Here is a 70,865-nt window from a genome sequence, read left to right as displayed (position 1 = left end):
GGCAAGGAAGGGCAGGATGGGGACCAGGGATGCAGGGAGGGGGGCCTACAATTCCCAGAAGGCAGCGGCAGCCAGGGACCCTTCCAGCTTTCCACCCAGAGAGCGTAGCAGAAGAAGGACACCTCAGGGACAAATCCTCCTCCACTCCCTCCCGCCGCTCCCCGACACCTTGGCGGTGCCTGGGCATCCCTCGGAGGAGCTCGGAGCTTCTGTCCTGAGTGGCCCTGTTTGGCTTCACCCTTCCTCCAGTAAATCTTGCTGCTCTTTAGGTCAGACTTCCTTTAGGCCAGCCCGGCTGCGGCCAGCACACAATGTCCAGCCTGGTCTCCGCCACGGTGGTGCCGCCCAGGATGCGCCGCAGGAGGGAGATGCCAGCGCACACCTGAGGCACCGCCCAGGTAAGAGGCGTTTGGCCACCAGCACTCCCTGCGTCCCCGGAGCCGAGGGAAGGGCACGGCGACTCCCTGGACCCGGTTCTGCCCTTCCCTCTGAGACACAGTAAAAATTTAACAGGGTAGAAATCCATTTGGATTTAGGTGAAATGTGCCGCTTTGAGCTTGCTAACATAAGTAAAATATGCTGTTTAGTCTGGTAACTGCAGCACTAGCAAAACTGCCCTAGCTAAGGAGAAAGAATGCAAATTTCCAAGCTAAAGAGATAAGAGATAAGAAAAACTCCTCGGACCTTGAAACAGCGCAGAATGACCCAGGAGCTCTCTCTGTACTTTCTGACAAAAACTGAGTACAAATGTAACTAGCTGTAAGTGTAACACAAAATCAGAAGAATGAATATGCATGAACCTATTGTGAAATTCTATGAATATGTAAATTAGCTAGAGTAATAAAAAAGGATCAGGAGTTTTCAGGCGGCGCTTGCCCATTGAAGGGAAACCCTGGTGTGTGCCCAGCGCTGTAAATACATACCAAATCTTACAAATCTATCGGAATTGTAAGGTTTTGATTTATCACCGCAATTCGCCTCGAACCCTGAGCCCCGGGGAGCGCAGAGCTGCAAGTAAAGGGTGGGTTTGGATGCAGAGGAGCTGGAGAGTAGAAAGGGGAAAAAAAAAAAAAAGGTAGAAAGTAGGCAGGAATTTCTTCTTTAGCGTTGGTCTGAATTGAAGGATTTGTTGGGTTTTGGCAGAATTCCTGGCGATTGAAACGCTGTTGCCAGTGAGAGGTTTCTCTAAGGGACAAGTGTGAGCATCCCTAGAGAGGGGACAGGCCGTGGACACCGCAGTGGCCCACTGGCATCCGTGGCCCCCCGTGTCCCCCAGCATCACCCAGACCCCAGGAGGGTCCTTGGTGCCCAGGCTAAATCCACAATCCATTCAGCATTAATGACTTCCCTTAATAAACATACAATACTGAACTTTTCTGAGTCCTCTTTCCAGCCTGGCTGCTGCTGAGGCTTTGTCTGCTTTAAGATAAAACCCATTGTGTTTTCACAGCTGCTCCCACATTAATGAAGAAGTTCTGGCCCACCTAGCAGTGTTCCCTCCAACAGCAAACACTAAACCCAGTTCCTGCTCTAGATGAATGTGTTTTGTCTCTCCTGGCTCAGTGTGACTTTGCAGGTGGCTGGGATTTGGGTATTATTATTATTATTATCATTATTATTATTATCTTGGTCAAAGGACAGAGGACTATTCTGAGAGTAAATCACTGGCATGGCAGTAGTAGAGCTGATACCTCAGTGTCATTGCAGCAGCAAATGCATCACAGACCCCCCCAAAACTTTGGGAAATCATCCTGTTCCTGCCCTCTCTGCCAGTTGGGCCTGTGGTTTCACAGTGTCTTATGGAGCAGCCAAGGTGCCACCCATTGTGTTGATATACTGGACACAGGAGGTGCAGAAGAAATAATAATCTAATAATTTTCTGGGCAGGGAAACTGAGGCACAGAGAGAAGCTTTTGTTGCTTGCACACTGCTGTGTTGTGGTGCTTTGTCATGATGGCTCAAGCACAACACTGAATGAAGCTGCTGAACCCTAAAAGCAGAATAATTTTGGTGTTTGGACTCCCTCAACCTTTGATATGGTCAGGCCCAGGGCATAATTCCAAACAGCAAAGCAAGCTCTGACAGCCTCAGGAGCCTCAATCCCCTCACCTGTGAACTGTGGATAAAATTGTTCATGTGAAGCTTCCCCTCAAATCCCTCTGCTCTGGTGGAAATTCACTTTGGGACAGAAAAGGCAAATATATGGGTGAGAACAAGTTTAGGATGTTCCAGGGAAATCTTAGGATCACCCTTGTTAGAAGAATGGGTCTGAGTCCTGTGGTGGGTAGAAACCTCTCAGCAGGATTGGGGAATTCTTCCTTGGGAATAAAATAGCTGAGACAAACTGGACAAAGCAAAACAGCCTCTGTGGGAGTTGCTGAGGGGCAGGGGTGCAGCAGAGCCTGTCAGTGGGGACAAAATAATGGATGGCATTTATTTCCCTTCCACTGGCCAAGCTGTAGAGATTTTGTCCAGAACAGGACCTGCTATGAGAGGATTTCCAGCTGTTTTATTTTGTCTCTGCATAGACAGGGCAGTGAGTCAATGCCAGCAGCTCTCCTGGACATCACTGGATCTTCCACCCTTGACCATGGCCAGTCCCTGCCTTCTGGGGAGAATCCGGGCTGAGAGGCTGAGAGTTTGTAATATCTCCTCAATAAATAAGTCTTTAAAGAAAAGAAGGAGAACTGAGCCTCTTTTCTGTTTGGGTTTTTTTTTTTTTTTTTTGGGTTTTTTTTGTAGTTTTATTGAAAGTATCACTGAGAGAGCCACACTGTGTTCTCCCCATACTGCAAGAGGTGAGCAGTGCCAGAGCCAGATGTTCACCAGCGGTAACCACATGGGTTTAACTGGGGATTATCACAGAATCACAGAATGGTTTCGGTTGGAAGGGACCTTAAAGATCATCCAGTTCCAACTCCCTGACATGAGCAGGGGCATCTGGATTGAACAAAGCAAAATCTTCTCAGTAGCAAAACAGCCTTCATCCTTTTCTTTCTAAATCCATTAAAAGGGCTCCCAGATAATAACAAAATGCTTAAAATCCAAATCATTTGCCCATTTTGCCCTGCATAGGTGTGACAGAAACCCACCTTTGTAAGCATTCCCTGAGCTGTCTCTGTCACCAAGGGAAAGGATTCCCACAAGGCCTGGTTTTACAGTGAATTGAACAGGTAAAACTGAAACAATGGAGTTAAACCTAAGTAAAAGTCATGTTAATGAAGAGACATCCAAGCTCTGATGACTTTTAAAAACAAATCTGGTTTTGCACTGTAGTAAAGCTTGTCTTGAGACAAGCTAGGCACATTTTTTTCCCAAGGAACTCAGGAGGAATTTGGCCGAGCATCACCTCACTGACAATCTGTGGGTGTGACTTCAGCATCAGTTCTGTCTCCAGCATTCAGCATGGCCTGTCTGGATGGAGATGGAGCTGGGCACAGGCTGTGGTCGGCAGTGTTTGAGCAGGAGAGCTCCTCTCGTGCTCAGTGGGACACAGTTGGTGCTTGGTGTGTCCTGCCGTGGTGGGAACGAGAGGGTGCTTGGCTCCAGAGCAAACATCTGCTCCAGCAGAAGTGCCTTGGGATGTTTACTTGTCCTTTGAGAACAGGATAGTTCCCATGAGAACTGCTTGGAGAATCCCAGGCTGTGGAGAATCTGATGTCCCCAGAGATGGGGAGTGAGGGGAGGAAAAAGAGCAGGGTGAAAGCTGGGTGAGCAGCAGGGCACTGAGTATCCCACACTTCCAAACGAGCTTTACCTGCTCAGATTTGACTCTCAGCCTCCACGGGGAATGAGTATTTGCCCACCACCACCACCTTGGCTGCCTCTCATCCTGTCCAGAGCCAAGAGAAAGCAGCCAGGTAGCACCATGTGGGGCCAGGTGGAGCTCAAGGTGTGCTTGGAGCCAGCACCTCCATCTCCTGATCCAAAGCAAGCCACTCCCTTCAGAGGGATTTCTTGTGCTGGAACAAAGCCAAGGGGAGAGGTCTCCATCAGAGCTCCAAAGCTTCTGGCTTGTCATCCCCTGCAGATCTTCTGAGTGAAGCCATAGAAAAATCTGTGACCTCAGCCAGCTTTAAGATCCCTTCCAACACAAACCACTCCACGATTCTGTGATTTCAGCCCCAGGAAATGTACCTGGTGCAGCAGCACAAGCTCACAGATGTCAGGGGAACTCCCTTCTCCTTTGTCTGAGGCCTCCTTTCTCCTGCCTTCTCCTTCAACAAGCTGTTTCAATGTGTCACCCCACACCCTTAACCAAAAACCAACAGAACCAACCAAAACAGAAAGAGAATGTGAAAACATCCACTGTGACAGGGCATGATCCAGAGTGAAAAAAAGAAAAACTGGAGCTGTGTTTCCCAAGATTTCAGATTTCAAGTATTTCCTTCCCCTGGGGATACTAAATTCCTGTAAAAGACAGGTATAGTTTTTCAGCCTGGTTTTGGAAAGGGAGAAACTAAGGGAAACATTGAATCTCAACAAAATCCCGCAAGCAGGATATGTCAGAGGCACACCCTCATCCTTCTGTTCCCCCATCCCATGCTTTGAAGCAGTTGTGGACTCATTTAAACTGAATAATGACATCAGGAGAAATTGGTTTGACCTCTAAATTACACACATGTGAAATCAGAAAACACAAACTGCACGAAATACGCAGTGCCCGACACAGACTGAACTCCTTTTTTACAGTACTATTTTTTTTTTAATTAATAATGAATGAATTAATAATATTTTCTTTAAAAACGCCTCATTCTGAGAGTGTGTGCCCAACATTTTGACCCGTACTGCCAGAGGAAGGTGCTACTGACAAATAGCCAGGCAGAATGGCTGTGTCTGTAGTGCAGCCAGGCCAGGGACACTTCTCCAGCCCTGAGGGCACCCAGCTTCCCCGCACCCATACAGATGAACCCCATCTGGGGTGGCATCATCCAGCTCTGCCATGGGACTCATCCCTGGCTCCAGCCCTGGCTCAGACTAGAAGTTTCAGCATGAGAGTTGAGAAAATTGTGCCGTGCACAGGAATATATATATATATTTTTTTTTTTTCAGTGAGGTGGCTTAGGTGGCCCTTCACCCTGAGTCAGCACAGGTCCAGCAGCCACCTAATGCTCCAGGAGCTGGCCCAGACCGGCAGGAGCATGGATTTATTGTGGCTTTCTGAGGGCATCAGCACTGCTGGTTGTAGCCACAGCCGAATCCAGGCAGGCTGCTACAGAGCTCCCAGGAACAGGCTTCCCTGGGAGCTGGGGGTTCACAGGCAGGGAAGCATTTTCCTGGACTCCACCTCACCCTGTCAGGCAGAGGATGCTGACCTGGCGCTGCCACTGTCACACCAAACGTCCTCTTTCAAGTCCCCTCACTACATTTCCCTTCTGCAAAGAGTTTTGAGCTCCACGGACAAAAAGGTGATGGAAGAGGAGAGGGGAGGGCTCATGGAGTAATTCCTGGGGGTGCCTGTGCAGGGCCAGGAGCTGGGCTCGATGGGCCTTGTGGGTCCCCTCCAGCCCAGGATATCCCATGAATTCTGTGATTCTTTCCTTGCCTGTGTCTGAGGGGCTCAGCCCCAGAACAGAGTGAGAGCATCCACATGGACAGCACGAGGTACCTGCTGGGGTTTTATAATGCAAAACAGCTCAGTTTAGCTGCCTAAAATAACAATTAAAGATGACAACTACTGTAAATAACATTATATTATATTATATTATATTATATTATATTATATTATATTATATTATATTATTAGAATAATATATAATAGATAATATATAATAGACAATATATATTATATATTATATATTATATATTATATATTATATATTATATATTATATATTATATTATATATTTTACAATATATTCTATATTATATGTTATATACCATATATTATTATATATTAATTATTATATTTTATAATATATGTTATATATTAATTATAATTTTTATTATATTATACATATTTTATTACATTACATAAGTCATTTCCAGCCTGCTGCAGCACAACACTTCATCTCTCTAAACCAACACCTGGACACCAAACTTTTTTTTTGCCCGATTTCATATGCTACATCCCCCCACTTTATTCTCTTCCAGTAGATCTGCTGGATTTTGAAGATTCCCTTCAGCATTTCTGTCCTTTTAATTGGCCTTTTTTTCCCCTACATTTGTTTCACTGGTGGTAAATCCATCAGCCCTAAATAGGCAGAGTGATAACAGACTCTGATAACATGAACACACACAAAACTACCACGTGAAAAGCAGGGAATGAATCCATTCACTGGGAAACAGGCTGTGGTAGAGGACTGCTGCTTCCTGAAAGCTTTGTGGCCTTTTTTTTTTGTTGTTGTTGTTGTTTTGTTTTGTGCAAGATGTTCTTGCTCCAATAATCTTTGCACAGCTCTGCCCTATTTCTGCAGGCTGCAGACACAGCAAGGCTGGCTCAGCCCTTGCCCCTCAATCCCCTCCTCCTCACCCCTGGCTCAGGGATTTTCTTTCAGGAATGAAATGACAGTGAAGAATGAAACACCCAGAGCCCCTTTTCTCACTGATCTCTTTTGCCTACGTTATGTATTGCTAATTATCCCTCTGCACACAAACAAACTGGAGCTGGGACGGTGGAGAGGCAGCCACGGACATCACATGGCAAAACTCCTGCCCTGATGAGGTGCCGGCTTTTCCAGCCAGGGGATTGGGAGTGATGAGTACCAGACTGTGTTCCTGGAGAAAAGGCTTTGCCTCAGCATCTTCCAAATGAGACCCTGGAGGACAATTAGAGAGTGAGCACGGCCTGGCTGGACACAGCTTTGGAAGAGAGAAGCAGCTCTGATGTGCCTGGGGCTTTCTAGAAAAGTTTGACAGCCGTGGGGTGAATGGAGATGAATTCTCATAACAAAGCCTCTCACCCGCAAATCTTCCCAGTGTCAAGTGAGGAAATTAAGAAAGTTTGGAACAGATGTGTTTTTCCCTACCTCAGTGGTTGCAGGCCCACAGGGTGAGATTTTTGGGGGTGCTTGTGCAGGGATAGGAGTTGGACTCAATGATCTTTGTGGGTCCCTTCCAACTCAGGGCATTTTGTGATTCTGTGATTCCACATTTTATCTCACCTGAACTCCTGATGTAAACACCTGAGCTGGGCACCCCTCGTTCAAAACCAAAGGAAAGAAACAAAGAGATGGGGAAAGTGATTTTTCTGCTCCATTTAAATTGTGACTCTGGGATCAGACTCCAGGACTCTTTCTGTGCCTCCACGAGCAGCAGAGGGGAGCCAGGCTTGGAGTGAGACATCCCCATCAGTCCATGGTGCTTTTAGCCTACAGATTCTAATAATTTATAAAACTACTGGATTTATAATTTATGAAATTAATTGGGAAGAACGGTCAGGAGTTTTTAGTTATCAGACACAACTGGTGCAGGGGGTCAGCACTGCAGATGCCTCTGGTGCAGAACCCCCCTCTGGCAGAGCTGGCTGTGCTGATGGAGCTCTGCCTGCAGGCTCTCAGAGGGTGGAGAGGCTGGTATAACCCCCAGCATTTCCCAGTTATATTTTTATGACTTTGTTTCCATTTAGTGGTAGGCAGAAGACAGCTGGGCAGGACATGGAGTAACTAGCAGGAGTGAAATATTAATATATGATCCAATGCTGTTTGCTGTCCAGGGAACAAAATAAATTGAATTTTGTACTTATCCTTCATTTTAACATCACATCCCAGCATGCTTTTGCTGCGTAGGATCCTCCAGCTATGAGACTCACTCTTCCCCCTAGATTTTTTTTCTGTATGTGCTCTGATTTGCAGGTAATTTGCTGTAAAAAAATATAAATAAATAAATAAAAGCATCAATAAAATATAAATAAATACATTAAATAAATAAATACATAAAATTTAAAAATAAGTAAATAAATAAACAAATAAAAGCTGTACTAGAGAAAGATGTGCATCATGGCTGTCAGATTCAAGTCATCCTGAATGGGATGAAGATGGGGGAAGTGAGAGCTTGGGATGGAAGCATCCATTGGGACCATCATCCTCATCTTGATTCAGCTGAGGAGAAGATTATGTGAGGCTGAGGTTTTCCTGCAGGAATCACTGAGAAGGAGCTCAGCTTTCCAAGTCTCTCTTTAAACACCTTGGAAAGCGCACTCAGGGTCCTCACTCATGTTGGTGTAAATCAGTCTGGAAAAATCTGTCACAAACAGAGGTACCCGGGATACTCCTTTGGGGACATCTCTGAGCCAGACATCACTTGGTGGCCCACTGGGATGTTTCAAGGCCAGGTTGGATGGGTTTTGGGGCAGCCTGGTCTAGTGGGAGGTGTCCCTGAACATGGCAGGGGGTTGGAACTGGATGAGTTTTCAGGTCCCTTCCAACCCAAACCCTTCCATGACTGTGTGATTGTTTCCTTAACTGTTTTCCAAGCAACTCTTCACTGAGCGGGTGAATTTCTGGATTCTCCAGCCTCCATCAATCCCCATTTCCATTTGCTGGTCGAGAGAGCAGCTCTGCCCCTTCTCCCCCACAGAGGACATTTGTTATTCAGAACAGAAATATTACATTGCCGTGTTGATTTAATCAAGTCAAAATTCATAGGCAGCATCTGTGCAGAAGATAAAATGTTCTGGGACAGTTTAGTCCTTTTCTTATCTGAGTGATTAGGGTTATGTAAAGTCTTTTCTCTCAAACACAGAGATGGAGTTTCATAAGCCGTGGACCAAAATAGTGCCAAGTATCCAACCACCTCCCCTCAATCACACAGGATTAGAACAATTAATCTGTGGGCATTAGTGACCAGCAGGGTTTTGCTTGGAGGCTATAATATATATTTATTATTTCATATCTGATTTCCCTCAAGAGCAGAAAATTCAGCTGTGGGCTTTGCTCTTCATCATTATATTTTTTGCAAATGGCTCTATGGGATTTGGAAAATTATTGAGGGGCTCCTGCTCAGAGGAAAATAAAGCTCAGGGATATTGATAAGATCGAAGGTGATTCTCCCCCTTTACTTCACTCTCATCTAGTGCTGTGCCCTGCTTTGGGGTCCCCAGCCATGGATCTGCTGGAGCGAGTCCAGAGGAGGCCATAGAGATGCTCCAAGGGATGGAGCCCCTTTGCTCTGAGCCAGGCTGGGAGAGCTGGCAGGGCTCACCTGCAGAAGAGAAGGCTCCAATGAGACCTTGGAGCCCCTTCCAGGGCCTGAAGGAGCTCCAGGAGAGCTGGAGAGGGACTGGGGACAAGGACATGCAGTGATCAGACAAGGGCCAGAGTGGCCAATGGCCACCAGAAAATGCAAAGCAGAGGAAGAACAGCCCAAACACAAAGTGGTCTTCCTTCCTTTCCTTCCTTTCCTTCCCTTCCTTCCCTTCCTCCCTTCCTTCCTTCCTTGTCACCTACTAATTTTAGCAATTATTCACCACTTCCTGTATTAGAAGAGAAAATTAACTTCTCTATTTTACTCCTCCTCTTCAAACATTTCCTAAAAGTGGGGGTGATCCTAAACTGTCTGAATCCCCAGCTGATCCAAGGGATGCAAGAAGAGACACTGAGGGACTAAACTATGTCCAGGGAAGGGAATGGGGTTGGGAAAGGGGCTGGAGTAGCTAAGGGAGCTGGAAAATGGCTCAGCCTGGAGAAAAAGAGGCTCAGGGGGGACCTTGTGGCTCTGCACAGCTGACAGCAGGGGGTCAATGTCTTGTCCCAGGTAACAAGACATAGGATAAAATGAAACAGCCTCAAGTTGAGACAGGTGAGGTTTAGATTGGATTTTAGAAACAATTTCTCCACCCTAAGTTTAGTGGTGGGCTTGGCAGTGCCAGGTGAACCGCTGGACCTGATCATCTCAGTGCTTTTTTCCAACCTAAAGGATCCCATAGTGACTGAGAAGAAAACAGTGGGGTTTGGCAGCACTTTTCATTTTTCTGAGCTTTATGAGATGAATGGGCAGTGCTCTCCTGTCCCAAAGCAGGGAGATGGCTGCAGATTACAGAGGTGTTACATGATCAGCCTGCACGGGAACATGGAAATGAGGGTGGCAGAGCCATGTGGACTTAGACTGGGGCTCAGCAGCCCCTGCTTATAAATACTAAACTCTGCCTGTGTGGCACAGAGGGTGAATTGCAGGTCACAGCAAAGATAGGAATCAAAAAGGTTTAAGCTGAGCTTCCAAAGTGCATCTGTTGGAGCCATCTTTGTTAGGACAAGCCTGTCACCTTCAGAGGTTTTTATTTTTTATCAGGGTGATTTTTGCAACACACCAGTGAGGTGAGTTTCACATTGTTACCTTCAGGCTCCTTTCCACAGCATCCCATTCCAGCAGCAGAGCAAAACCAGAGGTTTCATGACAGCTGTTTGCAAAGCCTGTTTGAGACTGAGCCAAATTGTGTCCTGGACTCTGCCAGCCACAGAGGCTGCACTACAACCATCCACTCCTGGGGTGGTTGGATGGGGCTTGGAGCACCCCGGTCTAGTGGGAAGTGTCCCTTGCCCATGGCAGAGGGTCGGAAAAAGATAGTTTTAATCTCCCTTCCAACTTGAACCGTTCCATGATTCATTCCAGGCACAGTTCTGTGCACTCCCCTGAGGACGAAGTGCCATGAGCTCCATTTCTCATCCTCTCACAGGTTTGTTTTAGGTTTGCTGTTCCACCTGCATTAAAATCCATGCTGCAACACCATTTTCAGCCATTGACTAAACAAACAGCATTAGAGCCAGGCAGTGCTGGGGGTTCAGGACTGCAGCACAACGGAAACAGCCAGGAGAGTTAAAAATAAACAATTTCAGTGCCTCAACACTGTCTTTTCACTGCTATTTTCTGCCTGACAGCTCCCTCTCCTGGGAAGCAGGTGCTGTGCTGGCTGAAGGTGCTCCCTGCTCTGCTCCCATCGGTGCTGAGCATCAGCAGGACGAGGGCAGAGCCTCCCAGGGTGAGTTTAGGCAGAGCGGCATCAGACCACTCCTCCTGAGCTCTTTTCTGCAGCTGCTTTTGGAGGAGGTCGGAGATTCCTGCATGACCGAGTGCTGGTCAGTCACAGCAGCCAGTTCTGGGGTACCCACAAGGGGATGGGAGCAGCTCCCAGCACTGGCACTGGTAAAACCTCGCAAACTGCTGCTTGAGGGTGCTGGAGTTAAATCTGCACTGTCCTGCCAAGGACTGCCCTGAAGTTATGTCCTCAGATATGTCCCAGCCCTTTCATTTGTTTGAAACTCAGGTGAGCCATCAACTTTCTGGAAATCATGTGAGTTTTAGAACACTTGTGTTCAGCTGGGTATATCTCCCAGGCTATGAAATAAAAGGGGGCGAGCAACCCAGGGATGCTAGACAGGGCTGGGGCACCACCATCACCGTCCATCCAGCAGGGGTCCAGGTCCCACCTTCTCCAAAATCCTCATCCTTTGCCCTCTGCAACAGCAGGAGCACCTCACTTGTGCCTGGCATCGGTCTGGTCCCTGCTTGAACAAATTAAACATCGTGCATCTGGCTCAAGAAATTGTTTTATATTTCAAATAACAAGGTTTTTAACTACAAACCACACACAGCGTGACCTGCATCCTGGGCTAAATCTCCCCTTTGAAGCCCAAGCAGTGAAGTCATGACAATTTGCTGTCCAATTAGTTCCCTGGCAATGGTTTCCCACTCCCTGTGAACTTTTCCCAGTCACTGCAAAGTTCTCTGTGTTTTTCCATGAAGGATATAGCCCTGCTGCATCTACTGGGATGTTTAATTACCTTTATCAACCATGGACAGCAGCAGGGGCTGGGAGATGGATGGAGAGGAGTCGTCCTGACTTTTCAGCCACTGCTGAAAAGGTGGACAGAGGGAGTGTCTGGCAGTGAGAAGGTCTGACACCTGCTTGGAGGCAGAAAGGTCCCTCAAGGCAGCTCAAAACCCACATCATTTCAGGGACTCCTCAAAAGCAGGGACACCCCAAAGCACTGATGGCTTTGGAGCACCCTTCCTGCCCTTCTCCAATGCCCCTGGTCCATCTGCTTCTGGAGAAGTTTAGCTAAAACTGAAGGAAATCACTCAGAAACTTTCCCTAATTGCTGTTTGCCTGCCAGGCTGAAGAAGGCATCAGCTGCCAGAGCAGAGAAAGCTTCCAGTCACATGAATCCCATTGATGGTTTCAAGCATCCTCTTCTGCACCCTTTTTTTAAAGCCTTTCCTTGCTGAGTGTCAGACCTGCTGATGCCAGGGGCTAACACAGCTAATGCTTCCCAAAGAGGATCAGTGCACCTACAGCTGACAGAGCCAAATCCTGATTTGGGATGCAGGAAGGTCGAGATCAGACCTCAGGATCAGTTACCACAGACTGCCAGGGGGGCAGGCTGGTAAACTACAGAGGTGAAAGTGTCCTGGGCTGCATCAAAGGCAGGGCAAGGAGGGGGATCCTTCCCCTCTGCTCTGCCCTTGTGAGACCCCACCTGCAGCTCTGGGGCTCCCAGTATGGGAAGGATGTGGAGCAGCTGGAGCAAGTCCAGAGGACGCCACAAAGATGCTCAGAGGGCTGGAGCCCCTTTACTGTGGAGAAAAGCTGAAAGAGCTGGGGGTGTTCCCCTGAAGAAAAGGTTCTGGGGACACCTGAGAACCCTTCCGGTGCCTAAAGGGGCTCCAGGAGAGCTGGAGAGGGACTGGGGACAAGAGCCTGAATGACAGGACAAGGGGGAATGGCTGAGAGTGCAGGTTTAGATGAGGTGTTAGGAGGAAATTCTCTCCTGTGAGGGTGGGCAGGCCCTGGCACAGGGTGCCCAGAGAATCTGTGGCTGCCCCTAGATCCCTGGAAGTGCCCAAGGCCAGGTTGGACAGGGCTTGGAGCAACTTGGGATAGTGGGAGGTATCCTGACAATGGCATAAGATTGGAACTGCATGATCTTTAACATCCCTTCACACCCCAACCATCCCAGGATTTGTGTTTTCTAACTCATCTTTCAACGAGTGTCTAAACCCAAGCAGAAACTTGGAGAACACTTCCCAGCCCTCTAAAGGGAAGGTTTCTAGCCCAGGGATTTCTCAGTGGGATGAGAGCCTGCAAGCCAAGGTGTGAGGCCTCTCCTACCTGGCCCAGGCCAGGAGGGTTTAAGGCTCCTCAGAACCAAGGTCCTCCAACAGCACAGGGCTTTGAATCCCTCCAGTGCCCAGGGAAGTGAATGGGTGCCTGGATCTTCTCCCACCTGCTCAGGGCAGTCTCTGGTTTCAGCCCTTGCTGCCAGAAGACATTGAATGAAAAAAAACAACCCTGCCAGCTCTTTGCTGCTCGCTCCCTCAGCCAAGGAAACCAACCGTGGCCAGTAGGAGCAAGAACTGGAACAGGATTTTCCGACCCTTGCTCTGTTCTCCCATGTGCAAATGCTCCCAATGCTGCAGAAATACAGGTATTAAACACCTGCAGCCAAAAAAAAGCACTGAACCCATCCCTTGAGGTGGCTGCTTGAACCACAGTGGAGAAAAGAGGACTGGCAATAGAGAAGAGGACTGGCACTGGGATCACCCCATCACAAACACAGCCCATGCTCCTGGGACCATCTTCCATCAGAGTCCAGAGTGATCCAAACCCAGATGAAAGCCTGTGCATGAACCTGTAACACCCACAGCCCTGAGCAGGAGGGCAAAAATGAGAGAAAAAAGGGGCACTTCTAAACAAAGCACAAGGCTGCAGGAACACAGAGAGGCAGGCATATACAATGGTGGTTTTATTTGTAACACCTTCAGCTCGGGCTGCAATTATTTCAGTTTTTAAAGTTAAATCTGGTCAGCAATTGAGGAAAAGCAAAAAATACCCAAATAGTCCCTGTGTGCACAAACAATGCAGCTTTGAATAATGGTAAGTTTATTTCATATTAACATGAACAGTAAAAAGGGGACATTTTGACAGGATTTTACTTCAGGTCCTTTTCTTTATTCCTCTATTGTGTCCTTTTTGCCAGTCTCTTGTCCCTCAAATTGTGGATACTTTGCCTCAACATCAGCCCAGGTGAGATAACCATTGGCCAGGTCCCGGATGATGCCAGGAAGTTCAGAGATCTGCAGGAAAAGCCACAAAGACATAAGAAACACAAAGTCACCAAAATCAAGCTGGATATTTGGGGACATGGGCAATTTTTACATCAGCAATTAAACAGGTACAAAATATCTTCTGGAAGATAATTTTTTGGGAGAAAGCCATTAATTAGGACACCTTAGATTATCATTTATTAGGGTGACCCAGGAGGGAAATGGCTGACCAAAGCAAGGTAATGTTGTGCTACAATTTGGGAAGGGAAAAAAAAAACTACACACATCCAAAAGATGCTGTAAGCCAGGATTCAGCCAGGCCCCACCTACTGTAAGACCAGCACCAAAGAGGCTGCAAGTTGCCTTTTCTCTGCTCCTCACAGCACACTGTCATGGTGCAAAGGATCAGCCAGAAAGCTGAAAATGTGCAGAAACTGAAGGATAGCAAAGACTGCTGGTTGGCAGTGAGAAGTCACCCAGATGCCAGAGAGACAGAAGGGTGCCCTGAGGAACTGGCACTGCCTGTTACAGCCAGCCAAACTCCAGCCAGCTCAGCAGCCCCAGGCACTGCAGGTCCTTCTGTGGAGCTGCAACTCAGCCTCACAGGTGAGCACCATCTCCTCCTGTGCCTGGGGTGAAGGCCAGGGAGAAAAGAGCATCAGGGACAAATGAAAAACCTGAAAACCTCCCAAGACTGCAGATCCACAGCTCTGAGCAGAGGCAGAGCCCACCTCAGGGAGGTTTTTGCTATTCCAGTCTGCACTGCAGCCACACTGGCAGAGTGTGCTTAGGGCACACGCAGCTTTGGGGCAGTGGTTCATCAGCTCCTGTGGTGCTGCACAGGCAACACCAGCTGCAAGGCAAACCCCAGTATTCTGCCTCTTGGTGCCTGTGGATTACAAGGAGCCCAGCCTTTGAAAGCCAGACACAACCCAAAAGTTGTATCAATGCTTTAAAGTCAATGCTTTAACTCAGCAGCCTTCTCTTGGAAAGAGCCACTTTGAAGAGCACTGCAATCAGCACAAGGCATGGCTTTCAGGTACAATCAACACCTCTGCATGCAAGAAAAACAAAAGCTTCTGCTCACTTTATCTGCTGTGCCAGCATCTTCTGTCTGACTGGGATCTGTTCCTGGGGATTTCCACAACAGCTACATTGCTACAGAGCTGGAGGCAGCCCCCACAAGGATTAGTGACAGATCAGGATCAGCAGGGGATGTTGTCCCCAAGGCCAAAAGGAGCACCCCTGGCTGTGACAGCCCCCAAAGCCCCATGTGCTGTACTCAGCACTGGTGAGGGCACACCTCGAGTGCTGTGCCCAGCTCTGGTCCCTCAGTTTGGGAAGGACCTTGGGATGCTTGAGCGCGTCCAGAGGAGGCAACGAGGCTGGAGAGGGGCTGGGAACACAAACCCTGTGAGGAACAGCTGAGGGAGCTGGGGGTGCTCAGCCTGGGGAAAAGGAGACTCAGGGGTGACCTCATCACTCTCCACAGCTCCTGAAAGGTGGCTGTGCTCAGGTGGGCTTGGGCTCCTTCTCCAGGAACTGACAGAACCAGAGGACATGGCCTCAAGTTGCACCAAGGGAAATACAGCTTGGATATCAGGAAAAAGTTTTTCACAGAAAGGGTGATAAAGTTCTGGAATGGCTGCCCGGGGAGGTGGTGGAGTCACCATCCCTGGGTGTGTTTAACAAAGCCTGGATGTGGCACTGGGTGCCAGGGTTGAGTTGAGGTGTTGGGGCTGGGTTGGACTCGATGATCTTGAAGGTCTCTTCCAAGCTGGTCATTCTGGGAATTCTGTGACTCTGTGAATTGTGTGAGCTGTGTGCTGCGCTCACCTCGGCGCGGATCTGGCGCATGGAGTCGCGGTCGCGCAGCGTGGCCGTGTGCGGGGTGCGGTTCACGGTGTCAAAGTCGATGGTGATGCCGAAGGCCACGCCGATCTCATCCGTGCGGGCGTAGCGCCGGCCGATGGAGCCCGCTGCATCATCCACCTTGTGGGAGATCCCGTTCCTGGTCAGTGCTTCGGCTGCAGGAACAGAGCAGGGATGGTCACACGTCCCCAGCACCGGCTCCCCGCACCCCTGATGCCGTAAGTTTTAGCTTTTGTGTTTTCCAGATTCTGTACTGCCTTAGTGTGTGACTCTGAACTTCATATAAAGTGTTAGCAAGTTCTCCTCACAGTTCAGTCAGACAAAACAATCCTTTTCCAGCCTGAGAACCAGGGACACCATTGCAGCTTCAGACTCAGAAAGTCCAAACAGTGAATTGAGGAGAGCAAACTGGGAGGATGGGACTGCATAACCTGAAGCTGTAATTGAGCAATTAACCCCAATATGGAAATGGACCAAAACTTATAAAAGTATGAAAACTCGTGACCCAGAGTCCATCTTATGTCCACTGTGGGCAGAACCACAGCCCACCTCTTGTACTGCCCAAGGTGTATCCTTTGAAGGGCCTTTAATAAATCCCTACTTTATTCCTTTAACTCTGTCTAGCCTCTGTTCCAGGTCAGCCTCTCTAGGCACCAGCCCATGAGGCACTGCCTGTCCCTGGTGCAAGCAGCATCTCAGAGCCCCAGTTTTACTCTGACAGAACATCCAGTGTTCCATTCTTTGTAGGATCACAGGGTCAAACCCACCCTGCTCTCCCAGTTCTCCACATTGCACTACCACTCACTCCAATAGCAAAGTCACCACGTTTTTCCCCTTGTCATCAATGCCATGACTCTGCTTCAACTCCAAACCCCAGCCTCAGTGTGCAGGGCACATCCAGAGCAGGGAGACCAAGTCCCAGGCAGAACTGGTGCTGACAGCAAAAGGCACTGTCTGACATGCAACCCCTGTTCCTACCCTTCATCTGATCAGTTTTATGGCCCCTATCTTTCCCCATGATGCCTACCACCAGTGGCCAGCTTGGCAGAATGGTTGCAGGCTCAGCAGCTGTGGGACAGATTCAATAAATTAGGTGGCCAATAAAAGCAAAGTAAACTTTAATAACAAAACCAAAACCCCCACTGCTCCAGCTTCTCCTAAGCAGTGGGAAAGATTTATTTTTGACACAAAAGGAAAACAAACCAATGTCTTTTATACTCCAAACCAACACAGGGATGGTCATGGTGGTGGGGTTTTTGAGCACAGCTGAAGAGTTTGATGGATACCCAAAGCTTGTGGATACGCATCTGGTTCAGGTCAACAACTCTCCCTGTGCACTTTGGAGAGCCACATGATCCCAATGTTATTTTGAGAGCCCTCTCTTCCCAGTGCACAGCCCCATCAGACCCAAAGTGCTTAACACACTTACATAATTCCTTGACAAAAGGCATGAATTCCTGATTCTGGCTCAGAGGAAGAACAGAGCACTTGAACGGTGCTACAACAGCTGGGAAGCTGAAGTACTGTGGAAAAAAGGAAAAGCACAAGTAAATAAATACAACTTTAGTGGTCAGATGAGACTCTTAGGAGGTGAGAATAAGCTCTGACTGAGGCTGGAGGCAGAGTGAGTGCTCCAGGGGAGTCTCTGGCCTACTCTAGGACATCAGCAGTGACATCTCACACCACTGGATCAGGACTGGTTGTCTTCAGCCTCCATTCCCCCTTATCTCCTGACAGCTGTTAAATGTTACCTCCCACCAGAATGGGTCTATTAGAGCCCTCCTAAAGAAATTGAACCTCAGCTGAATTAAAGAAAAATTAAGGGTGGAGGTGTCTTTCCAGGAGATTTAGTTTTAGGCACGGTGTAAACCAAACTTCCTGTTTGAGACTCCACACATGTGGAGCATATGCAGCAAAAAGGTTTTTAGAACCCTTCACAGGCACACTCAGAAAATAAAAATGTGCCAGAAGTGAGGGAAAACTAATAAAATCTTTCCTGGCAATCACCAAGGTATAAAAGACACAGAAGCAATGCATGTGAGATACAGCACAATATAAAGCAGCCCAGGCTAGATGGGAAGTAAATGGGTACTAGAAGGAAGGTAAACCCAGTATTTTATACTTCAGGAGCAGTTTGAGATTCAAAGTCAGCTGTGTCCTAACTCTGGGCTCCAGAACCTTGTTCCCCCAGTCATGAATGTACCACATCCTGTGACACCCAGCGACACAAAGAAGCACTTTTTTAATGTTATATTTCTTTTTAATGAACACAGTCCAGGAGCCAGGAACAATGAGCAGGAAGCAGCACCAAGTTTCCAGCCAGCTTCTCATGGGCCACCAGCAATGGCACAGAGCACCACACCTGGGCACTGGCTGGAGGATGCTCTGTCTGTAACACACACTTCCCTCTGACCCCTGCTACAACAAAGCTTCAGGCCAAGGTTTTAGGGGTGTTCAGAACCAGAGAAGGCTGAATTTCACAGGGGAATGAGCAAACAGTCCATTGTCCATCCTGCTGCACAGAAGTATGATTCCAGGAAAAGCAGCAGCCAGAAAGGAAATTAAACACTGAAGATATGCCTTTCTCTGAGCAATGGAGCACTGTCCAATGTGCATCCAGAAGGAGGAATTTCCCACCCCCCTGCCAGGAATCCAGCAAGTGCCTCATGCACACATGGCCCCAGAACGCTCTCATGTAAAAATGACATGCACTCTGGCAAAACCAGCAATGCCACAGCCCAGCTGGGCTTTCCCATCTCTACTGGGCATTGTGCAGTGCTCTTGGAGCCCTTTCCCTGGATGTCAGGGGAGGGCAGGTGCCTGCAGCTGGCCCAGCCTCAGGGGCACTCACCGTTCTCTGCTCGTCTCCTTCCCGGATGCGGAATGTGTGCTCAAACACTGTGTACATGATCCTTCCAATGCCAAACGAGGGCTCAATGACATTTGGGATGATTTCTTCCACTGGAACACAAAATAGCACACATCACCATTAAGAATGTGTTTAGACAAGAAAAAGGTTGCTGATGGTCTTTCTGCTCAGAAGTTCTGGTTATGTGTAGATGAGTACATGGAATAAAAGATTAAACATTTCTGCTCTAAATACAAATACCTGAAATAGAGATTTGGACTTAGCTCATGTACAGGACATATTTAGGCTGTAGAAAACAACTCGGGGCCCTTTCTCTGGCTTCTCTGAGAAACTAAATCCATGCATTTTGGAAAGTTTCCTTCTAGCCCCCTTTCCTGTATCAGAACAAAAGCTCTGTGGAGATGCAGTCACTGACTTTCCAAAAGCCTTCTTACTCTTAAATTTCAAGGAAATTACATTTGGCATTATTCCTATGCTGTGTTACAACATTAACAGGACAATGCTACCAATAAAGTTCATACTCCAAGTGTATTCTGATGATGATCAAACAACAAAGAATCAACTTTACCATGTAATGTTTTCTGAAATCTCTTCACAGTAACCATGTCCTTTGTTAATAGAAAAGTTTTCCCTTCAGTTTCAACAGTGAATTCCCTGCAAAGGAAAAAGAAGTCATTTAAAAGCTACAGCAATAAACAAACAAGTTTTATTTCCTTAATTGCATCATTTGGTTGACTCTGAGAGTGGGATGACAGAAGCCAGGGAAAACCCCAGAGATGAAACAAACATGTAGCATACCCATTAAAAGAAATTTGCATTAATAATAAAATTACTACATGTACATTAAAAGCAACCATTTTCATAATCACAGTGAACTTTGCTGTGGTTAACAGCCTGAAGCAAAGTCAATTGGGAAATTCTCAGGATGACGCCTATACACCAAAGAAAAAAAGGGAGGCACACAAAGCAGGCACTGGACTATCAATAAAACCAGGGATGTTTCTTGTAACTCATCTACTGAACCATTTCAGGGAGATTCTGGATGGATTAAGTTTCTTCTCTGCAATAATTTCTCTGCCCATTTTGAGTGTTACTGTTATTTTCTACACTCTCACATTCATAGAGATGTGAAAGAAATACATTTTAGCTCAGAGAAAAAAAGAAAGATGTGTTACCATTCTGTAATGTATTCATTTATCCTACATCTTGTACCATTTCAAGCAGGAAATTAAGTTTATTTTTTTTTGTTACTGCACGATTAGCTTTCCCCTAACACAGAGAGCTGTTGGCCTGCTTCAGCCAAATCTGACAACTGTAAAGACTTGTCGTATTTTCAGTTCCTGCATATGTTGTCAGGAAGGCAGGTCAAAGAAAATCATACAAATCCCTGCCACAGTAAACCAAAGGCTGTAAAAGCAGCCTGTGACCACCAATGCCTGGGGAGAGCACTCAAATATCTCAGATGACCCACACAGCCTGCTCTCACAAGGAAACTGGTTTGAGGTGGCTCAAATAAATGCAGCAGCCCTTTGGAGCCCACATCAGGATGTCAGAGGAAGGTAGCACACACACAGAGCTCACCCTTTCTCGTTGAGCAGCTGCTCCATCTCGCTGATGTAGCACTCGTCACACATGGAAAGGTATTCCATCACCACCTTGGCATCCTTCTTGTAAGCTTTGCCAATGGCTCCCTTATTTGCCTCAAACTGAACAATGTTGACTGTTCTGTACAAGGCTGTTAAGGAGCTTGTGAGGACAGAAAGCAGGGCCTGGTTCCTTCATTATGTCAAAGTTAATTGCTACACAACACAAAGACATCTCCTCCACTACTGGATGAAGGAACTTCCCTCCAAGAGAGGAAAGGAGTAATAAATGCTCAATAATTCTTTCCAGGTCACTTCCCAAAGTCATGCTGGCCTGTAGTTGTAGGTTTCCCTGTTAAATATACAGATGTAACTTGAAATAGAGCTGTGCAGATCTTCAAGACATCTCCCTGTCCAATCCCTTTCCACTTGAGGAGAAGCTGCTTTATTCTGAAAGGATATAGGTTCTTTGAGATGCTTCTCAGCTATGAGAGGAACTTTGGTGGCACGGGCATGGCAGGATAGGTCATAGCAGGAACGATCAGCACAGCCAACGATCTCAATCCAACCCTGAAAAAACAAAACTGGAAGCTTTCACCAACTCACTTAACCATCAAATATGTTTATTCACCCTTAAGCCCTCCCTGCTCCCATGACTGTTTTTTCTACATAATTAGCTCTGTTACAATAAGCAGCCCTCCCTCACCAGTTGCTCCCTCATTTGAGTGAGTCCATTTGTTTCCAGAGGAAATGATCAGTCATCTACCCAGTGTCTGTGTTCAGGGCCAGCTTTTCCACATGGCTTGGCAGAGCACAGCCCTGTGCCAACAGCTCGGGCTGGGGCCAGAGCACACAGTCCTATCACTCACATGCCACAGCCACACAAGGCATCATGTCCCCAGGGCTCTACTTGGCCATGGGACACACAGCAGGGAATCAACCACACTGGAATGGCCAAAAGCATGGCTTAGGAGCTGCTACAACACAAATCACCAGCAAGGGAAGCTCTTAATTCAGTATTTCAGCATGTATGGCAAGGAGCAATCTCCCAGTATCGTTCACACTGGATTGGTGAAGCAGCAAATATAACCTCCCTCTGGATTTCCTGACAATCCCATGTAAGACAAGGCTCAGCAGCTGCTTCCCACTCACTGTCACATCAGTGTGGGATGTACAGACAGCCAGATGTTGTGTGGTTTTCCAAGCTGGAGTGATACAGCAAGGTGTCAGAAAAGGCATGTCAACAATAAAAATCCCTGTGCTTGACAATCTTGGTGTTCCAGGGTATTTTGGAGGATTTTACAGAAATTAGGCTATTAGGGTGTTGCAGTTACTTCTAAGAAAACACAGAATACATGTTCATGTGGCTGTTCAACCTGGAGAAGAGAAGGCTCCTCCAGTGCCTAAAGGGGCTCCAAGAGCTGGAGAAGGACTTTGGACAAGGACATGGAGTGACAGTACAAGGGGGAATGGCAGGTTTAGATTGGACATTAATAAGAAATTCCTCCCTGTGAGGGTGCTGAGGCCCTAGCACAGGTTGCCCAGAGAAGCTGTGGCTGCCCCATCCCTGGAAGTTCAAGGCAGGTTAGGATGGGGCTTGGAGCAACACGGGATAGTAGAAGTTGTCCCTGCCCAAGGGAGGTGGGGTGGATCTTTAAATCCCTTAACCCACACCACTGTATGCAGTAAATTTATAGAATGGATTTTAAGCTACTCAGACCACTTCCCTTCTTACAACTGAGCACTGCAAGCTGATACAAACATTTTTGGTCAGTTAAGTAACAAACCAGAGCACGGTCCAGCTCCCAAGGTGTTCCCACACCCCTGGGATTGCTGTGCTCACTCCTGGGTTAGCCTGTTGGACACCCTGCTCTGTGAGCATTGTCCTGATTATCATGACAAGGCTTGCAAAGCTGAATAATCTTATTTACATGGTGTGGCCCACACCATGTCCAGTTTTGGGCTGGCTGGAAAGATAGGCTGTAAACTTGTGGAGGTCAGCTATGGACATCCAGAGGAAGCCATTCCTTCAGTCACTTTTCCAGGCCTTTTCTATATGAAGACAAATCACTCATTTGAGCTGCAGGAGGTTTGGGGTTTTTTTTTAATCTTCAGTTTGGTAGAATTTTACTGGCTGCTATTCCTCTAACATGCTGTAACAAAACATCACTAGTGATGAGTCTAAATCCAACCAACAAGACACAAGTGGAAAAAAAGGCACTCATCAAGGCTTGAATGAAAAAGCTCTTAATGACTCAGCAGGAAGATGATAACAAATCCTTGAGGAATTTTTCTTCCAGTACCAGCTGTCTGCACTGGCAGGAGTGAACTCATTTCTCACAGCATGGAAGAGGGAAAGGAAGAGCAAGCATTCAAGCAGGAAGCAATCTGCCCTGAAATAACACCTCCAGCAAAACAAATCTTTCCCCACTGCTTTTACAGAGGTTACAGTCTTTGGAAAGCACCAGGACTCAGTTTCCTTTAACTCCAGACGAAATTTGACCAGTGAAGTGTCCCCAGGCTACTTCAGGCTCCAGCAAAGAAGCCTGTACCTACCAAAGCAGCATGAACAGTTCAGAAACTTTGTGCAGTGAGCTGAGCTGCCCCTTGGTCCTGGATTCAGAATATTTCAACTGCACCACGTGTGTTCAGACCAACATGGAGCCGGACAGATGCATCAGACTCACAGCCCTAACTTAAAAAAGCCAGAAATAAACCAGATCTGACAGGGGTTCCCCTTGCTGTTTGCACTTTGCCCACTTACATAGGAGGTTTTGGACTCTGCATCCCAGCAGTCACAGGCATAATGAGCCATCTCATTCTCCATGTGCTGTCGGAAGCGCAGCTTCTCCGGGGACACGCCGACCTTTGTGAGGAAGAGGTAGATTCTGCCGATGAAGTAGCCGAGAACAGAGTTATTGATCACACCCTGCAGGGAGAAAAAGCAGGAAGAAAACACCCACGTGAATTCCTAAGGAAGCAAAGTCATGATCTGTTGAACTTCCACAGGCAACCTGACATGTTACAGATAGAGCTCGTGGTTAAGTTCTGTCTCCCCTGAAGCTGTTACATCTCATCAAATTCACCTCGTGCCACTGGCACCATCTCCATCTGATCAAACAGTGAGTTACTGTTACTCCAGGACTCATCACCCACTGGCTCTGAGGATCACCTACTTGTAAACATCTCACTGCATGCAGCAGTGCAGTCACTGGCATTACAACAGCTGCACCCTGCAGTTCACAGCTGCAGTACAACAGAGGGGTGGTGTTCTTTTTAATTTTTTTGGCTCTTGTTTTGGGGATTTTTTGCTTTGTTTATGTTTTTTAAAGGCAGTATTTTGGTGGTTTTTGGGGATTTTTTACATTTGGGGGTTGGAGGAAATGGGGTGGGGGAGGTTGGTAAATCAACCCATTCATAATTAGATTAATCAGGTAGTGATTCATCTAATTGTGCAAGCCACATACTCATAGGGATCAGCAGCTGAATATGAGATTCCCAGCTTGTATTAATATTCCTTACTGTCCCTCTTCACTAGCTAAGTGTGAAGTTTAACTTCCAATCCCTCTCCCAGCACCACTTGTACTCTTCTGGTAGCAAGGGCCAGGCCTAGATCTCAGTCTTACTGATCCACTGAAGAGAAATTACTCATAAATCTGGGAGCAAACCCCAGCTGGCAGCAACACAGCACAAACTTTGTGTAAGCCCAGTGATCCGTGCCCTCAGTCCTGGATTCAGAATATTCCACCAGCACTACGTGTGTTCAGACCAACACAGGACTGGACAGACACATCACTCAGAGCCCTGATCTTAAAAAGCCAGTTTGCAACCCAGCCTTGAGAGCAACAGAGCAGGGAGCAGGCTGGGTGTGCCTGCAGGAGGAAGGTTACCTGCTGGACAGCGTCTCCCAGCCGCATGACGTGCGCAGACTGCCCGCTGACCTGGGCCTTGGCTGAGTACAGGAGGATGTTGAGATCTGCCACGTTCTGAAACTTGGGGTGGTTTTTCTCACTGGGGTCCACAAAGTGCTCAATTTCTGCCATGGTGAATTCCCTAGTGAATGCAAACAAACACACACGCATTAAATATTTGATGCATTAGAGCCTAATAAACCAGTGTGCTTCAGCTTCTCACAGCAAGCCAGTTAATTTAAAATCATAGGCAGAGCCAGCCAGGACAAGGGGCAGACTGGAACATGAACCAGTCTCATCACTGGATTTAGTTTCATCTTCAAATTCCTAACAAAACTTTCTACAAATTCATCTAGAGCTCTCCAGGCCGTGGTTAACACTACTGTGAATCAGAGCAGAGAACACCACCTTGGAAGTACTTCCAGCAGTTCTCTAAAGTTTTTCCAGACTGCTGTGATGCCCATATTAGTAGCAGTTGTTCCTTACAGGGTCTGCTGATTAAATCAGTAGCTTTAACTCATGTCAGAGGTGCCAAAAATAACCAGGTGAGGTGGTAATTTCCTGAAGATAATGATACTGCTGCATACAGCAATGGCATGAATTCTGTTTTAAGAACTTGTCTTTAATATATCTTTACTCAGAGATTGATTCTGAGCCTTCTTGCTTGAAATCACTTTCCACTGAATTAGCTCGTTATCAACAACCTTTAAAAAAGCTCTAGGTAATCATTAACTGTAAATCACAACCATCAGGGTGTAATTTCCTGTGATTGCATAATAACAGTCTCCAATAAATGTGCCACAAGCATATCATTTATATTTGACTGAAGATGATTTCAATGAGGGAAGTTCTCATTTCCAGATGAGCAAAACAGAACAGGAGGACTGAGGAAATTCCTGAGTCCCGTCTGTGCTGAGGATGCCACGGCCTCTAAGTGACATTTATAGCACCACAAAATAATCAATTACCAAGTTTACAAAATGTACTGCCTGTGCATGGCAGCTCTTGTTCCAAATTACATGGAAGAGACTTCCAATTAGGATAGATCAATTTAAAATCAGAGATTATCCCTAGTGAAAGGCAATAATCACTTTTATCCAAAGATAGAACTGAAAGTAATTCCCAATAACCCTGAGCTTTCCAGCTTGACTGATCTTGCAACACAAACACTGGTCCTGAGTCAGGTTATCTCCCAGCTTCCTCTCTGGAGCAAGCTGTAGAGCTGCAGAATCTGCAGGACTGAGACAAGGAAATATTGCTGCAAGGTGCAGCAGGTTTTGATTTCAGTTTCAAAGCAAATTGCACAAACATAATTAAATAAGCAAAACCCTGTAGAGAACACAGCTACCTTGGACATGATTCTTTTAGACTATGACGGAAGCCAAATTCTGTCAGTGAAACTGAGTTTACCTCTAATACAACAATTATTTCAGAGATTCTACTTCTCCCAAGCCAATCTTAGAATTCTGTACTTAAAACCTAAACTGTGAATTCATCTGTAAAGCCTGAGACTCAGCAGGCACATAACCAGGATTCCTCTGGAAGCACTAAAGTGAAACAATGCTGCACAAACCCTGGCACCAAAGGAAGATGCTCCCTGCTCCCAGGTACCCTCCTGCTGAAAGAGGAAGTTGCCAGTACCTCACTCTGATAAGGCCGGAGCGGGGTGAGATTTCATTCCTGAAGGAATTTCCAATCTGGGCAGCAGCAAAAGGCAATTTGCCTTGGTTAAACTCCAGCAGACGTTTGAAGTTGAGGAATATTCCCTGTGCAGTTTCTGGCCTCAGATAGCTGAAAAGAGATGGAGGAGAGGAAAAATCAGGAAGATTTAAGGGTGGGGAAAGCAGGGAGAGAGCCAAAGTTGTTACGAAACTTAGAGGTGAAAGTTTTTCTCTTGAGACTTTTAATTCCAGGCAATAAAACCAATTAAGCAATAGACTGAACGGGCAAAAACTTCACCTCCTTCCTCAAACAGGTATCCTGAAATAGGTTTTTTACAGCCATGAAGTCACTGACAATTGGAGACCAGCATTAACTTTATGAAAACTACTCCAACCAGCAAGGGCACAGCTGGCATCTATATTTTGGGTGCTCCAAGTATTTTCATGATTCTCCAACAGCCCCTTATTTTCCTGCCTTTCCCCAAGATTCCAAGGAATGCTGATGTGCTACAGGAGGCTGGGACTGAGAGGCAGGGGAAGGCTACTCTAGAGATTCCATTTTTATTCCAAATCATCTCTAAATCAAGGAGACTGTGAGCAGAATGAAATTAGCACCTACCCAGGCATATTTCCTCCAGGCCCAATGGAGGTCTTGAACATCAGATTGAAAGAAACAGGAGGGGACAGGTCATTCCCAGTGACAGGGGACTTCACATTGTAGTTCACAAAGAGATCTGCAAGCTCTTGCTGGCCATAATTGTCCAACTAATACCAAAACACAAGAGAATTATTTTCATTACTAGACAAGGTAACAGGAATGAATGTCCTCTTTATCTTTTACTGAGCGTGATCTACAGCTCTGAATCACCTGCCCAAAATATTCCCTTCTAACCTAAATTTTCAAGCAATCTAAAGTTTGAACCAGTGATAGAAGAATACACTTTGCACATTTGCAAACCCATTTTAGCAATAGGTCTGGGATTTAGTCATACCACAGGAGGTCTGAGCTTAAGAGTGGGTGTAAAGCACAAGGAAAGTCATTGGGACTGCACCACCACCCACCAGAACAGATCCTTTCGAACAGATTCAGCTAAAACATGGGGAGCTGTGTTGGGAGCAAAAAAAATACAGCAATGAGAGAGAAGAAAGCTAAAATTTCTGCAGGGCTTTGTCTGCATTCATTTCTTTTTCGTCTGTTGCTTGAAACATAATATTCAAGTTATGCATTAGATGCCCTTTCAAAGCTGTTCTGAATTTCTAGTTGTCATGATCTTTCATAGATCAGGAAAAAAATCCAAAAACAGGATACAAAAATACTCTATTAACAGAGAGATTTCCCCAAAGGATTGTCAAAGTTCAGTGTTGTAGTGTGGAAAACCTAATGACAGCTGCTCAGTGATGCAAAACACTGACAAAAAAAGTTTCTCTTTCTGGAAGGAAACATTCCTTCAATGCATGGCTTTGGAAGCATTTATCCTAGAAGTCATGAGAACAAACATTAAAAACAAAATAAAACAAAAAAAAAAAGGCAAATGTTTGTACAGTTGTTCAGGAATGTCAGACTGAACACCAACTATTCTCATGGTAAACACAGGAAAAATCTTTGTGGGGTGCCAGACACAGAGGAACAAATCTCTAGTGCTTCAAAGCACTGAGACAATTTCAGAACAAAGCAAATCAGTGCTGAGCTGACTCAAAGAAACTCTGACAAAACTTGTGATTCCTCTCAGTTCCTTTGTATGACAATCCCACAGAAGGGATTGACAAATGTAAAAGCTTTTTGCCAGGGTATGAAATGAAACAGAGCAAATTAACTCCAACACTGAGCATCAGCCCTATCAACCCAACACTCAAGAAATTCATTAATATAACAGCAGTAAATCTTCAAAACAGTCAGGGAGATGTGGTTCACCAGCAAGCTCAGAGTATTTATTAACAATCAGATTGTCTGTATTTGAGAGGATCTCTGGGGTAAAGAGCATCTTCAGGAACAGAAAAGGGCCACTGCCTCTGGACTCCAATCACACACCCCTCTCCCTGAAGCAGCCACCTCCCCATGCAGCACCCACCTGTGTTAGAACATTTTCCATTTCTGCCTTTTTCTCTGCTGTGCACTTCTTGTCAGACATCAGTTTCTGCAGGTGAGCTGTAAGAAAGTTGGTCATGAGTTTAGATTGCAACTCCATCACTGACCCCAGAATACAAGAGCTCAGGAGGATCCCCCAGCATGAGTTAAGTGATGTCCACAACTTGTCCTGACAGTGTCCACCAGGGTAATGCCTTGTCCTCAGGGCAGTGGTGACCTACAGTTCACTGCACTGGTGTGCCATAGGGAAAAAAACACATTCTTATCCAGTTCCTTTCCAATATTATTTCTTTAAACCCAAGCAGTCCGTGGTAGTCCTTTTCTTGCTTTCTATTACACAGACTACAAATTAAATGTCTGATCCCAAGCAGCAAGGCTGATTTTATTCACAGAGGCAGGTACAGAGCTGGTACAGTGGGGCTGGACTGCATTCCAGGTTACAGCACAACATCCTCCCTGACACACAAAGGCACACAGTGATGCCAAGCTCTCCCACTCTGTTTGAAAAAATCAATTTGACTTTTTAGTCAGCAACAGCTCAGTTTGGCAGTAACAGCAGGTGGCTGTTCACAGGGAGGGGCTGCAGAACACAAGAACACACTTGTCTGATGAGGCTGCTCAGCAAAGGAGGCAGAGGTTGGATGGGCTTCTTCTGAGTTTGGTTTTTTTTTGACAAAAAAAAAATTCTTAATGAATATAATGAAAACTGCTTTAATGCCAATATAGATAGTTCTGCATGCTTGAATTTAAAGGAAAAGGCTCAAAAACCAGAGAGTACCATTCACTTAAGCAGAGTGAAACAATCCTTTCATTCACAGTGGAGCTGTACATGATGAAGTTTTCCAATAGGCTTCTTATTTCTGAGATTCCTTCCTGTGACTTTCTTGGTTTGCTTTTCCAAATAGATTTTAGTAACGAGGGAAGAAGTGAGAGGACTTTGCAAATCAGGAAATGCTGAGGTCTATTTCTAAGGTACACATGAAAGTCATCCACTGCCACATAATTGACCTGTCACAGGAAAAACATATTCTGACCCCTCACAGCATCAATCAATTGTTTCTCAGTACTTAAAAAAGCAACTGAAATTCAAGAAAACTAAGACCAGAATGCACTGGAGTACAAGAATCTTGTTATATAGGGAATCCTTGGCTTAGACAACACAGTAATCTTTCACAGCCTGATGACACTGGGTTTTATAAAAAGGGACACAACTGTGTTTTCACCAGAGATCCTGAACCTCACTTAAGACTCTAACAGAACCTATAGGATTTTTGGTATAATATTATTAATTACTGCAAACACAAGTATGAAAGACTGGCTATAGCAGCAGGCTTTCCTTGAGAAAGATTCTCTTTCCCAGTGCTTGTACCACTGCAAGAAATCCCCAGGCTCTCCCAGCTTGGAACAAAATCAAACCTTTTAAGAGATGATCGGCACGAAAACATTCCCCATTTTTCACATCTTTCACCATGAAGTCAGCAAACTTGTCTACATGACCAGAAGTCCTAGAAGAGATGACACCAAACAATGTGACAGCTGCCACCAGACAGCCCAAGGTCTGTGTGATCCCAGTGGACAGACCTTTGTCAAAGTGAAATCCTTCAAAAACTGCAGGCTCACGCCTGCTTCAGATTACAGAGTCATGTTAAGCAGCATCACCCCTCAGAAAATATGATCTGTGGGAAGTATCAATGCATCTAAATCTTAACATGTGTCACAAAGATGACACTTACTGCCTTCAGGAACTGCATCATGTTCAAAACTAGACACAGCTGCAGTAGTGACGAGTAACCAGTAAATCAGGTGGAGATATCCCCAATATTTTCTATCTCAGCTGCATGAAAGCTTCTGCCCTTTTCCTTGTCTTCTTAATCTTTTAGAAAAAGGAATAATGACAATTTCTTACCTAAGGGGACTGCTAGGAGGCTTTGAACTCTCAAATGTGAGTGCCACTGCTTTCCCTGACTTATGGAACAACAGCTTCTCACACTGACCTGTGCACTGATACCTAAATATGGTGTGAAACTGGGTGACCCAGACTCAAGATCCCTGTGCATAATTTTACAGAACACTGTAAAAAACACCTATGACCAGAAATTACATGCTGCAGGTAAAAAAAAAAAGACCCATATTTACTTTAGAACCGGCTCAGGCGTGAGCATGGTGCAGTCAATCTCCAGGATTTGCTCTTCCTGAATAAAGTGATGTCTCCATGCTTGGATGATGTTGTTCTTCAAAGCACACCCAACAGGCCCAAAGTCATACAGACCACTGACTCCTGCAAAGAGAAAAGTTATAAAAGAAGTGTGAGATTGTACAAAACTGCACTGTTTGGAGGAGATGTCTTCCCTTCTCAGCATTTCTATCAGCTGGTTTCATTTTATGAGCATGAGGCACAGTTCAGCTGCAGAGCACTGAGGCACCAGGTAGTGACAGAATCTAAAACTGATGAACTCCTGCAACCAACAACTCTAAAAACCACATTCTTTCCACCAATGGATTCTGTTTTGTGGAAAGTTTTGTGGGAGCAATCTATGTGAAGGAGGAATCTGAATACAGAAGAAGTGATCATGCACAAGCTGAAGCAGTGTTATTGTCAGTAATAAATAACACATATCTGCAAACCACCAGTGTGGTTGCAAAGATTTAAAAAAAAGCCAATAAAACAACTCAGAGTGTTTAATTTGGTATCTAAGGTGAAAGAGCAGTAACCACAGAGGCACTGTGCTGCCTCCTGAGCTGCTCATATCAGCCATCTGAAGAGGTTTACAGCCACATTTATTCACCTGTGCCATAAAGTTCATTGGCAAAGTTCACTGAGGGAACAGGTTCTAAAGCTCACAGTGGGTTTAAGCATTATTGGTTTCCTTGTGGGCAATTCACTTAAAAGCTGGACTCCATGATCCTTGTGGGTCCCTTCCAGCTCAGAATATTCTGTGACTAATTTGCCAAGAGAAGCTCAGGTAGAGATGAATGGTTATAAATAAATTGATGATCTCCTTAAGCCCCAAACACTCTACCCTCAGTAAATAAGCCATCTTCTACCAATGTAATGCTCAGGACATGCATCCTAAAGTCCACTCATTTCTATTCAGAGAGCACAAGACAAAAATTGAGCCCCATCCCAACCAAAACACTTCAGAAAGGGGGAATTTTTGAAAGGTTTACAGACTCAAGCAGAAAAGTTTAAAGCAAACTTTAAAAAACCTCTTGTATGCCACATTAATATGACATTGCTAAAGTGCAGCATTTCACACAGCTAGAAAGACCAGAACATTAGCCTAAAGGGATTAAAATGTACATTTCTTCAAACCCGTACCTCCATAAATAGAAAAGGCTTGGTCATAGAAAAACCTCCTTTTAAGAGTGTCTTCCATCTTAACTCTGTCCACAATATCATCTTTGGGCTGTAAGGCCAGCTCCTGTAAGTCAGGCAAAACAAAACCAGTTAGCTCCTGTTTCTGGCAGGAGGAGAAATCCTCTTCACTCACCACTGTGAGTGAAAAGTCTGCAAAGACCACTTTGAAGAAAAGGTATCCTGTCAACATCCTCATTTTCCAAAGAGGAATCTTCCCACTGAGATTCAAGTGCTGAATTATGAACATCCTTGTCTGAATGCAGCATCATTTCAGACACTTGAGGTGGACTCATGACCTAACTTTCCATGAGCAAGTAATCTTCAGCTTTCTTCACAATCACTGCAAAAAAAAATGCCAATTTCAAAACCAATTCTGTCCTTCTTCCCTCTCCTGACTATGAAAAGAGCTTTATGTGACCATCTCAGACTGTACACATCTAACTCTTGGCCTATATAAACCTTTCAATAAAGTGCACCTCACATGAAAGAATTTTGACTATGAAGATCAAAAGCATCATCATCCTCATGCTCTGCCAAATGGATGATTTTAGGTAATATCCATGGAAAATCTATCTGTAAAATTTAGCTCTGCACTCAGAAAACTTGGAGTGACTTAATGCCCTGACAAGATACTGTGACAATGTTTAGAGCAGACTCACTACTTTATCTGAAAACCTGTGATTTTTGCAATCTAATCCATTAGTGAGGTCAACAGACTTCAAAGATCACCTTCAAGGCAGTTGTTTTGATCATTAAGGCAGAGTTAGTGTCTCAGACTGTCATTCTGAAAAGCCTTTGGGTAACAAATATTATTGTGTGTCCATGTATTTTAAACTTCCCCTTTTCTATCATCTATAATGACAAATAAACGTGGTCTAATTTTAAAAGCACTGTACTCTGTGTACTCAGCTGTTCCACCCTGCTCACAGCTTCACATTCAGAGCTGCTTTGAATATTTAGGTTGCCCTTCAAGTAGGAACCTCAGGGCTTGAAAACCAACACTGCTGCCTTTCCCCAAAGGTGGAAGGGACTGTGATCCTTGCTGGGAACAGCATCAGGAGAGAAACACTCCCAGTACTGGAGTGCCGCTCTCCCAAGGGCAGACGCTGCATTTGCAAGGTCACCCTTGCACTGACAGCCCACACAAGTTGTCTAAGTGCTAAGAAACCTCCCCACTACATCCTACAGGCACCCCCCAACACAGAGGTGGGGCTCACAGGGATACCAGAACGCCAAACCTGCCTGCTGACATCCACAGGGACAACAGGACCCCTCACCTGCCTGGTGACATCCGCAGGGACTCCAGGACCCCTCACCTGCCTGCTGACACCCACAGGGACAACAGGACCCCTCACCTGCCTGCTGACACCCACAGGGACAACAGGACCCCTCACCTGCCTGCTGACATCCACAGGGACACTAGGACTCCAAACCTGCCTGCTGACATCCACAGGGACTCCAGGACCCCAAACCTGCCTGCTGACATCCACAGGGACACCAGGACCCCTCACCTGCCTGGTGACACCCACAGGGACACCAGGACTCCAAATCTGCCTGGTGACATCCACAGGGACACCAGGACTCCAAATCTGCCTGGTGACATCCACAGGGACACCAGGACTCCAAACCTGCCTGCTGACATCCACAGGGACACCAGGACTCCAAACCTGCCTGCTGACATCCACAGGGACTCCAAGACCCCTCACCTGCCTGCTGACATCCACAGGGACACCAGGACCTGCCTTCTGACATCCCCCCAAGCTTCTGAGGGTTGATTCACAAAACTGGGAAAACATCTAGATAGTATTTCCTCCAGGATGACCTAGTTATCAATGCAGGTTTCATGCAATGGCTTCAAAGCCCAGTCCCTACGCTGAATACTGAATAAAAATGACATTTTCTTGGGCTCAGTGTATGTAAACAGGCAGCCACAAGGCAGAGAGCAGCACCTGTTCATCTCACGTGACCCTGTGGGACAAACAGGGTCAATGGGTTTCAGTTCAGGTGAACTCACATTCTCAGTCAAGCAGCTGTAAGAAGTGCTGTAGGTGTATTTACTCATTAGTTCATTTATTTTTAAGAGTACCACCCAGGCACAACTACAATCATGTTTACATCAAATAGAAATTAGAAAGAACCTGTGTGAATCTGCACAAGTGACTGTTTTTAAGCTTCAAGAGTTTCTTTTTGTTGTTTCAGTCTAGGAAGGGGAGGGAAGCTCACAGGATAAGAAAGTGTATTTTACTTCTTTATTGATCTAAAGACAAGAAACTTCAAGTTCCATCATTTAATTTGCACAAAGACTTCAGAGCTTGGCTGTATTGAAAAAAGGGAATACAATTTCACTTCTAAGGCTCAGAATAACTACAGGTTATTTGAAATACCTAGAAAAACTTTGTTACTGTAGCAAAATGGGTGGTTTCTAAATAAACACATTCTATGACAGACAGGGAATTTGAATGCACAAAGAATCTGAAAATTCACCACAGTGAACAGCATGTGCTTTGACTCTGCACACAAAAAATCTATATAGCAAACAAAGATTAGTGAATATACACTCAATTTCAGCTTTGACTACTGGGCAACCAGAATTCATATGTATTTGTTTCCACACTGATTTAATGCTAAAAGAAATTAGTGTAACAGGTAAAGAATGAAATTGCCACTAGCTGGAAATGTGTAAAAACTACTTCAGAAGTGATTCAGTCTAGGACTGTTTAGACCAAACCCGCAATAAAGAATCAAGAAGAGATTTCAAGGCTTTTCAGACAAAACTGTGGAGCTCAGAATTTAACTTCCAGACTCACCTTTGCTTCTAGGACCCTCTTCCGAGCTTTGAGCTCTGCTACAGCTCTGTCTATGTCCACCTGGGGAGCTTTCTCTTCCTTCAGCTTCCTCACCAGCTCTCCCTAGGGGAAAAAGAACATTATAGATTCATTCTTTGCCACAGATGAGTTCTCTCTTTCTTCCAGCTCCCCTGGCAATCCAAAAGGAGATTTCTGTCCAGCCTGCACACAGGTCTCCAGAGGCTGCAAGTGAGAAACACACTTTCTAAGAGTTAGCAGAGCAGACTTCATTAGGGAAATTCAACCACCCCACACAAGTGTTAAACCACAGACCTGCTATTCAATCTCCATGTGGTATTATATTCCTCTATGTACATCACATTTCCACAAATTCCTGGTTTCTGTCTTTGAGGATGCACTAAGTGGATTCTCAGATGGTGAACACAGGCTTTGTGTTCTCCCTCTCCTTCTACAAGGCTTCTCTTCCTTCCACCCCTTCCCTTTTCTTCAAAACCTATTTCAGACTTCTTTTCCTTTGTTCTACCTGATCAAAACTGGCCAGTAAGGACACAAATTTTCAGAAGGAAGTCTCACAAAAGACAGATATTTGCAGCCCAATGTCTAAGCAAAGAAAACGTTTAATTTTGAGTGAAAATTGTTATAATTTTTAAAACCTGTTCTGTAACTTAGAGATACAACAAAGTCAACAACAAAATAAAAATACCCTTAAAAAAACCCCAAAGCCTAAATATTTCAGAGCAGCAAAACCCTGCAGTGGGCTTACAGCAGGTCTTGACCTGAGTCAAACCACCACCACCTTGTTGCAATTCCACAGAGGTCTCTGCCCTCTGGGGATGGTTCTCCCCTTTCAGCCCAGGGAAATACTCAATCCCTACACACCCAAAAGGGCTCTTTTATGAACATGATCCTCAGCTGTCAAGCCCAGCTTGCTCCTGGAGATAAATGAACTTAAAGTGTTCCTTTGAGTCTACTCTTCTTCAGCAAAACCAAGATCTAGCTTGAATTACTGAGAAGGACAAAGGTGCTGGAGGAAATGGCACAGTGATGCCAAAGCTGCCCCAGTGAGATGTTCTAAAAATGGGATACTCCAAGTTCAGCATTTTTCTTGCACCTTGCATATCTTGAGCAGAAAAAAAATAAAGGAAAACACTCCCACAATCCACAGAGATTACAACATTTCCACAATACCATCTTTTTTTCCTAAATTCTGAACTTTCCTGACAAATACATTACAGGTAACTGAGAAAGCAAAGAGAAGAGAATACACAGATTGCCATTCTGTAATCAGATTAGAAAAGATGAAAGTGCTCCAGAGACTGAGGGGTTCAAAAGCACATTTTATTAATAAAAGGATGTCTCCAAGGACTGCATTAAAACACACACAATGAAAAGAAGGAAAAATAAGAATCCTGTCAGGATTAACCCCATCAGCTACACGAACAGAACAAATCTGCTGTTTCCTTCCTCTTAACTACTTAAACAAAAACGTGAAAGTTTCAGTCTGGGGCTGAGGACTGCAACTGCCATTCCTGGGAAACGTGGCAGAGGGAGGGATCTGATCTGGTGTTTTTTTCTTTTACAGTAGTTAAGTCCAAATTGCCTTTGTTGAGCCAGGGGGGTCGGCAGAGGAAAAACATCAAGGCAGCAGCAAAGCAGCTCCTGCTGACTCAACAGAGCCCTCACCCTGCTCATTGCTGAGCATCCAAAAGCAGCACACAGCAACTCTTTGTCTTGACCTATAAGTAAGAGTGCTCAGACATCCGCAAGGAGAAGGGAAAAAAAAAAACAACAACACAACTGAAGCAAATAATTACGCCTGCTGACAGGACTCAATCCAATTAAAGCTCCGATCTCCAGCCCTGCCCAAGAGGAGGAGTGCACAGCAGCACTCGATGTGGCAAATTTTGCTGCAGCTTTGTCCCACAGACCAGCAAAGCAGGGAGGGATCCACCCCTGGATCACGGCAGCTTATTGCATCAGGCACTGCTGCAGGAAGATAGGCTGCTCCCTCTCCATAGGCTGAGTCCCTTAGGTTTAATTAAACCACTTCTCCTGGAGCTGCCAGACACAGACTCCTGCATCCAGAGGCATCAGCCACCCCGATCTTTGTTATCCCCTCCCTCTCCTCCTGTGCAAATATCTCCGGGAGTTACTACAGCCAGTTGTACAGCACAGTGTGTGTGGCCCCAGTTGGACTATAGTTTATTTTTCCCTTGGTGCCCCACACCCCAGTTTCAACCTCTGAAAAAGGGGGTGCCTTGGTATTCACAGGGAAATGACAGCACCCAGGATTTTAAACGAAATAAATTGGCTGGTTCTGGAGATCATTGCTTTATTTACAAGCAGCTCTCTTGCCAAGGCATTATGCTGTACAGTGATTCATAATAAAAACTCACTGAAGTGCTGGCATAATTAGAGGGCCATAAATCCACTCATTTAATGGGGAAACACATGCACAAATCTGCCAATACAAGGGACACACGCATAGCTCTGTGCGCAGCTGAGGAGAAGAATATGGATTCAGCCACTTAAAGGAGGCACATAGGGAACACACAGGCACAGGTCTGGCAGGTGGTGAAGAGAGGAGAAGGAACTCCACAAGGTCCATTACCGTACACAGCCAGAGTGTCAAGATTTATTTAGGAAATGACAATACAAGCAAATCCTTCTTTGGTAAGAAGGATGATAAAGGTAAAAAGAGGGAGATGGGAAGACAACGCGATGCAGCCCCAGCTAAAAGGACGCATCACCCACCTGGATTAACTAGATGATGAAATGGAAAATATGCAAAGGAATTACCATCCCTTACTGCATCAGGCAAATATGCAACTCCAAAGGACGTCATTTACCGCCGGAACACGGCACAAACTCAGCTCTAAGGGGACCCCGAAGGGACGAGGGGGCTGTTCTACACGGCAGACACGAGGAGGGGCCTAAGGCAGGGCACAGCGAGGGCCAGCCCGGCACAGCCAGCCCGGGAGGGGACACCCAGGTAGGCTGACGCACAGATCCAGCCCTGCCAGGCAGCTCCGGCACCGCGGCGAGGGCAAAGAGCCATGAGGGGAAACCCGCACGAGCTACCCTCCCGCACCGCCTGTGCCCGAGGGACCACCCCTGGGCAGGGACACCCAGGGGGACACCCGTGGGGACACCCGTGGGGACACCCATGGGGACACCCAGGGGGACACCCGTGGGGACACCCAGGGGGACACCCGTGGGGCCCCTCCAGGCCGCGCAGTGCCCGGAGCCGGAGCCGCCGCAGCGCCCGGGGGGGATGCGCCAAGACCCCTCCGCAGGGCGGGCAACCCCCGGAGGGGCCGGGGGGCACCTCCCACAGCCCGCCCGACCCCCGGGCGACACCCCCGAGCCCCTCCGGGCCGGGCCGCGTTACCTGCTGCCGCACCGCGTTCCGGAGCGGCGCCAGCAGCGCCTCGGCCTGCGGGCCGTCCATGGCGGGGGGGGCGGCGGAGCGGAGCGGGCGGGCGAGGCGGCGCAGCAGGGCGGGCAGGACGCTACGGGGAAGCGGCATGAGGAGGAGGAGCGGGCGGAGCGGCGCCCGCCCCCCGCATGATGAAATCGCGGCCGGGGTAAAGCGCGGCGCGGGTGCGGCGCGGCACTTTCCGCACGGGGGCGGCGCCCGCAGATTCGGCACACGGGGGGCGCGCACACGCACGCACGCCGCGCCGCGCCGCGCCGCCCCGGTGCGCGCTCCCGCGCCGTGAGGGGAGCGGCGCGCCCCCGCGCGGCGGGAGCGGGGAAAGGCCGCGCCTGGCACCGCCCCGCGGGGACCCAGGGCGCCCCCAAAGTGCGGCGGTCCCCAGGGCGGGGGGGGGGACAGCCCTGGGCAGCCCCTCCGGCCCGCGCAGGAGTTTGTGTGGGGTGAGAAGTGCTGCGCCCTCCCGAGCGGTCTGCCCCGCTCCCCCAGGTGGCGCATGTCACCCCAAAAGTGTGGCTGTCCTTGGGGTTGGGGGCGCCCCACTGTCCCTGAGCAGGGCTTGTGTGTGGCGGGAGCAGCGCATTTCCTACGGAGCGCATGGCGTAGGGCGGTGCCTGCTCCCGCTCAGGTGACACATGACAGCCCCAGAAGTGTCGCTGTCCCCATTGTCCCCGAGTATCCCCAGGCCCACAGCAGGGCTCGTGATGTGTCCCGCTGCAGCGTGCGTGAGGCAGGGTGGTTCCTGTCCCCACCCAGGTGACATGTCACCCCCAGAAGTGTGGCTGTCCTTGGGGCTGGGGACACCCCATTGTCCCTGAGTATCCCCAGGCCCACAGCAGGGCTCGTGATGTGTCCCGCTGCAGCGTGCGTGAGGCAGGGTGGTTCCTGTCCCCACCCAGGTGACATGTCACCCCCAGAAGTGTGGCTGTCCTTGGGGCTGGGGACACCCCACTGTCCCTGAGCATCCCCACGGCCCCACGCCAGGACTCGGCACCAACCACCCGCACCCCTCTGCTCAGCGTCCCCTTGTCGCAGAGCCACATCGCAGCCGTGGGGCAGGGACTCGCAGGGGACAAAGGCGGATCGCGGGGGGCTCAGGGCGCTGCGATGTTGTTTTTCCACTCAGCTGCAGCACTTGAGCTCCAAAGGCTTTGTAGCTTTTGGGCTCGGCGCTGTTTTGCTTTGCGCTGATCCACGGCCGGCCCTCGCTGCCCGGGGCTCTGCAGGGTGGGTTTAGGGCCGCGGGCAGGGGGCCAGGCCCCGCTCTCCCCAGTGTGGGGGGTCTTCCCCGGGAGCCAGGCCGAGCAAGCCCACGGCAGGCAGAGGAGCCGCGAGGAGCTCGGTGCCACAGGAGAGCTTCCCATCCCCCGGGGGTTAAACCTTCCGTGGAGGAGAATCCAAACACTGGTTACATAAAACAAAATTTAAGGCAAATAAAAAAAAAAAAAAAAAAATATATATATATATATATATATATTTCCCACACACGCTTTCCCCACTGCTCTCCTCCTCCTCACCCTCTCCCCTTCTCCCCCTCCCACTCTAAGAGCCGGGAGCATCGGCACTGATGTAATGTTGGCGTAATTGGAGTATTCAGGCTGCTATTTTGTACCTGCCTGTTTATTTGAGAGACAGCCTCAACCTCCTAATGAACGCGTCTGAATATTTATCTGCTGCTCCTGAATGGTGCATTTGTGTTTCAAATGCTTAACTGTTATTTTTATTTAGCTGCAAATTGCTGTTTTTATTTCGCTGGCGTACCTGCTTGGAAATTGCTCTAGCATGAGGTTAATGCCGAGCTGGTTTTTGTTTATTTCTGAATTCTGTTTTAATTAATCCTGTGCTGATCGAAGTGTAAGGACTGGCTCTGCAGTCCTCTTCTAGCTTGTCATGGAGCTAATGTGGTGAGCCTCGGAAGGAACTGGCTCACGTGGAGGAATGAGGAATCCCAGCCAGCTGGGATAGTAGAGGAAACATGGGCAGAACCCTGGGAGATGGGAAGCCCCAGTGACCAGGGGCAGCTCTGTTCTTTTACGCTACACTTGAAGGTACCTGTACCAAGTAGCAACATTTCTCAGAAATCTCTTTTTTTCCTCCTCCTAGAAGGTTTCCTCCCCTCCTCAGTGGCAGAGGCTTGGTCCCCAGGGCAGCACACTGCAGGATGGAGATGGGTCATACTGGTGCCTTGAGCCTTTTCCCCTGGATAAAATCCTGCCTTGCACAGAGTGCTGACCTCTCCTTGGAAAAACAACATGCCTGGGACCAGTTCCCAGCACTGTCACCAGCTGGTAAGGGACACCCTCAACACAAGGGCCAAAAAGAACTCCTCCCTACCCATTCCCTACTAACTGTGGGTGCAGCACTTCACACAAAGGACTTCACGAAACATCTGGCTGAGAGCACCTATGGAACAAGACTGTCCTTGTGAATAAATCCTTTGTGATGTATTTGACTGCCCAGGCTCTGGGCTAGCAGAAAGTTTGGGCTGGACAGTCAACTTGAAAAGTTGTGGGTTTGTTTGTTTGTTTGTTTTTTAATTAAAGAACAAAGCAATAAAAGGAGGAAAATCAAGGAAGGAAAAGGAGGGTGAACATGTTTTTGGAATAAGGTTAGAGGTGGGTGAGTGGGAGAACACAAGGAAACCCCAAATGCCCCTTTTGTGATGGTACTGCTGAAGATGGAGAGTGTTGATTTGGAGTCCTTGGATCCAGGGCACACTGCTGGATCCTTGTTAGGTTGTGCAGGATGGCAGGAAAATCAGGAAGGGTTTTGCACCCAGCCATAGCTGCCACGAGTGACCATGAGCAAACTGGACCCCCAGAACTGGCTCACATCTGGGGTTGGTTGGACCTCACCTCCAAGCTGATTTCCATGGAAAGGGCTTTGTGCATCTTCTGCCAGTGGAGGGGTTGTGGGCACAGACCCACAGTGTCCCTGTGCCATCTCCCCCATGGTTTTGGATCCTGGGGTGCTGCCAGGCTGCTCTGACCCACTCCATCAGAGATGATCTGTGTCTGGTGCTGGTTTGCCAAGAGGACCCATTGCTGGCATCATCTTTGACACTCCTCAGGTGGCTGAACCACCAGTGCTCCTGGGCACGCCGTTGCCACTGGCTGACATCTCACAGCTGCCCGGGGCCCAGCTTTCCCCCTCCTTTTAAATCTGATCCCAGCTCTGCACCTCTTTGCACCTGATAAGCATCTTGGTGGGGGCTGTTTGAATTTGTGCATGTTAGTTTTCTGCTCTGTACCCCTCAAAAGGACCCCAAGGGGCAGGATGGGATCTAGGAAGTGCAGTACTCCATCCCCTTCTGAGGTGGCCTTTGAAAAGCCATCTCCATTTCCTTCCCTGTGTAAGAAATGGGTCACTGTCACCCCCAAAGTAAAGGGGAGCTCCCAGCACAAGAGGGGAGATTTACCGCATGATGGAATTGCAGGAAGATACAAAGGAAGGGGGGTTCAGTCCTCGCCCCTCCTTTCAGCTTCCAAATTTCTGGGTGCAGAAACAGAGAGGTGTCAGCATCCCTGAAAGATCTGGGGGTGTTCAAGACATACGAGAAGGAAGAGAAGAAACGTGGCTGTGTGCCCCCCCGCGCCGCTCTCCATGGGGACCAGCAGCAGTGGGGGAGCAACGAGACCACAAATGGGAGGCAGTAGGGAGCCTGCAGTGAACGGGAAGGGATGGAGGGGAGGACAGAGCCCCGCTCCTGCCACGGGTTATTTCTTTTAATGGAGAAAAGGAGGAGAAACCCTTCGCAGAGGCGTAAGGAGGGGAAAAGGTGCAGGAAGGGGAGGGGGAGAGAGCCACAGGCAGGAGTCCATGGCTGCTGGGATCGGCGCGGCTCCTCAGCTCGCAAACACATTCCCGCTCCCCCGCATTGACGTCTCGGCGCGTTTTCCAAGCAGATGCTCCAGCCCCGCTGGCAGAATCCCCTCGGAACCCCCAAACCCGAAGGCGATTCCCCCGCATGCAGAGGGATGCGGGGGGTGTCGCGGGGGTCTGGGCTGTGTTCGGGGGTTCCCTCGGCCGGGGCAGGGAGGGGACCGGGTCCCGGTGCCACTAGATGGCAGGCGGCCCCGCTCCGAGCCAGCTCCCGCTGCCGCCGCATCCCGGCCCCGGCGCGGGGCCCCCCGGCTCCCCGGCATCCCCGCTGCGCTCTGCGAGCAGCGCCCGGGACAGGCTTTCCGTGCCGGCATCCCTTGGAAAACCGAGGGGCACCCGAGACCGAGCCAAAGGCCCTTTCGCAATGCGAGGCGACGGCGGGGACAGTCCTCAGAGGTTCCGACGCCTTCCCCAGACAAAATCCTGCCCTTCCCTTCCCTCCCGCCTGCACTTTTGGTTTCCTTATGTTTTTCTTTCCTTTTTTATTTTCCCCTATCCTTCTCCAAAGGGCTGCCTGCTTTTCCCTAGCTCATTTCAAGCGTCAGCGTTGCAAAATCAGACAGATGCACCCTCCGAACGCAGGCTGAGCTGCAGTAATGTGCACACAAGGTCCAAGCTGATTTCCCAGCACTGGGGGATTTTTAGGCTGACGGCAAACTAGAGAGGGCCTGAGGCAGTCTAATAAATTAGCTTCACCTGGCTTTCCTCTACAGGACTGCATTTTTTCAGCCTTTGAAACAGTGTGGCTGCATCCAGCCTGCTCCTAGGGCACAGCCCCCAGCTCCTGCCTTCTCCCAAGGAAAAATGGTGAGAGAAATACCTGGCCCCTCATCCAAACCCATGTCACAGAGTGTGCAGATAACCACAGGATAAATCTCTAGGCCCTGTCATCATCTCTGGGGGTCAAGTTGGCTGCAACAACAACCTCTTCTCCTTTCAGCGTGTCCCTCCTCCCATTAGCCATTCCAAGGATGATGCTGCTCTGTCCCTGGGCTACCTGCAAGGAAGGATGTTCTGAGGGTCCATCTGCATGTGGAGTTTCCATGTGCTTTACTGTCATCACCCCTGTGCTGGATACGAAGAATTGGAATATTTGGCATGTGTGTGTGGGAGACGTTCTGGATGTTACTGAAACTCACCCCCTCCTGGGACGGGGCTTTTTTTAGACTGAAATAGGAAGCACAAACCTCACCCTGAGCTTCCTCTAGGGTTTGGTTCTTCCTAGAGTTTTGTCCTTACTGGAAATTTCTTTTCTGCACCTCTGGCCCAGATCCAGCCAAATGCTTAAGCACAGGCTGAGCTTCAAACCTGCATTGCCACAGTGTCTTCTTGGATGGGTTGGATTGTCTTGGTCCTCCTCACTTTGGGAAAGCTTGTGCCTCTCCATGCTCCTGCTCTGAGATGATGGCAGTGGGAAGCAGAAGTATCAGCTTGCTTTGCTTGTGCACCAACCACGAAACTAACCCTGTATATGTGCAGGAAGAGAGTTATCAAATCTGTGAGGCCATGGGAATGCTGCATGTGAGGATTTGGGGTCCCAAAGCATGAGCACCTGCAGCCCTGATGTCCACAGCTCAGCCCATCCTCATCCTCTCTGCTCTTCTCACCAGGGGAAGGTCAGGTAATGCTTAAACTGCCAGTAGTGCCAGTGAATATTTGATACTGGCTGAAATGGCCAAGCAAAATCACAGCTGCTGTCACCAACAGGGACTCAAAAATTTGCTTCCATATCAATGACAAGACACAATATCTATTCTCCATGGACTGGGACCACCAAAAAAGTCTGATCCATTTGGTCACACCCTCCCAACAGCTTACACCCTGATGATCTCCCAGGTCTAGCTGTGTAAGAGCTCTGATGGAAATTCATTTTGATTTCTTGACTCTTTCTCTGCCATTAATTTAAATTCTTCAAACCCTAATGCAAGGAATTGAAGCGCATATTGATTAAGGGCCTTTTATGGATGTCTTGCAGAGCACATTAAAAATTATTTAAAACTTGCATTCCAGTATTAATGACTCTCATCTCTGGCACTTTGCAGCAATTCAGTCTTGACTTTTAATTGAAAATCTTTAGTTAAGACAAATTCTTACAGCCAGGGAAGATGAAGTGCTCGTCCAGGTACGTGCCATGGAGGGGCTTTCAACCTCAAGATTCCCAAGTTCCCAAAGTGGCTGTGAAATTCTAGAGAGGAGTCTCTGTCCTCCAAGTAGGTGGGTATGGGTTGTTCTCTGAGGACCCAGGTCTTTGGGCTTTCTCCCTAGGTGCTGCAGAACAGGTCTTTCACTGCTCCATCGCTCAAAGCAATGACATGGCAAAGATTAATAACCTCCTTCAAAAGGGCAGTCACTGCATCCATGTGCAGAAAAATGTGGCACCTCAGGGCTGGTGGTGCTCTTACATCCCACCTCCAACAGCACCGGTGAATATCCACGAGCCAAACAAATCTGAGCCAATTACTGCTGTCACCAGGTCAAACACCTCATGCCTCCTTAGTCATGTTTTCTTCTGCCTCTGCATCTGATCCCAGGGGGCTTCTTCCCAGCCATGAAGCTTGAAAAGGGCACCTTAGCTTGGAAACACCCCCAGAGAGGATGTGGCATTTTGTAGAAGGAGCAGCAAGACATGCCATCTTGGGACTGTCAGCATCTTGGTGGGGACAGCACTTACTTTAATGTTTTCTGGTTCGAGAGTGGCTGACAAAGGAGCCAGGAGTCTGCATTGTGGTTTGGTGTAGGAAACCAAGATCTTGCATGTTATAGACCCTTGTGTTATCTGTGTTATCAGTGTTATCTTCTTGCTCCATGCCTGCAGCCTTCAACATGACAGGGAAAGGGGCTTTGTCTTTCCATTTCTTTTGCCTCCAAGGAGAAACAAACCCTAATAAATGCATCTCCGAAAGGAAATCAATATTTTCCATCCAGTCTCTGGTGGGACAGGATGTTGAACAGCAATCAGTGCCTTCACCCCCCTGCATGGGCCTGGAGCCAGGGGAACTCCAAGACCACAGGGGTTTCCAGGTCACATCAGCACAGGATAGGAGAGTCCCCCTGTGCATCAGAGGGGACCTCTGACCATGACAGCAAGGAATCAGTACTGGCCACGACCTGCTGTGACTCTGGCTTAAAAAAACCTTCCTCCATCCGCTTATTGCACGCTAAATGATTGTTTGATTTTTTTTATGACTGCATGTAAAACATGAACCAGCTGGGACCCCAAGTGCTTCTCTCCACCATGAGTGGCTTTCCTGTAAGCCTCATCAAAGCCACCCGTCACCAGACACTACCCCAGGGACTGAGCTGTCCATTCAGCCCATCACATGTGCAGTACAGCTGCTCTTCTTATGCATGGGGGAGTTGGAACTGAATGATCCTTATGGTCCCTCTCAACCCAAATCACCCTGTGTCTCTGTGATTTACATCCTGAGAGGAGTCACAACCACCAATGCCATTCAGGTGGTGAATAACCATTACCCCAAGGAAGGATAGAAAGAGAAAATATTTTGCCAGATGCTGCAACTTTTTCACTTAAATATTCTTTCTGTTCCTTCCCTGGTTTTAGTTTCTTGATGCCGTCCTTCTCCCATCTTCTCCTGAAGAGATAGAAAAAGCAGAGTTTTACTTTCACATCCAAAGAAGGTCCATGCCTCCTTTCCTCCCAGCTGCTCCATAACTGACTGTGCCATTGTGGTGTTTTACAGGGTAATGGAGTCCACTCATGTTTCCAAGGATTTTTATTGTTCTTGTTGCTGATTTTTCCTTGTGAGTCACGCAGTTATTGGCTTGATTCTCTGGCTCAAGTGCCTGGCTGGAAACCATGGGGTTCATCAGACTGCAAGCAAACCAAGTCATTGCCCCTGTGATATCCAGGAGTTAAAAATCATGAGCTAAATCTTCAAAACCTGAGGAAGCCTCCAGGCCCAATGTCCACATATTGGCCTAACTTTTTCAGATTTTTAACCAACAGTAAAAGCTATAAACTCCAAGGGTAGGCAGGAGTACATCACCTATGCCTTGACTATCTTAAGGTGTGTTTGGTGCTGTAGCTGGGTGTATGAAGAGCACCTTGCCAAAGACCACCCAGACTTTCCAAATTGTGGTGTTTTGTGCACATGGAGAGAACTGAGTACAACCCTCATGAAAGAGTCCATCAAATAACCAACACATCCTTCTCCTCCCCAGACTCCAGTGCCCACAGATGACAATGGCACTACCAAAGGACTTCCAGCAGGCAGTGAGTTATGATTAAAATGGTGGTTATTTATAATAAATGGAGCATTCCGATGGAAAAGTCCAGTTAACTCTCCTAATTGTGCCCCGGGGTGGCTGTGTGCTCAGGGACACCCTCCCCTCACTGTTGTACCACAGCACTGCACATCATCTTCCAATATCATGATGAAGTGACTTTGTTTTTGCTTTGAGAAAAGGGTTTTGTTCTTCAAGGAGAAAGCAAGACTCTAGCCTCTTCCCATACCCCTTTCATTTTTTGGTTGTTTAGTTTTTTGTTTTGGTTTTTGGTTTTTTAATTTGAATGGAAGGCTGGAGTTGCTTTTCTATGCACAAAATGAGGATGCTGGTGGAAAGCTTTGCAGAGATGGTACATTTTATGTCCAGCAGTCCCAGATCTCAAAAACCCAGGCCAAGGTGCTTCTTTCCTTATCCCTCAAGTACTCAGCAGCAGGAGGTGGTAGCTGGGATGGAAATGACCTGCAGGTGAAGAACCACTTGGAGGATGCCACAGCTAAAGCTGAAGAAAACCCACACAACACCATGTGATGTTTTCACCCTGGGGATTCTGAGGGTTTTTTTGAAAGTCTGATGTGTTTCCTGAGTAGACACACAGATGCATTGCTGTAATATTAGGCTTCTTCAAAACTGAGACCTACACACAGATGGATCTTACCTTCCCAATGACCCCTGTGACTCAACCCAGACACTCCTCACCACTTAGGGCAACTCAGAAGACAGAAGTGAAGTGTTGTAACTTGAACTCATCTCTAATTATCTGGAATTTGTTCACACTAAATCAAACAGAGTGAAAAGTCCTACATGGATAGTCTATAATTCATGACTCTGTTGATTTCTCTCCTAGGCTACAGTGACATCAGTAAGTAACAAAAGACTTTATCCTGTCAAAAAAAATCAAGGGGGAGATTTCTGAGGAGCTGGGCAAATGATCTCCAAGGGACATGAAAACTGCAGCAGCCAGCCATCACCCTGTGAGAAAAATAGAGTGAAAGCACATGAGATTTAACTCATTAAAAATGTGGGTTTAATGCAGATTTGTGTTTTTATATTGTAGCATCTGGAGTTTCCAACGAGTGTGACCACATCCTCCTTGGATTCAGCCAGCCTTTAAGAGTGAACCACAAAGGAAGAACAGAAATTACTTATTTAGGGACAAAGAAAGGCTTTTGTTTTCTGTTATTTTACACAATGCCATTCTGACAGAACCCTGCTTATTCTGGGACCTGTGTTATGGAAGCAGATCCTCCTTGTCCCAAAGGAGATATCCCAGTCTTCCATCTTTAGGACGTATTCCATTCCCCTGCCTTTGCGACAGGGTAATAGTATTTTCCTAACACAATACTATTGTGGTTTTATACTTTTACAGCATCTGAATAACGTGGCCGAACAAGGAGGCCAAACCTCACCTGCTTTTTTTTCTCTTCAAGCTAGTGACAGACCATATCAGAGCATCCTTGATTTTCCATCTCTCAGCCTCTAGCAGCACCTGTCAGCAGCCCATCTGTTGGAGAGAAAACCCATTTGGCTCTGCTCTGTTGTTATTTAAGGAGAGAGACGACAAATGCTTACATCACTCAGGAGCCTGATTCCTGGGGGAAACCGTCAGGTTTTGATTTTTAGCACACACCGAACTTGAGCATTGCCTGGTGGCACAAAGCTGATGGGATAGGAATGTGTTCCCATGCTCCCAAGGCCGTGTTTTTTCTCACAGCTCCACTTCCCACATTCCAAGTTCAGCAGTGCCCTGTAGGGACAGTGGCTCTCAGAAGTGGCCTTTTCCCCTGAGACAGGGGTGGAGATGAACACCAAGGTTTTGTGCTGGGCCAGACAGTCAAGAGGAAGCATCACCAGCAGGATCAGCAACTTTTTTTCCTAGAGGAGGATGAATCAAAGCCAACAAGCTCCTGGCTGCTGCCCTGGTGTCCAGTCCAGGAAAAGAGAGAGAGTTGGTGGTGGCTGGGCTGGGCTATGAATGTGAGAAGATCTCTGAAGGAGGGAGAGTCTTGAAAGCAGGAAAGTGAAGCTCAGAGGGATGTGCTGAACTCACTCTAGACTGGGTGGGGCAGAAAACCAAAACATGAATCAGCTCCCGAGCACTGGAAAGAGGCTGGTCTTGGCCATTTGGAGTTGGCTGCCACTGACTCTTCTCATGGCCAGTCTGTCCAGCACAAGCTGGACAGGATGTGTCTGGCAAAGGGCCTGCTGAAGGGGATGAAATCACCATGCTGAGGCTGCCTGAAACTTCCTGCTGGAGCAGGAGCACCACTGATCATTTCTCAGGTGTCTTCCCATCTCCCAGCTATCCACCCTCCTGGGACGGGTAGGGCAGCTGAAGTGTGTGCTGGGTTAGTAAAGGAAGATGCACCATTGTACTGATTGTTGCTTTTTCCCTGAAGGATGTAAGAGCGTAAAGGGCTGGAGCAATGAACCACAGCTCTGGAGAACCAAAACCACTATGGGCTTCTGTGGCTGTCTCCCTGTTCTGTAGGAATCAGGAAGCAGGACAACCTGCTCAGTCATGGGATGGGGAGACACCAGATGGAGATGGACCAGTGGAGAGGTGGCCTGGAGGGACAGAGAGCTGAATCCATGAAAGCCAGGAAGCTCTGCCTGGCTCCCAATGGCAACCTGGAGTATATCAAGGAACAAGATCTTCCTGCAAGTCCTGTCCTATTTCTCCACAGGGGCTGACCTGGGAGCCCTGGACCTACCAGCTGTGCCTCATTTTTCTTTGTGTAGGTGAGTTGATTTGCTCAGGAGTCCAATATGTGGGATGTTCTTTCAGTGAGTTTCATAGGAAGGAGCACAAGCCAGGGCAGTCCTGTCCTGATTATGAGCAGAGAGCTTTATTATGGATGGTACAAAGAGTGGGGAAATAGGGCCATAGGTCAGGAAAGGTTGGGTGAGTATCCAGCAGAAAAGGGCAAACTCAAGACAGTTTGCATGGAATGCCACAGTTATTTTCAGATTTGGAGCACAGAGAGCAGAAAGATAGGTAAAGAACTTGGGGAAGACGAGCCTGGGTCAGCTGCAGGGCATCCCAGCAGGGAGGTTAGAAGAGCAGCAGAGAGATCTTATGGTAGGTAATCTTTCAAACAGTGCAAAATCTTTAGAAACGATACAACAGTCACTTTATATCAAGTTAAGTATCTGGTTCTTGTAGCCCTAGTGTTTACATCTGGCCCTAAAATTCAAACTACTGCACTGTCTGATGCTGATGGCTTTAGGTGTCTTCAAAATCTCATGTATCTTCTGCAGTATAATTGGTCTAAAACATGTTTTCCTTGTTTTTCTGATGCCAGCACCAGTCAGAGCTCCAAGTTTTGTAAGCTGCTTGTTTACACTGTTTCAAGCAAATCAGAGTCAAGCCTCTGGATGTTGTGGTGCCTTTCACCACATTCTTCTTTCAGTCTTTTTTTCCTGCCTTTCCCACTCCATCCCTGACAGGGGAAGCACTGTTCTTTCCGTGCTCCTTGGTTCTGTGTTCGAAGCAGTCACAGAAAAAGTGACAATTAGGAAAGAAAGAACCTTCAGTATCTGATTTGGCAGGCACAACACATCCCACTGCTGGGCTGCAGCAAGGCGAAGCAGCTGCTTGCCAGGGTCAGATGGAGATTTCGCTGCCTTGTATTGTGGGATCTCCCCAGAGAGCCTGGTGCTCTGCCACGCTGCAGAGGCAGTGAAACCCCAACATTAAAGTCAAGCAATGCACGTTTATAGCAGTCCTGCAAGGAGCAGGGAGTTGGACTTGTTGATCCTTGTTATTTTTCACTTTTAGGGTTCTGAGTTCCTGGCACAGGGTGCCCAGAGAAGCTCTGGCTACCCCTAGATCCCTGGAAGTGCCCAAGGCCAGGCTGGACAGAGCTTGGAGCAACCTGGGATAGTGGAAGGTGTCTCTGCCCTTGGCAGGGGGTTGGAACACAAAGATCTTAGAGGTCCTTCCAACCCAAACCATTCTAGGATCCTTCTGGGACCCTTCCAACCTGAGATATTGCTCATCTGTAATTCAGAAAACAATAGTGATTAGAAGCAAATAATAAGGTTAGATAAGTTAATATTTGGGAGATCAAGTAACCTGGGGCAGGGTAACAGACATCAACTTTGTCCTTCCCACATTATTGTGCTCTACCAAAATTATTTAAAGGTTGCTAAGCAATGTCAGTGTTTTTCCCCCAAAACTGAAGAAGGAGCATAGCAGAAGTGAATGAGTTCACTGCAGTAGAACTGAACTTATATAAAATATATGTATACACACACACACACACACACACACACACACACGCGCGCACACACACACATATATATATACATATATATATATATATATATATAAACATTGCTACTGAAGTTTTCTGTTTCTTAAAGCATTCCAGGCAGCTGAAAAATCTAATGAAAGCTAAGATCCTTATTTCATGTCATTTGAAGTCTTCTGGATCAGCCAAGGTGGACCTGCAACCCCTTCTCCAGGTCTTATCTGGCCCTGGTTCAGTGTCCAAGGCTGTTACTAAATGCTTCATGAAGCCCCATTTTCCTTCCTTTTTCAATGAACCAAAATCTCCACCCCAGATGATAAAAAAGAAAATCTTATCAAAGCACAACTTTATAAAGGGAAAGGCAGACAAAGAGAGTGGGAAGAAAGAGAAGATAATGTCCTAAATCATAAAACAAGCCTCATTTTCCCACACCATCGCTTCTCCCTCCTTATTTTTATGAGGCAGCAACCAGCCCCTTGCTGTCAACACATCACCTCTGTGTTTGGTGGGTGAACAGGGGAGGGTTCTGGGTCTGAAGGTCCCTCTGGAGCTCTCTGCTAGTCCCTTCTGTGCCTGCTGGTCACCTCTCTCATCTCCTTAAGACACTCTCTGGTGCCTCCACAGCGCCACAAGTCTAGAGAGGACCTAAAATCAGCATTTTCATTTTCATGCCACGAAAGGGAGAATTTCCCAAACAGACTTTTGGTACGATGGTGCAGTGACCAAAGAAGTCTGGTAGTGACACAACAAAATAGCAGATACCAGAGGATAAGAGATGACTTCAACAGGACTTGAAATTGTCCTGTTACGTCTCACAGGGACACCAAAAGGAGACTGAGATGCTCAGCAGAAAACTCCCAGTAGGACAGGAGCCATCAGCACTTCCTGGAGGTTTCACCTGCCTCCCCCAGGTGAGGACCAGGCAGCACTGGAGACATGGAATAATGTGGAGCTGGTGCTGCCAGCTCCCTGCAGCTCATCTGTGCAGTTCACCCCTCCAGATTTCCTAGTATTTGTTCTCCTGTTCTGGGAAGAGTCGAGAGCTGCAAGAGGCCCAGCTCACAGGGATGTTTAGAGAAAGGAAAGACCATTGTGTGAAAGACTTTGGTATTTCAGGGTTTGTTTTCCTTCTGACACAGAACAAAACACCACCAAGTCAAAACCCTCAGCAGGGCAAAACAGAACAACAGCAACAACAAAAAACAGCCAACCACCAAAAAAATCAAACCAAACAAACCAAAAAATATCAAGCAGCAGTGCTTTGGACATGGTCTGTGGAAGTGTTTCTCTTCATTTTTGGGCTTTTCGATCTCAAGATCTACTGTTGCAGCTATTTCGGGAAAAATTTTTTAAAAGGGGGAAAAAGAAAGAAATAAAAGGAAATAAAAGCCACACTAGAGCAGAGAAGCCTTTCTTGTGCCAGAGTCTGACCCTGCCTCGGTGGGTTTTCCCCGCAGTGGCACCAGGATCAAAGTGTCTCCCCTCTTTCCACCCTTGGTGGGACGCAGAGCTGCAAAGGAGCCTCCAAGTTTTAAGCAGGAAAACTTGGGAACGGGCAGTGCAGCCACCCGGTGTGACATCAGCAGAGCTGTTTTGCACCAGCTTTCCTTGAGCAGGGCTCGGACCAAGCAGCCCAGAAATTCCAGAAAGGTGGGACGTAAGGGTTGGATCCCAGCAACTGAACTGGGGGAAAGCCACTGCCCTGGGCGGTGTTTTGGGTCAAATGCTCTCACTCCAAGGGCTCCAAGCCCAGCCTCCTCGCTGGCCCGGGGGGGTTCATGTCTCTCCTCACGGGGAGCCCCGGCAGGGGGATGTTTTGGGGGTGGCTGGGTGAGTTTCCCGGTGGGGCAGCCCCGGGTGCCGATGCCTTCCCCGGCGGCAGAGAGCAGCTCGCCACCAGCTCTCTCCCCGCGCTCGCCTTGCGCTTGGCACCGCGCCCGGCCGCCTTTCACTGCCGCCTTTTCATTCGCCTTAATTCACTGCGTTTCCTTTCTTGCTCCTTGCGAGGAACAGAGGGAGAGCTTGTTCCAGCAGACGGGCCCCATCCGCCCCACCCGGCTCCGCTGGAGCGAGGGCTGGAAAAGCGGGATGCGGGCGAAGGGGGATCTCCCACCCCTGCGGGGCCCCCGCGCCGCTTCCCAGCAAATACGGTAAGAGCTCAGCCTAAAAATGTGAGTCTGATCTCATGACACAGGGTGGCCCTGCATTCCTCACCTCTGACATAACCCGCTGGGAGTGTGCTCCGCACAAAAACACAAACAAGATGTCCTGGCGGGCTGGCGGCGGGGGCCGGGCAGCTGGCAGATGTTCCGCGGAGCCCCCGGGTGCCGCAGCTCCGGCACAGGCTGTACCCCGGCGGGAGGGCACGGCCACAGCCCGGGCTGCCAGCACAGAGCCGGCCGCTGGTGCCTGGGTGTGTGCCCGGCCCTCGGGAAGGTAACGTGCTGTGGTTCTGTATCAGCCGGGCAGGCAGCTGGATGTCCTCCCAAAATCTTCCCCCGGGATTTTGCTTGGCCGATGCCCCAGGGCGTTTGTAAGGACTTTGCGGTGCTTTTGCAGGAGGCTGGTGGTCGTTTTGGTTTGGTTGTTTTTTTTTTTTGTTGTTTTTTTTTTTTGGCCTTGTTTTTTGTTTCTTTCCGAGTGTCCCTGGGCAGGCTGTGCTCTGGCTCTGCCATGGCCATGGTCTTCTGCCTCCGTGAGCCTCCCCCTCCCGCAGCAGCTCCACAGCGATTCCGAGGCCCTGTTTGCTCTGTGCCGTGCCCCACAGAGCTTGGCACCCAAAGCTTGGGGTGCTGTGGGGCAGTGATTCCCCCCTGCACCCAGACTCAGCCCTGGGATGGGATGCTTTGCCAAGGATCGCGCGGAGAATCCGAGTCCCGCTGCCGTAAACACGAGGCTGTCTTTGCTCCCAGCCAAGCCCTCCTTCAAAGCACAGCCTTGTCTGGAGCAGGAGCAGATCCTGCTCTCCCCTCTAGCCCGGCCACGCTGCACCGCTTGTTTACTTTCTTCTGCAAATGCCCTAAACCTTGACAACGACCTATTTCCCCTTCTGTTACGCAAAGCTCCTTTCCTAGAAAGAGGCTTTGCAACGCTCGGTCCAACCAGCCCAGCTCTCCTCCATGTGTGTCAAAGCAAACTGTAAGAGCCTGGCAGGTTCAGCTCAGCGCCAGCACATCCAAAACCCACACAGGGATGAGTCAGGAGGCTCGGGCAGACGTTACCTGAAACCATCCTGGGAGACAGCCCGCCCCATTTGTGGGGAAGCAGATAAGCAGTAAGGCAGCCTTCAAGTCCGCTCCTCAAACTTCGCTTTTTATTAGTGCTTTTCATCCATCTCTTCCTTCTCCAGCGTTCAACAAAGCTGTGAGATAGCTTTTTTTCTCAGACATTTCTCTTTCTCTCCTTACTTTTCACTAGCAGGGAAAACACCTGATTTATTTTTTTTAATTTCACGTTTTTAAAAAGGAAATTTTTAAAAAATCCTCCTTCCTCCACAATACTTCCAAGTTTTCAGGATTGCTACTCCTCTGGCACAGGATGCTTTACAAAAGAACACAAGACAAACAGTGGTAATGAGAAACAATAGTAACAAGAGAGTAAAAATTGTTTCAAATTTGCTCCTTCAGAGCACACAACGCTTGATGCCAGAGCAGAAGACAGCCTTTTCTCATGGGTCCAAGGCTCTTTTCAGACACTCCTTTATCCTGGGGCTCTGGTCCTTTCTTTTTTCTCAAGGAGGTGCTCTGGCCATGCTCAAGCTGTTGGCAGCATGGAGCTGTCTCCTCCTCCCCTCACTGGTGATCACAAACAGCTCCTTCCACAATTCCTTCTACATCTCTAATCCACAGCCCAGTTTTTTAAGCTGACACAAAGTCAGGGATGGTTTATTTTAACATGCCAGGCCATAACCTGAAGCTAGAGATACAAATTCAGCCTAACAAGTTTCCCTTGGCCAGCTAAGAGCACAGGTTAGAGATTAATCCACCAGCAGCAGATGGTCTGGGCTGGACTCTTGCTGCTTCCCACAGCTGCTCTTTCCTGTCCCCTCAGTACCTGCAGCCTGGCTTGGCTTCTATCCCTGCTCTTGCCTGGACAGGGACGGGCTGCTTTACACAAAAACAAAAGCAGAATTTGAAGCCTGATGTGCTGGAGGCAGACTCTGGCTGTGAGTGGCTCACAACACCACCACCCACACGTTCACACTCGTGTTTTCCATCACTTGGAACCACCAGACTGCAATCCACTGCCAGTGACTCCTTGTGCCTCTGTTATCTTGTCCATGCAGGACAAGGATGATGGGGAGGGCTCGGTTTAAATCAGAGAAGTTCTGCTGTGGGACTTATCCCCTGTTCAAACCAGCTTGGGGTGACACAGTGGGTGCAGGTCCTGGGGTAGGTAACAGACCCCTGCTCCTTGGGAAGCCCCTCATTAGAGCAGTGAGTGATCCCAGCCATGACCTGGTCTTCCCTGGTTGTAAGAGTTCAGGCTGAACCCTTGGATGGGTTCTTGGGTCCCAAAAATAGTAAATTTCCCTTTCTCTCTCTCCCCCTCCCCTCTATACCTGGCTGCCTGTTGGCACAAACTTTGTCACCTTCAACTCTTTGGGAATGCAAAGGTTCCAAAGCTGGAAATTATCCCTTGGTTCACAAACAGTGCACAGGAAGTGACAGAGAGGCTGTCTGATCACATCTGCCTGTTTTCCTGACAAAAATGCCAGGGACTACTTAATCCCAAGGTGCTGATGAGTACTTTGGGTATGTTACCCATAACAGTCTATGCCAAACAATTTTCCATGCTTTTAGACCAAGAGGAGGCAGTCTGACAGTCAGCAGGAGTAAAAGGCATAACTTTAATTTACCTGGAGAGGTGTAGATCAGGTGAGGAGGAGGAGGACATTCCTTCCCACTTAGACCCGATAGGACATCTCTGGCTACACAGGAACTATGAGGAAAGCTTTCCCTGCTCCGAGGATACTTAAGGGAATGGTGGCTATAAATGCACTGGGGGGCTGTACAGAGCCCCCTTTTCCACCTCTGGAATTAAAGAAAGCAATGGAATTAAAGGAAACAGTGATTTTACTGGCAATTTTGAAAAGCATCACATGGGGCAAAAGGGCAAAACCTGCACTGGGTCACCAGGACATTGTGACTTCCCAAATCCTCCTGCCTGGCTGAGCAGAGCTGTCCTGCTCCTCTCCCCCAGACCTTGGCCAAGGCAGGGGTCTCACACATGACTGGAAAAAGTTTAATATCCTTGCAGGAGGCAGCAGCCTATGAGATGGGTTTGTAGGAATTTTGTTTTCTTATTCCAGCTGATTGCTTTGGGGTGAGATAAGCTGTGCTCTAAAAGGGTCATTCCAGGCTGGAAAGGGAGCAGAGGGAGATTTACCCAGGGGCTGCAGCTGTGACCCAGTGGAGCAGCAGACAGCCCTCAGCATCAGCCACTCTTGACTGTCCCTGGGATCAGAAGGATGCAATGGGATCCTGTTTGTTTAGGGTTTTTTAGGGACCCAAGTGTCCTGCTTGAAATCTAGTGGCAGGACACAAAGCTGTTTTCAGTACCCACCAGTCTTCCTCCCTGAAATTCTTTCCTGAAAAAAACCCATGATCCCTATGTCAACTGCATAAGCCCTGCCTGGAAACCCCATGGAATAAAGGGTCCTTGACTGGAGCTGTTCTTTGAGCTTTGATAGCCCTGCAATAATTTTCCCAGATCTGCTGGCAACTTTTGAATGTGACACCAGGCTGAGGTGATCTGAAGTACAAGTGACCTTCCAAGGAATGGTATCCACTCAGGCTATTTTACTTTTTGCCTGCTTTTAAGTGCCCATCGAATGCAAACAAGTCAGGGGTTGGCTGCTGGGCTGATTCCTGTGCTTGCTTACATGGGGATTATTGGGCACCTGGGATTCCCAGTGGCACAAGGTTTATTAAGGGTGCTAACAATGTGCTGGAGCAGGGGCTGGGTTTTGTAGCTGATGTGCTGGTTTTGGTACTTTGGCCCATAATGATGAGTCAGGGAACAACATCCACAGCATCTGGTCAGTCCCAGCATCTCACAGGGACAGAAGCTAAAAGCTGGATGCTATGAACAGAGCAGGGCTGAGATATTGGCAGACACCTTTCCTATGGAGGCAGCACTAATATATTTCCAGTTTCATTTTTCTCCATTTTAAAACTAGAGTCAGCAAGTAAGGGAATGCCAATGTTAGGATTAAAAATAAAAATAAACTAAAATTTAAAAAAAGGCAAGAAAAGCCTTATTTTGAGCATCCAGAAGGCACAGCAACCAGAGGGAAATAAACCATGTCCCAGAGTTATTATCTTACTGTAATTCCGTGCACAGTGACAGGATAAATGGCCTATTCCTGGAAGTGCTCTTTCCATGGTTGCGTCTATGGGCTTGGATTTAAGGTCAGATTACCTGATTTAACAAATTGGAGAGTGTCAGCTGATCCCAGTAGCCAACCAAGTGCCTGCTGTGCCTCCCAACCTTCTACCTCAGTGTCTGAAACCATCTCCCTAAACCAGCAGTTCTCAAACCTCAGTGTCTGGGCTGTGATTCAGCAGCATAAGGAACATCCCAAAATACAGCCCCTAAAGTATTCAGGCAGTGGCTAAAACCCATACATGGTCTCCATACTTGAAAATTCCTTTTTTCAAGGCTTTCAACATTCCAAAGCTTGAAATTGCCTTTCACATTCACTTCTAACTAAAGGATGTGAGTGGGAAAACACAGCCCTGTGTGTAGTCACTGCTGGACAGAAAAGTCCCACTGCTGCTTCCTCCATCAGGCAGGAAGGACCTTGAGGATGCTGGAAGCTCACATATTCCATTGCTATCTTGTTTTCCAGGGAACTGCAGCCAAAGCTGAGGATCTAGCCCCTCTGGGCTCGCTTGGGGCATGTCACTGATTTGCTGCCATTCCTTGGTTTCCCTGATGAGAAGTTGGTCAGCAAACTACTGATCCTCATTCCACTGGTGTGTCTAGAAATCTGCTCAGCTTTGCTCTAGACCCAGCACAGCATCATGAGCCCAGGAGCAAAACAGTGGCACTGCAAAAGTCTGCCATTTTTAATTCTTCACTCTGATTTCCTCTTTCGGAGCCCAAATGTGTCGACAGTTGGGTTGTCTCTTCCCTGAGTCTCCCAGGGCCGTAGGCATGCAGCAGTGAGTGTGGGATTTAATGAGGTTTGTGCTGTTGGTTGATCCAGGGAAGGACTGATGTGGATAGCAAGGCAATTCCTAAGATCTGCAAGGAGAATTGCATGGGCAGCATCATAGTGTTCAAAGAGTAATTTAATTTCTAATATCTTTATAGAGTAAAACCCAACCCCAGCCTTTGGAAGACGTGTGACATGGAGGAAGAGGCCTGGAGCCAGTGACCCCGAGATCCTCAGCTGGATTGTGCCAGATGCAACAGGAGGCTGGAAAACCTCAGGAATTCGCTTGGACCACATTCAATTCTTTTCCTGTGGAGTCTGATAAAGCCTTAAACATCAGCAGGGCTGGGGACAGGTACAGGCACTGTCATCCACAGCAGGGATGGACCTAGCATGCTCTGCAGCCTTCAAACAACCCTGAGGCGGTGCTTTTATTTCTCCTCCACTGATGAGGTGTAGAACTGAGGGCCTGGCAGCCCTGGAAATGGAAAATTCCTGATGTAACCATGGTTTTCATGATAGCAGTGGGTGCTGAGTCTGTAACAAGCTCTGTGGCTGGCAGCTTGAGGAGAGCCCTTGGTTTTACAATGCTGTATCCCTGCACAGTGGCCAGTTCTCCCTGATGTTTGCAGCTGGAAAACTGCAAAGAAAAAAGCCCATAGTGCCTCATTTGCTGCAAAATACAGCAATTCAGAAACAGGAACACTCTCGAACAAAGTGCTACAGAGATGTGATTCTGTTTGTTCTCTCTGCAGCTGAGCCCAGGACCTGTGACCGAACCTGTTGAATCCCACACCTTCAAAGCCAGAGCCTGGTCTGTGTTCATACTCTCCTATCTCGGGGTGAGAGCTTTCCTGGAGCCACCAAAAGTGCCCAGACCCTTCTGTAATCTGTCCTGCCTGACAGGATGCCAAAAGCCACACCAGACCTGGAGCCTGGGCCAAAACTGCTATGTAGACATGCCCAGAGAAGAGAGCTGGCACAAGGGGCTGTATAAAGTGAGCTATGTGAGGCTGCAGGCAAATAGTTTGGTAATCACATGGGTAGGTTGGGCTTGGCATGTCTGGTCATCGAGAAAGAAAGAGGCAGAACAGCTTGGAAAAGGTTTGGAGCCTGGTTTGGCGGGAGCTCAGGAGAGCTTCAAGGGGTTAAACAATCATTCTCTGAGGAAGGCTGAGGTGAAGGACTCAGTGATATCCCAGTGAGGCCACAAAAACCCTTCCCACAGAGGGTGTTCCAGTGGGGAAAACAAATGACCACATTGCTGATAACGAATCCCATTCCATGGTGGGGTTCATGGGGGAGGAGGAGTGGTGTGTACCTTGCTTAGCTCATGTGCAGGGGCATGTATCCCATCCCCTGGGAGGCTGCCACTGGTGCTCACGACCAGCCAGGCCCCCAGTGAATATTTCTGATCCAAGCCTTCCCAAGCTGATCTATTTTCAGCCCAACCCACTCAATACCTTGATTGCCACACAGCTCTTTTAGCTGCTCTTAGGTAAACAGGCTGTCACTCCTTGGCATTTTGCCTCGCTAAGCCCAAAAATACAAGTGGCACAGAAAATTAGAGAAGCTGCTCTCCCTCGCCAGGAAAAATGATGCTATTTCTGAAATAAACTAGTTTTAATACACCTCACTGGCCATGCAGGGATAAATATGCATAAATACACTTGAACTGGCGGTTCAGCTGTTGACATCTCAGTGTGGAGACTGAGACGGAGAGAATTATGTGTCTCATGGGAGATGAAGCACTGCACAGGACACTTTTCACATGTTCTCCCTCAGCCAGCATCCCTGGGGCTGAGCCACAGCCTTGAGCAGATCGAAATCAGAGCTCCATCCACGACAAATCTTATTTTTGAGGAATGGCAGGAACACTGGCCAGAGCTGGAAATTGTGTTTTCAGTTTCCCCTTAGTAAGTAAACACAAAGAAGTCAACAACAGATGGAGCATCACATGGAGCTACACAGGTCAGCACAGACTGCAGAGAACCCCTGAGTCTGAAAAAGGAATAATTTGGAGGGGGGAGCAGCTGGGAGATTTTTCTGAGAGGTTGAGAAAGAAAGCAAAAAATACTGGTGTGAGCAACCTCGTCTGCAAGCAGCAGCTGAAAACCTTGGGTTTGTGGAGGGAGGCAAAGATGGGGAGGTAACAGGGCAAGCTGACAGCTCCTGGGTAGGACAGGTTTGGGGGTTTTTTATTTGGCTGGAGACTAGAGAATGCAAGCAAAAAGGTGCTGAATTGATCACAAAATGAGCAGGATTACAGCAGGCAAAAAGCAGAACAAAACTGGATATAGTGTAACGAGCAGACCGAAGCTCTGCCAGACAGAGGAGAGATTTCCAGGAGTTTACAGAGGGCTGTGGGGAGTCTGGGGTGAGGCATGAGGGATTCAGGCGAGAGGAGTGCTGCAGTAATGGGCTGCAGTGTGGAGGAAGATGAAAGGGAGGAAAGGGAGCAGAGCACACCTATTATTAAAAAAATACCCATTTCTTTTCAGATTTATTGATATCTCAGAGCCTGAGAGTCTCCCATGCCTTTGCATCTTTGTGCTAGCATTAACATTACCCAAGGGTGGGCAGGATCTGTGATGATTCTTTGAGTTCAAGTGGGGAAGAGCTCTTGGTGTTAATTTGTAGAAATGAAAAGAAGACTTTGGTTAACAGAGATTTCAGCCTGAGAAACCTGTGCTGCCGTAGAAACATGGCACCAGTGTTTCTAAAAACCCAGCTGGCCATTGCTGAGCATGCACTACCACACATCAAAAATGCAATCACTCAGCTGGGGACCTCAGGATGGTGGCTGTGGATTAATTCAGTGCTGGAGGGAAAATTGATGGTTGCCCTGGGACCAGTGTTTGCTGGCCACTGACATTCAAAGAAAGGACAGCCCCATCTGGTCATGGGGAGAGCAGTGACAGTGCAAAAGGATGAAGTGATCACAGTGGACAAAGAGCAGGTCATGAACTCACCCCAAAGGAGGGGCAGAAGGGTTTTGTTGGGGGCTGAGTCCATAGGAGGCAAAGTTTATTCTTTGCAGGGTGTTAATGAAACAGGTACTGAGAAGTTCCTGTCACAAACAATGCTGGGAAGTCGGGGACAGTGAGTCACCAAAATAATGTGATAATAAACTTGATAATAAATATTTATCACAGGGAGAGGGCCAACAAACAAAAGCTAAAATTGGGAGTGGACTTCATTACAGCTGAGGATTGCTTCCGAGGGGAGAGGATACAGGATACAGAGCTGGCTGACCTCTGGGAGAAAAATGTGATCACAGCAGAGAGCTGGCAAGCAGGTCCAAGGGAATTTGTATTCCAGAGGAGGCAGCTTTGGTAACATCGATGCTGACAAATTATTAGGGCACACTTACAGGGCAGCAGTCTCTATTCCTCACACCACACCTTGTGTGCAGCCAACGGGCCTTGGAGTGCACCTTCAGGGCACTGTAACTCATCTGCTCTGTTTTGGATTCCTGCTGCAAATTGGGACAACAGCTTCCTGGTCCCCATCAGCTGCTCCAGCAGGATTTCAGCAGATTTAAGCAGATGAATGCAGTGCCTGACACTTTGAAGTCAGTGCTGCTCACGTGGCAAATGGAGCTGTGAGCCAGAAGATGGGGTCCCAGAGGGCTAACTGGTACCTTTAATAGCCTGTGAACCCCCAGAAGTTGGGATTTTCCTGGCTCCAGCCCGTGCATCCCCACTCATGCTATGTAAGGCATGCTGAAGGCAACACCAGGCAATTTTTACCCATCAGCAGCTCTCCATGCTGAGCAAATATTTGCCTTATCATGGCTTTAACGCGCCCATCTCAGCTGTAGCTAAATGTCAACCACAGAATAAAGCTGTGCCACCTGGAGAAGACACTGTGCTGCTTGTGCACCTCCAGGCTGACCACAACATCAGGGCGCAAAGTCCGGATGTGAAGCAACACAGAAAAACCCTCAATTTCCAAAGGTGGTGGCATTCAACAGGGGCACTGTGGATGTTTGTGAAGTCCCTGGAGAATTGGTGCTGGTGAATGATGACCACTGAGAGCTCCCCTCTCTCCCCCCGTTCCCAGGCTCGGTTGTTTCTGACACAGCTTTGCTCTCTCTGGGGTTTGCAGCCAAATTTCTCGTCCGGTGACCGAGTGTTCCCCCTCCGGAAGGGGCTGCTGCGGGGAGCCGCGGTTCCCCGGGCCAGGGTGACATTTGCAGTGACAGGGAGGTCACTCAGAGGAAGAAAACAAAAGCAGCCACGGAGCGGCCCCGCCGAGGGGAGAGCGCAAGCGGGGCATTGAGGACCTGCATTTTGCCTCACACCACGTTCCTTCTCCTTTCTATAAAACATTTTTTTAATCATTGGCAAAACTTTTTTCTCTCCTCTCCTCTCCTCTCCTCTCCTCTCCTCTCCTCTCCTCTCCTCTCCTCTCCTCTCCTCTCCTCTCCTCTCCTCTCCTCTCCTCTCCTCTCCTCTCCTCTCCTCTCCTCTCCTCTCCTCTCCTCTCCTCTCCTCTCCTCTCCTCTCCTCTCCTCTCCTCTCCTCTCCTCTCCTCTCCTCTCCTCTCCTCTCCTCTCCTCTCCTCTCCTCTCCTCTCCTCCCCTCCCCTCCCCTCCCCTCCCCTCCCCTCCCCTCCCCTCCCCTCCCCTCCCCTCCCCTTTTCCCCTTTTCCCCTTTTCCCCTTTTCCCCTTTTCCCCTTTTCCCCTTTTCCCCTTTTCCCCTTTTCCCCTTTTCCCCTTTTCCCCTTTTCCCCTTTTCCCCTTTTCCCCTTTTCTTTTCCCCTTTTCCCCTTTCCTTTCCCTTTTCATTTCCCCTTTCCCCTCCCCTTTCCTTTCTGTGTTGCATATGTCCAGAGAATGGAACAGAGTTGGGGATGGGTCTGGAGAACAAATCTGATGAGGAGCAGCTGAGGGAGCTGTGGGGGCTCAGCCTGGACAAAATGAGGCTCAGGGGGGACCTTCTGGCCCTCCAAAATTCTCTGACAGGAGAGTGCAGCCAGGTGGAGGTAAGGCTCTTCCCCCAAATAACAAACAATAGGACCAGAAGAAATGGCCTCAATTCATGCCAAGCCCTGGCACAGGCTGCCAAGAAAGGGGTGAAATCACCATCCCTGGAGGGTTTAAAAGATGTGTTAGATGTGGCACTTGGAGACAGGGTTTAGTAATGGCTTGGGCAGTGATGGATTAAGGGTTGGACTTGGTGGCCCTAAAGGTCTTCTCCAACCCAAGTGGTTCCGTGACACTCAAGTCTGGGGGAAGATGTTCAGCGTGGGCTGAATTCATTCAGTCCCTCACTTGCCACATTCTCTTCATCATCCTTAATGCAGTCTGCACAAGGACCCTGGTGAGCTCAGTGACTTGTGCTTATAGGATCAGAGACTAAATAAGGTTGGAAAGGACCTCAGGAGGTCACCAAGCCCAAATCTTCTGCCGAGAGCAGGAATCAGGAATAAACAAGCACTTGTTGTTAGGCTTCCCCTCTCAGTTTGCAAGAACCCGTTTAAAAATGGTTAAAAAGTAATTCTGAGTATGCACAAGGTGTTTGCAGCATCCTTTGAGTCAGAATATTGTTTGTTATTGCAGTCTCTGTCCACATGTCACCTTCCCTTGCTTCCTCTTATGCTTTCTTCCTGTGCCATTCTTTACCTTGGAAAGGGCTCTTCTTTCCACCTGCTCAGCATAAGGTGGAGGGGAGGGGGGGAAGCTTTGGTAGCTTTTACTATTGGGTTTTTTGGAAAGGTTGTTGGTTTTTGTTTTTTAAAACTTTAATGGAAAATTTCAATACTGAAGCTTTCCATCCTGGTAATGGGGCTTTTGCCAGAAAACAAAAGAAAGGGGAGGGAAGCCTGAAGGAGCAGTTAAATTTAGCTTTCCAACTCCATTGCATAAAGAAACCCTGACAGCTTTTACCAAGATTTGCACTTGCAGAAAGTCATTTTGTTAGAGATTTGCAGGGTCTCTTTTTACTTTAGACGCAGACGAATAAAAGCAAAGTCTTTGCTCCAACACAGTTTGTGTTTATCTTTTCCATTCCACGTCTGAGGACAAGGAGCCACAGTCAGAGCTGCTCCTTAGCTCTGGATTCAGGTGCAGCCTCCTCTTTGATGAGCCCAAGGAAGAGCACAGGCTGCCAGGAAGGAAGCAGACCCATGACAGCAGACACACAAAGCAGAGTTCAGGGCTTCCAGAAGCCAGAACCTCACTCCTGGTTCATGGGCACCCATAATGAACAGCTGGAGAAGCAGCACCCTTGGATATGTCAGCCTGTCATCTGCAACAACCACGCATAGCCTGACCCAAAGCCCCTTGAGGCACAGGAGGAAGAGAGCCTTGCTTGCAGGAACAACCTGGTTGGGGTGCAATCAGGGGGAAAGGGCAAGAAGAGTTGGGCAACCATCTGCCAGACGTTTCTCTGGGAAAAAATAAAGGCCAAGGGCTCCTTATTCCCTCCCCTGTTGCCATCCCCTCCTTCAGGGAAATGAGCCCCAAAGGAAAAATCTGACTAGTTTTGCATTCTGGATGGAGAATGGGCCTGGGGTCAAGGCTGCCAGCCCTGTGCTGGGGACACAGCACGTGAGCAGGTTCAATTAAAACGTTTCACAGCAGTGGGAGTGATGGGGATGATGGGCACGAGGAGCTGGCTGACCTATTGCAGACAAATTGGTCTTATAAATAAAATGAATGTGTGCAGGACAAACAGAGAGCCTGTCACCCGAGCAAGCCATGCTGGGGCACTGGGAAATATTTTATTGGGATATAAAGCCTTAAATGCCATTCTCCATGCATGGATGGGGGCTGTGTGGCCTTTCATCAGCCAGCCCTGCTGCCTGCTCCTGCATATTGATTCATGGCTGAGCAGGAACCTTCAATTCCCTTTGGTGGCTTCAGAGAGCGTGACTGACACCCCGCAGGACAGAGGCTGACTTCAGCTCCCTGGTGCCCAGGAACACAAAGAGCAGAGCGCAGGGCCATGGGGACATCTCTGAGAAGAGTCCTGTCCTTGCCAGGCCAGGCTGCAGGAGCCCTGGTAGTCCCCATCACACCATCTCCCCTCCACTGATGCCGTTAGCGTGGGGGCAGAGGGAACAATCCCTTCCCAGTCATGTTATTTTTCCCAGCTCCATCCTCATATCCTTCCCTCCTTGGCCAGAATTAGGGAAAAAAAAACCAAAACCAAAACAAAACAACCAAAACCAGCCCCAAGCTAAACAACAAACTGAATTCCCATCTTTTTCCAAGTGAGTTTATTCACCCTGCAAAGGGCTCGGCCCCTCTCACCCTTTCTGAGGACGAGGGGACTGTGGATGTTCAACAGGGTCAGACCCAACCTCCTGAAACCCCAAAATAAATCAGGTGGGTGCAAAAGAAGCTCTCCAACCCCAGCAGACATTTAATTGCACTTGCACCAATGCTAATTACATCTTAACATTTTCCCTCTGTATTTTGGTGTTTATTTTGGAAAAGCTCCTCCCTGGACTCATTTTCTTCCTCAGCTTTAAAACAATAACACCACCACGCTTGCTTTTCCCTTGGCTGTTTCCCTCATTATTTTAACTCTGCCATTCTGCTCCTGTACAGTCAGCAGAGGAGTTCAATCAGCCTGATGAGTAAAAGTGCATAATTTTATGGCTGCATATCAACTGACTGTTATTAAACTAATCAATCAGCTTCAGTGCAGCTACCAGTACAGCACGGGAGAGGACAAGGCAGAGGAAATGCTATGCTATTATTTTTCCAAAAGAAAAAAAAAAAAAAAAAAAAAAAGAAAAACAAAAAAACCACAATCTGGCCAACCAAATTCTTCAGCTTGTCCTTCTCTGTGGGGGGAAATGACTCGGTGAGTTATGGAAGAGGTGACCTGCAGCAAGGTAGCGAGAAGGAGTTCGCTCTGTCCTGCTCACCCGCAGTGCTCAGCCATAATGCCCAGCAACTGCCATGCTCCAGAGACCAGGAAAGTCATCAGCTGCTCTCCCATCCCACCTTGCAGTGTCCCCCTGCAGCTGTCTCTGACCTCCTCCAGCAAAGCATTTAGGCACATGTTCAATTAACCCCACTGGAGCCAGTAAGGTCATCACCTGTGGCCATTTCTCCAGCCTTGGGGTCAGCAGTCATGGAAGAAGTTAGGGAGCTGATTTCCAGTGGTCTTTCCCCAGCAGTCCCCTCCCCTATGACTCCAATGAGGTTTGCGGGGTGGCACATGGCAGGAGAAGATGCCTGAACCTCCTTTCCCATAAATAATAGCACTCCTTCACATATTCACTGCCAGGAAATGCAGAACGGACCTCGCCATTCCATTTGGGACATGGCACACAGGCCAAGGGCTGCTCCTGAAAAGCTGCTGAGGACACCAGGGGACAGTCTGTTCTCCTTGTCCCTGAAGGGCAGGACAAGCAAGGGACATGCTACAAGCAAGAGAAATCTGGGATAAGGCAAAGCTTTCTGCTGGACAGGGTTGAGCAGGGACCAGGACACACTGCCAGGAGGTTGGGGAGGTCTCTTGGAGCGAGCACAAGTTGTTGCTTCTTTTCCAGAAACACCTGTTAAGGCTGGACCTGGTGAGTTCTGCTTGAAGCCATAGGTGGGCATGATGGCCTTGGGGGTCCCCTGCAGCTCTGAGTCCATGGGAAAAACAACCCAGACTTCCAAGAGAAGGAGAATATGAAACAGGGCTTTGAACCTCAGCGCAAGTCAGCGAGATCTTTATAAACATGACGAGAAGGAGGGAAGGAGGGAAGGAGGGAAGGAAGGAAGGAAGGAAGGAAGGAAGGAAGGAAGGAAGGAAGGAAGGAAGGAAGGAAGGAAGGACAGACAAAGGCAAGCAGATCACTTGCCAGTTTGTGCCTTTCCCACCGTAGCTGGCACACTTTGTGCTTCCCTGTCTCAGCCATGGTCCCTCCAAATCTTACCGATAAAGAGTTAAATGGTGTGGAACAGAGCAGGCAAAGCTCTCTGTGCTGTATCCTCCAAATACTTTTAGCCTGGACATGCATCCTTAGACCCACAGAGGAAAGGAAAGCCGCTCTCAGCCAGCCTGAGAATCCTTCCCCACTTAACTACATTCACTTAATACAGATTGAATTGCACTGACTCCTGCTTGGGCTGTTATTTATCCCTGGTTTTACTGTCACATCCACAGGTGCAGAGTGCTCTGTGCTGGCCACTCTGGGGCATACAAATGACAGTTCTGGAGCTTGATACAGCGGGTGACCGGCAGTAACTCGCTGTGGACCCGACCCAGAGGCTATTCCCGGGCAGGGAAAGCAGCCCTGCAAGCCCCCACGCCATCCCGCTGGCCAGGGCTGACAGCTGATGTCCTCCCCGGCCCGCTTCCCCCGGCTGCTGCCAAGCCGCTCGCAGAGCGCTCCTCCAAATGAATTTTCTGGAAAACAAATTAAAGGAGGGCTTACATCACGCAGCAGGCAGCCCAACCCGCGCCGGGCTGCGCCGGCAAGCCCTGCCTGGCTGCCGGGCTGCGCCGCATCGCTCGCAGCTGCCGCTGGACCCGCCGCTCGCCCTGACAACAAAGTGATCACAGCAGCCCAAAATCGCCCTGTGCTCTCTGCCGGGCGGAGCGAGGGCTCCCGGGAACCTCCGCTTGCTTTGTTTTTTTTTTTTTTTTTTTTTTTTTTTCTTTTTTTTTTTTTCTTTTTTGGTTTTTTTGTTTTTGTTTTTTTGGTTTTTTTTTTTTTTTTTTTTTTTTTTTTTTTGTTTTGTTTTCCCCCTGTGCAAAACCACAGACAAACAAAAACAAAACTGGGAGGGAAGCGAAGGAGACTCCAGTGGGTGTTGCAGCACAGCCGAGGTCTCAGGAGTCAGGAAATTCCAGCCCCGGCAGCCTGCTGGTCGGAGTACATGGAGGCCAGGGGTGAGCAGGAGGGGAAGGGATATTCTGCCTGCTAGGAAATCATCCTGAGCTAGGCTGGGTTTTACTGGTGATCTGGGCTCCCTCCCCTGCGCTGCCACATCCTCCTTGCACAGCCCTGGGAACATCGCTGCGGGTTCTTCTGGCAGGAATCCTCACCCTCCATCAGGTGTGCCCATCCGTCAAGAGCTTCCCTGGAAAACCCAGCGTGCCCCCAGCCCTTCCTCCACTGGATACTGCTAAAGAGAGCAAGCAGAGATGGGTTCCCAGTGCCAGAGGCACAGCACAGCTGTGTGAAGGCACAGCAGCAGCTGGAGCAGCACCAGGATGGGGATGGGAATGGGAATGAGGGCTCTGGTCTTTGCCCAGCACAGAGGGACCGTGCCAGCCCACATCTTGGCTCGTGCAAAACCTCCAGCCATCCATTCTCCCCCAAAAATCTTTATTCAGGTGAGCTCATCGGTGCTGCCATGGAAAACAAGCGCTGCTGCAAATGAGTAGTCATGAATAATCATGCTGGCTATTTTGAAAGGCTTTTTATGCTCTCCATAAGAGATCTAAAGAAGATATGCTTTTGAATGGAAGAATAGCCCTTCTGAAATGTTCGGTTCAGTCTCCAATCAGGAGATGATCCTCAGGAGCCCTGGGATCTCACCCCAGGGACAGCGAGTTCCTGCCATGCACTGCTGCAGGGTCAGGCAGGGAGGGAGGGAGGAAGGGGCAACAGTGGCAGCACCAACTTCTGAGTACCTATCTCCTCTGCCATGGGCTGTCTGCAGGACCTGGGGCTGAACCTGCCCTGCCTCAGCTCTGCGACTGCAGGGTGGGGAGCAGAGCCACGTGCACAGGCAGCGAGGGCTTTACAACCATTAAAAGATGATGGAATTCTACCCTAGCCAGGCTGAGAGAGCTGGAGTTGTTCAGCCTGGAGAAGAGAATGCTCCTGGGAGACCTTAGAGCCCCTTCCAGTGCTTAAGGGGGCTACAAGAGAGCTGGAGGAGGACTTTGGAGAAGGGGGAATAACCTTAAGCTGGAAGAAAGTAGATTTAGATTAGATATTAAGAAGAAATTCTTTGCTAAGAGAGCAATGAGGCCCTGGCACAGGTTCCCAGAGAAGCTGTGGCTGCCCCATCACTGGAAGTGTTCAAGGCCAAGTTGGAGCAACCTGGGATAGTGGAAGGTGTCCCTGCCCATGGAAGAGGTGTTGAAATTGGATGGTCTTTAAGGTCTCTTCCAACCCAAACCATTCTATTACTTCCATAATTGCATCCTCTACAGAGGCAGCAGTCTCTGTGGCTGAAACTGAGGAGTGCAAACAGCTTTTTGCATAAGAAAACTCTAAAACCCAGCTTCTGCTTGTGCATTAACATGGCTCCAGTGAGAGGTTTCTTGTTACCTGTTTCCATTCAGGCTGGCTACGTAACACCTATTATTTACAGAGATAATTTAATTCCTTCCCTCCACCCAGTTCCTTCTCTCACTGCCCAGTACACCCCAACCAGGAATTGAATGTATAAATGCAAAATATCCACTTGTTCCTTATTGTAAGCATTTAGCCCACCTCTCCAGCCAAGCCCCAAAAAAGAGGGAGAAAAATGAAAATTAAGAAAATGCTTGCCTTGCTGTAGTTAAGCCTGTAGAAAAATATTTCTTTTGCTACCTATTTATTAGTATTCTGCTAGACCAGTGAAAGGGTTATCAAAACAGCTACTGGGCCATGGGAAACCTCTCATTTTGCTGAGAATAAGAGATTTTTGGTGAGCTGCCTCTGGTAGCTTTATGCACTTCTTTTCTGAGGAATATTTTCATGTTCTCAATTTCAGTGCTTGATGACTGTTGTGTTGGGCCACATGGTGCACATCTGGTCTAGGCAGAGCAGAGACATGCAGGACATGTTCTCAGTGTGATCCTCTTTCATTACACCTCCCCTCGAACCCAAACATCTGCCATCGTGCCCAGTGATTTGAGCCAAACAAGCCACCTTCAGAAAACAAAACCAGATCCAATTGATGTTAGCAAAAAGGAGTAAAAGCATGGGAGGGGAAGTGAAAGCTGAGAGAAAAGTGGGAGGAAGAAAAATGCAAGGAGCAAATAGCTGGAGAATGATCCCATAACCACCACAGAGCAGCCGCCCCTTACTTGCAAAAGAAAAACCCAAACACAAAGCAGGTAAAATGAGCAGGGAAGATGAAAACAAGATTGGTGGCAAGTAGGCATGGGCACAGCCTGGTTGCGCAGGCAGGTGCTTCTGGCTGAAGTGGGAACCACTGAAAATTCATTTTGGTGTGGCCACAGGAAAAGACAAATGTTTTGGAGCAAGTGATGGGGGGTCACACCTTAGAGGATGTGTGTAGGGGGGGATACATCCTAGAAATCAGTGACTCAGAACCAACTGGAATGGTCCTGGTAGACGATTGCTGGTGTTTGAACTCCCAGCAATGCCTTAGCCAAGAAGGTTGGAGTAATCCTTGGCTGTGCAGACGGCAAATATGAAGTGGGAGTGCTGAACTGATATTATCTCTGTAAACAGCATTAGTGAGACCATTTCTGAAAAGTTATGTCTAGTCCTGATGTTCCCATGTCCAAAAAAAGATCTTAAGGAAACAGCAAAGATTCCTGCCAGAGTGATTTTAAGCATTGGAAACCTATTTTAGAGTGAGAAAAACATATCCAGGGGAAAAATGAAGTGACTTTACTGCAGGTTATCAACATCTGCACAGGTATAAGCCCTGGAAATGGCATCAAGGAAAGTTGTAATGAGATGGAATCTGGGAAATTCAGATTAAATCCAAGTGAGAGATTTGAACCAGCTGTGCAGAGGTCAGGTTTCCCCCATGAGGTCCAGATGACCTCCTTGCATCCAACACAGCTAAAGCTTGGCAGGATTTTCATGCCAACTGCTCGCTCATCAAGGTGGCCTTTGGCTCAGTAATTGGCTGGCCCCAACTTTGGAGGAGTAGAATGGCTGGGTTTTGGTGCAAAAGCTTGAGGTTATGCCATTATGGACCCAGAGATGTGGGTGGACCTCCTGTTATTGCTAGAGGTCATGGTTTTGGGGAGATCTGGGGGACTGGGTGAATCACAGCACACAAAGTCACTTTGTGTGTTGAACAGAAGGCTGGCACAGGGAGATTTTTCTTAGATTACTCAGCCAAAAAGGTAGCAACAAAGGTAATGGAGCACAAGAGCCCTTCTTTTGCTAACTGCTAAAAACCATGGAGGAAAACAGATGGATCAAAAGTTGTTGACGTTGATGGGGATCTTTCCAAGAGCCTTCAGTGGGTTTTTGGCTGAGGTACGTATGCTCTTGCATATCAGCAGGCTAATCTCCACAGCAAGTGAAATGGCCCCTGGATGTCACTGCTGTGCTACAGTAGAGCAGCAGGAGAGCCTCATTCTATGGGATGTAAAGAAGATGGAGTTAAGGCCCAGAGACAAGGCCTGGATAACTGGAAGTGTTGGCTCAGGCCCTTGGTCTCCCTCCAGCACAGATTGCAAATGACTGCGAGTTATCATCTGACAGATGCTCAGCCATGGCTCTGCTCCCTTTCCTACTGCACAAGTCTGTCCATCACAGCCCGCGCTGCCGTCAGGCCTGCGTGGTCAAACCAGCCTTGGCTGCTGCTTTTCCTCTTTACTTCTTCAAACCCCTCCCTTCTACAGGAGGAAAAAAAGCCCAAACCAACCAAAAACCCAACGAAACTCAGTCTGCTCTCCACCACAAATTTAATTGGTTTCAACACAAACGCTGAGCCACATGCTCTCGTAGAAGAGGTAGGAAACCGATTCATTGATGTCTCCTTCAGTTTGCAAATTCCAGTGTGAGAGATGCTGCAGCTCTTAGCAGGCTGGTAACAATGAAACCTAATAATGACATTTAAACATATTATTTCTATCACTAGTCTACCTGG

General features: G+C 48.1%; 1 protein-coding gene and 1 long non-coding RNA gene across 2 annotated transcripts in view; both read right to left on the bottom strand.

Moving 5' to 3' along the window:
• Positions 1-13,664: 13,664 nt before the first annotated feature.
• GARS1 (glycyl-tRNA synthetase 1) lies at positions 13,665-37,742 on the bottom strand. Its single transcript, XM_068175615.1, has 17 exons — positions 37,519-37,742; positions 34,128-34,229; positions 31,282-31,384; positions 30,099-30,240; positions 29,379-29,467; positions 27,946-28,022; positions 26,496-26,641; positions 25,857-26,006; positions 24,195-24,357; positions 23,069-23,233; positions 20,762-20,874; positions 20,303-20,443; positions 19,290-19,375; positions 18,704-18,813; positions 17,282-17,375; positions 15,817-16,007; positions 13,665-14,010 (listed from the first exon to the last, which is right to left on the bottom strand). Exons 1-17 carry the CDS (start codon positions 37,654-37,656, stop codon positions 13,885-13,887), a joined length of 2,136 nt encoding a protein of 711 aa, XP_068031716.1. The 5' UTR covers positions 37,657-37,742; the 3' UTR covers positions 13,665-13,884.
• Positions 37,743-70,663: 32,921 nt separating this feature from the next.
• LOC137464328 (uncharacterized) overlaps positions 70,664-70,865 on the bottom strand; it is a 1,703-nt gene continuing 1,501 nt past the window's right edge. Inside the window, exon 3 of the long non-coding RNA XR_010994192.1 lies at positions 70,664-70,818. This is a non-coding gene — a long non-coding RNA (uncharacterized lncRNA). The remainder of the gene's footprint in view (positions 70,819-70,865) is intronic.

The sequence above is a fragment of the Anomalospiza imberbis genome, chromosome 1 (assembly GCF_031753505.1).
Source record: "Anomalospiza imberbis isolate Cuckoo-Finch-1a 21T00152 chromosome 1, ASM3175350v1, whole genome shotgun sequence".
NCBI classification, from domain to species: domain Eukaryota; kingdom Metazoa; phylum Chordata; class Aves; order Passeriformes; family Viduidae; genus Anomalospiza; species Anomalospiza imberbis.
This window is presented reverse-complemented; position numbering and strand designations above follow the sequence as displayed.

What these genes read in the sequence shown, in the direction of transcription:
- GARS1 (XM_068175615.1), bottom strand. Translation starts at nt 37,656, where the DNA reads ATGCCGCTTCCCCGTAGCGTCCTGCCCGCCCTGCTGCGCCGCCTCGCC. An exon ending in ACGCCTGAGCCGGTTCTAAA is followed by an intron (nt 29,468 to 30,098) that starts GTAAATATGGGT and finishes CATCTCTTCTAG; the next exon opens with GACTTCTGGTCATGTAGACA. An exon ending in TGCGCCAGATCCGCGCCGAG is followed by an intron (nt 14,011 to 15,816) that starts GTGAGCGCAGCA and finishes CTTTTCCTGCAG; the next exon opens with ATCTCTGAACTTCCTGGCAT.